Source organism: Haliotis cracherodii, unplaced genomic scaffold (genome assembly GCF_022045235.1).
Source record: "Haliotis cracherodii isolate W230 unplaced genomic scaffold, xgHalCrac1.p SCAF_20, whole genome shotgun sequence".
Classification (NCBI taxonomy): Eukaryota; Metazoa; Mollusca; class Gastropoda; order Lepetellida; family Haliotidae; genus Haliotis; species Haliotis cracherodii.
Window position 1 is genome coordinate 2,146,350 of NW_027266276.1, and position 72,089 is coordinate 2,218,438.

Consider the following 72,089-nt stretch of genomic DNA (forward strand, 5'->3'; position numbering starts at 1 on the left):
AGACAATCCAGTGATTGACATGAGCATCGATCCACGCAATTGGGATGGGTGACACGCCATCAATCAGGTCCCCTAGCCTGTCCACCCGATCCACTAAGTCGCTAATTGCGACCAGCATAGGTTGCTGGAGGACCAAGACTATTTCAAGAGAAGAGGCAGGAATAGCCTTGCTCCAAAGCTTGTTCTGAATTATTAGTCTATGAGCGTATAGTAATTCTATCCATATAATAGCGATATCTAAATAAGCGGACAGTACGAGTCTTTAATAGGGAGAATTGTTCTCATTCTTTATATAAACTGCAAAATATAATTTAAGCTAATAATTAATGCCTTAGAGACTTGTGCGCGTCTATTGCAGGATAAGTGACTCATTTTGTCCGGCTGCAAATGCCAAGTTTAAGGTCAAAAACACTTTGAAATTATGGTATGATAATTATCCGACATGTTCAAACAGATGACAACGAGCCCCACTCCCTTCTCACATTTCATTTTCAATGTTTACTCATCGTATCCCAATCGCGTGGATCGATGCTCATGATGTCAATCACTGGATTGTCTGGTCGTGACTCGGTTATTTACAGACCGCCGTCATATAGCTGGAATATTGCTGAGTGTGGCGTTAAACAACAAACAAACAAACAATGTTTACTCGTAGTCATGATCAGGGGTACAAACGTATAAAATAAGTCAAGCGGAAAATCTGTAAGAGGGTCCGTTACCGAAAAATAACTTTTACGACGTGCTTGCATTGTTATTACCTACGCTAATCAAAAGTTGCATACACTGTCACATAAAATTTCATTAACTCATGGTATAAACTCTGAAACAATTTTTCCAATAAAAAACTAAATTTCATCTCATTTGACAAGAAGAAATATCGTTCAATAAGTCGTAGTATTGTAAAGTAGAAATAAGGCGTTTGTGAATACCTTGTTCCTTACTTATCTTAAATAAACATGGCAGGCAGTTGTTGGAATCCATCCAGGCCACGACTTGCACGAGGTAGGTGATTATCATGGTATGCACCGCGCGGACCGCACCGAGAACATCCCAAGCCCCGTGCACTGACAGGTGTCATCCGGTCATGACCGGGACATAGAATTAGGTGCACGTGCAGCACGTGAATCATTCCCTGAAGGTGACTGACCGTTACGGTGAAAGCAAATGCGAGCGACATTCGGTGCATCTTCCCGAGGCAAGTGTTAACTGACTATAAAACTCCAGTTTCCACACTTGCCGAACTAGGCTGGTTTTATGGAGTTACATTTTGGCTGGGCTAACGAGTCTATGCATAGTCCAATCAAAATCGCGCACCGAAATCGAAATCCGGTTCGCAAACTGTCATGTAGATTTCGGTCGACTGCAGGATTTGCAAAGCATGTGCACGACTAACTCGTTGTCAACAGATATGTTCTAGATCTTTTCATGTTTTTAATCAAGGTGCTCGCGTGATTTGATGCACTTCGCGATGTAAGACTCGTTTTATCACAATATAGATCTTGATTATCGATCAGATCGTCTTGACTGGGCGCCACCGTTTTGTTTGAAGCAAATGCGAGTGATACGAGAGGTTGAATCTGATTGGTCAAAAGGAGAGGCATAGAAAGGACTTAACTCGTAATAGCCACTGGTGGCGCTACGATCGAGCCCAGGAATTCCAGCCTAGTTCGGCAAGGGTGGAAACTGGACTTTTAAAGTCAGTTAACTCTCTTGCCTCGGGAAGATGCACTCGGAGTGGTGTGATTGATCACAAAGAACCCTTAGGTTTTGACAAATTTCAAACATGACCTTGTATTGCTCGTGTTATTCTAAATAATGGAGGCGTTCATATGACTGCCAACTAGCCTATTTTTTCAAACCTCACTTAGTATGGCTAAGAATAAAAGAGTCAATCCGTCAATCTCCAAACGTCTGGAGAAAACTGATTAACGAATGAGTGAGTGAGTGAGTGGGTGAGTTAGGTTTAACGCCGCTCTTAACAGTATCACAGTTATATCGCGGCGTGTCAGCTTAATGTGGGAGGAAAGCCCGAAGTGATGCAGGTCTCAGATGTTTACCACTTCGGTGAAACCCACGAGCACGGGTATGGTGCTGACAAACCTAGAAACGTTATCGGGGCGAACCGGTTTTCGAATCCACAATCATAGGCTTCTGGCGTTCCCAAGGGACGCAACTCTGCACACCCCAACTGATAAACGAACACGCCCGTGATCCAAGATAATATTTTGACCATTTCCACATGCTGCGATGTTTTAAATACCTTCCGTCCATAGTTTTTATGCGTTTTACACACTCCGTCAGATAATACTATCACAAAGAGGCTCCAACCTGTTCATCTTTAAAGGTTTACAATTCCAGAAGAGTGAACGGACTTTTCTCCCTTTGTATTTGTTTCAAAATGTATTATGTAATGAATATTCAAGGTTTAAACACACCACTGTAAGTTAACATATATTTGTGTTATTGTTGATGCTTTTGTATATTTGGAGTCAAGTCTATCTCTCCTCTAATGAGAATGTTTGTGGATTTTACGACGCTTCTCATGAATGCAGAAATGAACACTTGACTTCTTGCCATCACATTATGAAGCAAAATGTGATCGACAAAAAGTCTAGTGCTGACGAATACAGAAATGTTCGGTTAAAAGTGCAACTGATCTCACTGCGACTGAACCTATGCTTATAAAACTAATCTACATTCAAAGCCGATAGTTTAATAATGTTCATTTCTGCATTTGTGTAATGATTGACATTTATTTAAGGTAGTTCAAAGTCATGGTTCATTGTGTTAAAAAAGACCGTTGTCGAAGCTGAAAAATATATACCAAAAAAAGAGTGATTCTGGTATAAGGCCACTTTGAACTGCATTACAGTTATATCGCGGCGTGTCAGCTTAATGTGGGAGGAAAGTCCTTGATGATGAAGGTCTCAGACGTTTACCACTTTGGTGAAACCCACGAGCACGGATATGGTGCTGACAAACCTAGAAACATAATCGGGGCAAACCGGGATTCGAACCACGACAAGAGGTTTCTGGCGTGCCCAAGGGACACAACTCTGCACAGCGATTTGCGGCACGTGACACGACTGAGCTACCCGTGCCACGGAAAAGGCTGGCTGGTTTATTGTATTACAATTTGCAAAAAAACATTGACAAAAATATGACCACGTTAGTTATCCTTCAAGACCTCCCCAGCGATACCAACAACACATGGATGATGTTGTGTTTTGTTAAATAATCCTAAAAACGAGTTAAAGAACGCCCACATTCTCCCTGCTTTTCAATACACTTCTCATATCGATAGTGAAGCTTTTCAATTCCCATCAGGAAGATGTTTTCTGAAGCCACCCTGAAAATCCCATTCACGGCAGCTAATAGGTCTTCGTTGTCGCCATAGCGCTTTCCACGAATGTGTTCTTTGAGTTTAGGAAAAAGGTGGAAATCGCTTGGTGCCCGGTCTAGTTCACTTTGTTATGGACCAAAGTTGAAACTTTTTGACCAACCCCCGTAGTCATATGAAAAAAGGGTGCTCTTTAACGTCTTTTGGGAAGTATCTATGCCAGTATCTCCTTCGTCACAAATGAATATTGAACATAATATGCATACAGTTAACTACGGTTATAACGAACACGCTTATAACGAACTGACGGATATAACGAACTTACTTTTTGGTCCCGACTACTTGCTGTAGTCATGCTGTATATGTACTTATAACGAACTACGGTTATAACGAACTAAAATTAGTAGTCCCTTTGAGTTCGTTATAACCGTAGTTTACTGTATATCATCTTGAATATTGCTCCACCTCCACACAGATTCGGCAAGAAGTGTTCCAATATAAGCCCGCTCAACAACTGGGGATAACGTTTGACTCAGTTGCCATGGTATGCTAGTTGATTGTGGGTTCGAATTCCCATTTCGCACGGATAATGTTTCTAGGTTTGTCAGCACCACAAACGGCTCGTGGGTTTCACCGAAGTGGTAAACGTCTGAAGCCTGCATCACTTCGGGCTTTCCTCCCACATTAAGCTGACACGACGTGATATAACTGGAATACTGTTAAAAGCTGCTCTTGACCCAACTCACCCACTATATATTTTTAAAAGGTTATTCGAATGACAATCCTTTGTTCAAAGTGTTCAAAGTAAGTTTGTTTGTTTGAATGTTTGTTGTTTAAGGCCGCACTCAGCAACATTCCAGCTACATGACGGCGGTCTGTAAATAATCGTGTCAATCCAGTGATTGATATGAGCATCAATTCACGCAAATGGGATGCGTTTCATCAACCAAGTTTTAGCCCCTTAATGCCGAGCGCTAGACAAGGGTAACAACAAGTACAATCCTTTAACGTCTTTTGGTATGACGCGGCCGGGGATCGAACCCTGGACCTTCAGCTGTCCGGGCGGACGCTCTACCACTAGACCACGGAGGCTGTCCCTCTTATATAAGACACGTCAAACCAAATAAAACTCAATTTACTTATACTTACTTATGATATAAATCGCAAGCACAAAAGAACCTGGTTGAATTTTCTACATCCTTAGGGGACACGGGGTGGCCCCGTTTTCTAAGGCGTGCCACTATTCGCTGTGTAGAATCCTTTGCGTCCTTTGGGCACGCCATAAACCTAATCCCGGTTCGCCCTGATTATGTTTCTAGGTTTGTCAGTTCCATACCGTGGGTTTCACCGAACTGGTAAACGTCTAAGACCTTCATCACTTCGAGCTTTCATCCCACATTAAGCTGACACGCTGTGATATAACTGGAAATAATGTTAAAAGCGGCGTAAACCCAACTCACTCTACATCCTTGGAGTTTATTCACTCACTCACCCACCGCTTCTTTTAGTGAGTGAGTTGGGATTACACCGTTTTTTTATATATATTTTTATACCACTGTCTGTCTACTTACTGTTTTGACTATGGTGCTGAGGAACCAAATCATAATCAGTGTGAATCTGGATTTCAAATCCACGATCCTGGCACCTCTAAGGGACGCAACTCTACATAGCGGCGGTGCCTTATATGCTGGCTGACCCGCATCCACTGTTAGTCATTGCTGACGCTGAAGTCTCCCACAAGCCCTACCAACAATATAGCCGTGCATTCCTACACGTTCTAATTAACCGTTTAACATCTACACTATACATCATCCAAGGCCCCTTAATCTATCACATTACTGTTGAAGCTTATCAGAAAGTACAATCTGTTCAGTAAAGCGTCTCACGGCTTTCCTAAGTACTGTCCCATTGTAATAGCAACCCGGGACTGCACTGCTGGAATAGGAAGACAAACGCTAGCCCCAGAACACAGGATCCGCTCCACTGCCTTCTTTGCAAACTTAAATAATAATGTTTCTTATACCCTGGATTGAAAAATGAGGGGTCTAATGATAAATTATATCCGATGTCACCGTGTGGGATAATGTTAAGTTCAATGTAAGTCACGTAATACGTAATAGGGATATTGGTGCATGGGGGCGTGGTTAAACGCCGCTTTGTAGTCAGTATTTCCGTTATTCATTGTCATCTGAAAGTTTATTACTGAAGTGATAGTTTCTCGCCGATAGCTGTGGGTGAGATATGAGGAGACTGGCGTTCAGGTGACTGCCACCCAGGAGATTGAGAAAATGTCGGAGGGGTGCCAAATTCACATCTGCTTCGTTCCAACTACACCCCAACCTACATCAAAACATACCTCACCACACCGACGAAAAGCACACCTACATCCAAGCTCTCACCCATATCCACAGCTAGATGCGCACCCTCACCCAAACGAAACCTCACTTAAATCCACACATAAATACACATCCTCACCCAAACACCAACCTCACAATAAAACACACACCAATCCACACCTCACCCAAATCCATTCACCCATCTACACATAAAACCACCCAAACACCAACCTCACCCAATATCACCCATCTAAACACACACGTTCACGCTACAACAATCTCACCCAAAGTCACACACCAACCCATGCCTTAATACATTCCCTCACCCAAACTCAAAACTTCACCCAAATCAAAACCACAACGAAATGTACACCGAAACCCCTCAGCCAAACCCGCACCCACCAGTATACTCACATCCACAAACCCACCCCCACCCGCACCCACACTTACATCCACGCCCACGCCAACACCCAAATCCACGCCCACATCTCCTCACCAACACCAAATCCTAGATTTACAGAAGAAAGGTGGCGGTATTCCAATCAAAAAGGGATTTACAGCTGTGGTTACACTTATCAATACTGCTTATTACTGTTGATGTGTTTATTATGGATGCAGGTATAATTAAATGCCTTATAACATCCTCGCCACACTCACATCAGCATCAATTTAAATATTCCCCCGTTTATAACCAGCCCACTGCCCACCGAGCATAGCACCACAGGGACATATCCATGTGATTCCTTAATGTCCCAACACCCGCTCAGGGATTGAACCGTTTTGGCGACGAATGTTAATTGTGTTGGTATAACAACCACGATATTGATTTGTCATAATTATACACACGGGCAACGCTATAGGAGAAGCGAAATCGCAAACGGGGCTAAATGCAAGTGAGCAACGGGGTCTGTTAAACGCGACCGGGTAGTTTGGTTAATTAACAAGGCTGGTTTTCCATTACGTCCAAGCGTTCTAACGGAGGAAACGTCTGCAGACGGCTGTGCACAGCTACCGTTTGTACCTCCTCTTAACGCCTTGTTCCTTAAACCCTATAGTTTCACTGACTCTTAGCACTGACTACCTCTAACAATCTTACGTTAATGCTCTAATCGGATAATCGCCCCATTGCTGAGGCGGGAGGGTCGCTACCGATCCTGCTAGTTATCGCGAGTCGGTCACTTGACGTCGAGAAGGAGCTATGCGGTCTGTGTGACGCCGGGGAGAAATTGCTGTATTTTGAAGCTTTGGAGTTTTTTTTCTTAAAATGGGATGACGATGTGTAACAAGACGGTAAAGTGAACTTGGAAACGGAGACAAGTTGATTGAACACCATGGCGGACCAGCACGATTTACCAGAGGGTACACCTCTCTCTGAAATCCCCGACGAAATACAAGAGAAAAAGGATCGAGTCCTCGTTGGATGTTTGGATGATTTACCAGCCCTTAGTTCCAAGATTGTTCGGATATTTACAAGTTCCACATTCACTGGTAAGTAAAATACATTTGATTCACCAATTAAGGTCTTATATTCTAAACTGAACTTATAGAAGACGAGTATATATGATCATTATAATCATTATAAATGATACAGGTGTAAATATATTATTTATTTAATCAGAGGTGTGAGGGTGGACACATTTAGATGAGCCGAGTGATAGGTATGCAGGCTTATCACTAGAAAGCTCTCTCGTTGGTTTTGTGCAAATGTGTTTCACTGTAGCTGCGGTATTACATCCGTTTACACCCTGGTCTGGATATTTTGTTGAACTTGGTCTCTGAATCTATTGTTTGCCTACTGATAAAGACTCGGCCATGTCGCGGCAGTGATTGGGAAACTGGGTGACTCAACCAGGCTCTGCAGGGGGTCCGGTTAGTGCTATCTCCTAACTATCACTGTGTACACAATCACACTGCCACAGTTGAGTCGGCGTGTCGTTCCCCCATGCTCGTCAACTCCCAGTAGGAGGAGTCATATTCATCCTACTGCTCTCAGTGATGTTTACCGTGATAGTTTTGGTTCAGTACCCCATAAACCCACTAGGGATTTCTGTATATGTCGCTTTCCTAATGCTAATTGCACAACATGGATTTCCGCTTAAGTTAAGGTATTTATATATTGTGAAGACAACATTAGTTTTACTATTTTTATAGTTATTAATTTATCAATTATTCTCATAAAGTGTTGAGCAGTTGTGAGAAAGTATTATTGTCCAGTGAGTCATCTGAAAGTATATCACAAAGATGTATAATTTTCCCATACTACAACAGTGTGTATAGTCGCTCATACATCTTAGTGCTTGTATGTCATGAATAAGAATCATGTTATTATATTGAGATACAGTAAACTACGCTTATAGCGAACACGCTTATAACGAACTGATGGATATAACGAACTTACATTTTTGGTCCCGACTATTTGCTGTAGTGATGCTGTATATATGCTTATAACGAACTACGGTTATGACGAGCTAAAATTAGTAGTCCATTTGAGTTCGTTATAACCGTACTTTACTGTATATAGTTTTTAATACGAACTTTCATACAAATGACGTATACATTTACCCCTCAATTAATATTTCATAACCATGGATTAATCACTATTTTGATATCGGTTAATATTGTGTGACATTTTTAACAATTATCTTAACTTTATCTGCAAGTTAAAATTCATTCTCAACGAAATCACAGTCATTCCTCCATGCAACACATCACACACAACTAAACACATTGTGTAGAGACAAGACTAAACACGAGAACGGAGGGGCCAAGAATCACAACAGTACGTGCCGGCGTCATAATACAACCTTAAACCCTAAACTGCATGATCTGAGAATCTCGAATTACTTTCATTGTCGTGGCCTAACATTTGCCGGATCATGTTCAGGATTCCATGCTTGAAACACAATATGGACATTTGATAACCGTTTCCCCGTTTTCTCGTATTCAACAAAGTCAAGACCAAATGTCTCCCATTACAGTAAAAAAACATAACGCGGAAAGAGAAAAGGCGTTCTTTGAAACACCCGACGGTTTTTTAAGCCATAAAACCCTTGGGAGACGTTCCAATGCGGTTATAGTACACTGTGTCGCGCGTAATGACTTTTCTATATGCTCGCCTATAGTAATACTGACAAAAGACTGTCGGTTCACAGGGCCATATGCAATCACAGCGGTATACGGTTAGACAAGGGGCCATCTACCGCTATCGGCATTGGTCTCTGGTTAGACGCTCTGGAGTTTATGATTATCGGGACGTGACTACATTTGGGCCATAGATATACCACGTACAGTGACACCCCGCTAAACCGGACCCGTGTGTCTGAGAACCTCTTCATTTAGTATCACTATAATCACCACCATGTGCTATATAGGGCATCCCGACTTTATTAATCCGACCAATACCGTCCGGATTATCGAGGGTTGTGTATTTGTCGAAGAGTTGTCATCAAAATACAAATAGTTTATATATATTAGGATGTTAAATGAGTTTTACGTATGTCAAATATAGGCATAGTCGACCACTAATATCTCTTTGACCTTAAGGCACTTGTTGAAAGGAGAATTCGATCTTTTATCAATTTTCTTATTTCAGAATAATGATTGCAGCGAACGCGTGAGGTACAATAGAATCGGTGTTGATATATTCCTAACGTCACCTGTCAAATAGTTTCGATAATAATTTTTTTGGAAATGGGTCAATTGATACAGAAACAGAGTTGTAAAGAGACTGTTTAATGCTCAGTTTCAATGCATTTTGCTGTTTGATAAATTAATCAGATATTTCAGTTGGAAAACGTACATATTCTTCATATAAGGACCTGTATTAAACTCTTAATATGGGGGTACAGATTCCGGATCATATAAAAAGGAATCAACATTGTTAGGCATGTGTCTAATTATACGTAGTTGTTTTCAGGGGTAATTTGGTATTGAAATTGGAAAATTCTTCTAAAATGTTCAGAGTTTGAATAAAATAAATAAAATGTTTAACAAATTACATTAATATGGTACATAAGAGTTTTGTTGTAAAATGTATTTAACCTGCAACTGTCGACGTCAGTCATCCAGGTATCCATGCGCCATAACCAGGTCACCGCCCCGGTGCCAGTTGGCGTGAACCAAGAAAAATCTAGAATAGAGGTCAGTTAGGTCATATGCATCACTCTATCCTGTCGTTGATGTATAATCGAAAGCCAAGATAAATATAAACAAGACATTTTGAATCGTCGACTTTCAAATCTGTTTGTACTTCAGGTTGTGACTATCGCCGTTTCGGTCTGGTTTGGACGCTCCGTTTCATAATGGCGTCTTTTATCACCCACGTTTATGAACTTTGATAAAGCAAATCACTCTCCATTAATTCCATCCAAGTTGTGGATCCAAGCAAGTGATTTTGGAGCGCATGAAATGGCTCCAGTTCTATTGAGACCATATAATAATTCCACCCGAAATCGATATAGGATGAGGCTCCAGAGGAGGGTCCGTTCACCCGATTGATGGAGAATGGAGATTGTCGTCCGCGTGGTAGGTTTGTATTGGAGGGACACAGCGTGTGACGCGCGAACTGCGCCAACTGTAGTGAGTGAGTGAGTGAGTGTTTGGGAGAGTGAGTGAGTGAGTGAGCGAGTGGGAGAATTATGGAGTGGGTGAGTTAACAAATGTGAATGTGTGAGTGAGTGAGTGACTAGGTAGGAGAGTGTCTGGGTGAGTGAGCGAGTGGGAGAGTGAGCGAGTGGGAGAGCGTGTGAGTGAGCGAGTGGGAGAATGAGTGACTGGGTGGGAGAGTGTCTGAGTGAGTGAGCGAGTGTGAGAGTGAGTGAGCCAGTGTGAGAGTGTGAGAGTTAGTGAGCCAGTGTGAGAGTGAGTGTGAGAGTGAGTGGGAGAGTGTGAGTGCGTGAGTGAGTGTGAGGGTGAGTGAGCGAGTGGGAGAGCGTGTGAGTGAGCGAGTGGGAGAGTGGGTGAGTGAGTGAGTGAGCCAGTGGGAGAGTGAGTGAGTGAGTGGGAGAGTGAGTGAGTGTGAGAGCGTGTGAGTGGGAGACCGGGTTGGAGAGTAAGTGAGTTCACCACTGTGGTTAAGGCCAAGGCTCTGATATGTTAGTGGCAGACGGAAAATCATAACTGGGGTCAATCTGGGATTCGATGCCAGGATCTATGGATTCTTGCACCTCTAATGGGCCCAGCTTCTCACGGTGACAGGCGAAGCCTAAGATTACTGGGGCAGTATGTACATGAGTGACTTAAAACCGGCGGCCACACGTTCTATTTTTGTTCTCATTTTTGTTTGTTTACCTAAGTAAAACGTGTTGATTTATGTACCTACTTTACGTAACACGTGGCATGTTTCCAGTAGTTCAACATCACTGACAGGTCAGCCAGCCGTGGGTGAAGCACTTCTGCGTATCTAAATGTAAGAGATGTGATGAAAGTGAAAACAAATAAAGAACTGTGAATATTCATTGAGGTGATCTCTCGTCAAATAACGCACATCCAACACGCCCCATCTGGACCCTCTTAATCGTAACATTTCGGCTATCAAAGCCACCGACGACTGACGGGGTTTTATAACTGCTGGCGTCTTTATCAGCCCACGATTGGAATTTTCTCCATCTGACGAGTGCCCTAGGGCAGAATTGCGCGGTCACACAGACCTCACGCCAGTACAGGTGTGTTCACGCCCGTTAGCAAGTATTGCGATATCCTATTTATGATTATATAATTGTCAAAGGCATAAGAAGTTGACTATTTTTTGTCCAATTACCAGGCTTTAGTTTGATTTCATGATTGACGCGCGTGCTGGTCTCTCTCTCTAATCGTCCCGCCAGCGTTAATTACATGTTACGGTGAAATGGAAAAAGAATGCCTGTGTTCTTTATGGCTCTTTTGGCAGCCATTGTTTGAACTAAGGATTGTGGGAAGCTTGTGATGGTGATGGGGTAAGGGGTGGGGAAGTCTGGGTGGGGTGGGTGGTGGGTGGGGGGTGATGGGTTGAAAGTGATGAAGATGTGGATAGAATGCCGGTGGAGAAGGCGTGGAAACACGTGCTGAAATAATTATGAGAGTGAGAATGAGACATGAGAGTGAGAATGAGATATGCAAGTGAGAATGAGACATGCAAGTGAGAATGAGATTTGGGAGTGAGAATGATATATGCAAGTGAGAATGAGACATGAGAGTGAGAATGAGATATGCAAGTGAGAATGAGATTTGGGAGTGAGAATGAGACATGCAAGTGAGAATGAGATTTGGGAGTGAGAATGATATATGCAAGTGAGAATGAGACATGAGAGTGAGAATGAGACATGAGAGTGAGAATGAGATATGCAAGTGAGAATGAGATTTGGGAGTGAGAATGAGACATGCAAGTGGGAATGAGATTTGGGAGTGAGAATGATATATGCAAGTGAGAATGAGATTTGGGAGTGAGAATGAGACATGCAAGTGAGAATGAGATTTGGGAGTGAGAATGTTATATGCAAGTGAGAATGAGACATGAGAGTGAGAATGAGACATGAGAGTGAGAATGAGACATGCAAGTGAGAATGAGACATGAGAGTGAGAATGAGATATGCAAGTGAGAATGAGATTTGGGAGTGAGAATGAGACATGCAAGTGAGAACGAGATTTGGGAGTGAGAATGAGACATGAGAGTGAGAATGAGATGTGAGACAATAAGCGAGTGTGAAAGAGACCTCTGACGAAGGTATAAAATGACAACGAGAGTGAGTAAAGCTAACGTTTGGGTACAAATGACACAATCAGAGAGGAAGCCTAGTAGTGAGTGAGTGAGTGAGTGAGTATAGTTTTACTCCCCTTTTAGCATCATTCCAGCAATATCACGGCGGGGGACACCAGAACTGGGCTTCACACATTGTACCCATGTAGGGAATCGAACCCGGGGTATCACACCTCCTGCCAAGTAAAACTAAAACGTTTCCTGCAACCACATGGCGGCGAGAGCAAGTTAATCGTTTTGAAAATACCTGTCGACAAAGGACAGCGAGATAGTAAGGTTCGAGGGTTGATTAATACGTTCCGAGCCTTACACAGACGGAATTGCGTCATTGTGAAATATTTTGTTGCAGACATTGCATGATGTCGTGTGGGTATATCCACAAAACAGTTCAGCAAATTGTGCAGAGATCTGTGTCCTTCTGAAAATAGACTAACTTGAGGAACGTGCTGTTTTTGTGGCTTTACCTCGAAGACATTATGTAATGTCTACAACAAAAGATTTTACTTTTACTCAGTTCCTGTGAGGCTCAGAATTTATCAATCAACACTCGTAAATGTCACAGTTGGTCCCAAGTATAAGTCAACAAAGTGCGGTAGAAACACAAGACGACTTCAAGAACGTACAGATCCATCGCTTTCATTGAATGTGTTCATATCAAGCAACATAATCAATTGCCTACCAGTTCAAACAAAACTACGTTGTTTAAACATCCGAATACTGTTTTCTGTGTTCCGAATTATGTGTTGTTGAAAAGGGACTTTGAACTATTAATATTTGCTAGGAACAATATTTAAGGGAACATTCAAATTTATTCAGAAACGATGTGTAAAGAAATGACGTTGCTGAATTCAGCCCTCAAAGGAACGTCAATATCTGGTCCAAGCCCTGTGAGCGTCGATGCAGGCACGACATCTGGGCATACTGGAAATCAAACGCCGGATTGTCTCCCGTGGTATCTTTCGCCATTCTTCTTGTAGGGCCTGCCCGAGCTGTTGCACATTCTGTGAAAACTCTCAACACGAGCACTGTAAGGACGTGCGTTGTCATCCTGGAACTCGAAGTTCTGACCTAGGCGCTGGGCAAATGAGATGACCACTGAAAGGACGTGCGTTGTCATCCTGGAACTCGAAGTTCTGACCTAGGCGTCGGGCAAATGGGCTGACCACTGAAAGGACGTGCGTTGTCATCCTGGAACTCGAAGTTCTGACCTAGGCGCTGGGCAAATGAGATGACCACTGAAAGGACGTGCGTTGTCATCCTGGAACTCGAAGTTCTGACCTAGGCGCTGGGCAAATGAGATGACCACTGGAAGTAACATTTGGTCCACAGAACGTTGACAGGTCATGTTTCCTTGTAGGTCTTAGATACGTCTTGTTGTATGGGATGCAACCGAAGCCATGCTGCCACCACCGTACAGGTATATCGTGGTCTTGTACTGCTGCCGAATAGTACCTCTCTCCACGCCATCTCCAAACACGTTGTCTTCCGTCTGTGTAGCCTAAATTGAACCTCGATTCACCAGAAAATACGTTGTATCTCCAATGCCGCCGTTGACGACCTCCAAACGGCCGTTCCCACTGTTGTCTGGGGCGCTCGTTTGCCACAGTCAGGCGCATTCTTCTGGAAGGACGTCTTGATTCAACCTGTTTCGGATCGTTGACGTCAAAAGTCGGATTCCTATGGCAACCCTGAAATTGTCCCTGGGGCAGAAATAAATCTGTTCTTCAACGCAATGGTGCGTTCACATCGATCCTGCCTGGGAGTAGTCTTCCGAGGTCTTCTTCTACCCACCATCATCTAAACCCCACCCGTGTGCTCATGTAATAGCTTGCCATCAGTCGGGATATCACACTTTCAAATTTACCAAAGCGTCTGACAAATGCATCCTGTGATGGTTCAATCACATCTATCGCGAACAAGATTTCTTTTTCCGGACGCATTTTCGTGCTGCAAAGGAGGAAATTTCATTCTTAAAACTGAAAAGACAGGATTCCTTGAAATATTGTACCACGTATAATTGCACCAGATAATAAAATGTTAACAGATGAACCAGCGTTGGTCCCTTGACCTGATTAAAGTTTTTGCATATTTTCTGAGCCAGTCGTATTTTAAGGCAATCATACAGAACATAGGTCAGTTTCATCGCCACATGTTTTCAGTTCGAACTATGGAGCGTTCCTGGAGAAGACATAGTAACTCGAGTGTTCTCGGGATTTCTCTGCGTGATTTCCATCTTGGCCGACTGGACTGCGTGTTGCTTTACACCAACAAGCTTCACATTCTGTCTTGTTGGACGATCACCCACTACCGCAGTGGAAAGTTCACTGTCTGTACCGGGAAATCTTACCATGAGTGATTCTGTCGTCCCTGACTGGCGGGAACGTCTGCAAGAAGGCCATTATCGTGTAGTCTCCCGTCGTCATCGTGGCAACAATGCGGTCAATATATCCGTTACTTGACCCAGTCCGGCTAATCTAGATTGGTTGCCAACCTGACAACAGATACGCGGAGGCATGTGAATACACACAGAGAGACTGATTGCATTTGTGTGTTTGTTGTTTAACGCCGCATCAGCAGTGTACCACCTGTATCTCAACGGGATGGTGAAAAAAGAGTCTGGATGAGACAAACCAATGGCTGATACTATGAGCAACTACCGCGCCGTCGTGAATCGATGACAATCACTCAACCAAGTCACCGGGCCCGACCACCCGATCCATTAAGTCACTTATGAACAATATAAACTGCTTGGGACCGATTCTAACCCGAATCCCGTTGGAGTGACTACATATACAGTAAACTACGGCCGTGATATTGCTTGAATATTGCTAAAAGCGGCGTAAAACCAAACTCACTCACTCACTCACTTAAAGTAATTGTCCAGTAGGATTCTGATGTATTACGAGTTTTTAAGACTTCGACAAAACCTCGTGACGTCACGTACTCGCTATCACACCGTGGAGATTCCGGGTTAGAAGTGGTCCCAGCGATCATGCTGTCGTGAGGGGCTAGCAAATGGATCGGGGGGTCAGACTCGGGACATGGTCGACAGCGTGTCATCATACCCTGACGGCGTGGGTCGTTGATTACAAGAGGAATCACTGGGTTGTCTGGTCCAGATTCGAGTTACGTACAGGCCGCAGTCATACATCTGGACAATTTCTGTGTGAGGCGTCAAACAACAAACAAACAAATCTTTGTTTATCATCAAAGTCGGTTGTCTCGATATATCCGATAAGACAAATTATTGTGTTTTGTGCCCAGCTTGTCTCGATAGCTCGAAACATTTACACAAAAGCTCTGGACATAGATTTAACGGAGTGAGTGAGTGACTAAGTGAATGAGGTAATATTTGTGAACACGACCCATCCGAATAAGTTAGATGCAACTTTTTAATAATAAATAATTAATCATTCATAGACGTAAGTTAAATATATACACTCTTCAAAAAAAGAAACGCACAGGTAGTATGTAGATCATAGAACCTGACCACACAAAACATACGGTATATCAGTTGGATATATGTTATTGGAAAATGTTGGTGGCCTGATATTTGACAAACGGTGCGTCAAAAACGCAGCCGTTGTCGATTTGCAGTGTCTTAATTGCACGTGCAAGTTATGCCATTCGTAACTCGTTTGGCTATAAAAAGGCAAGCATTCAATTGTCAACATTTTTTAAGTTCGAAAATGCCGAGACTCAGCGCTGCCGATCGGAACATCGCCATAGGACGTATCCAAGAGGGGAATCGCAGTCTTCTGTTGCACGCCACTTCAACGTCAACCACAGCACCTTTGTGACCGATACACACAGTTCAATTTCACTATAGACCGTCCGAGAACCGGCCGACCAAGAGTCACCACCCCTGCACAGGATCGCTACATTCGACTGTTCCATCTACGTCATCACAATGCAACAGCTGCGGAGACGGCAGGACGCATCCCTGGTTTGAGGATGATATCAGACCAGACTGTCAGGAACCATCTTAGCGAGACTGGAATCCGACCCAGAAGACCGGTTATCGTCCCTGGTTTGCAACAGATCCATCGACAGCGACGCTTGCTTTGGTGCCATACATAACAGCATTGGAATTTGAGAAACTGGAGACGAGTGTGGTTTAGCAATGAATAACGATTTCTTCTTCACGGACGAGATGGAAGACAACGTGTTTATCGTCGTCGAAATGAGCGTTTTGCCCCACATTGTGTACGTGAATTTGACAAATTCGAGGGCGGTAGTGTCATGGTGTGGGGGGCCATACCTTAGACCTGGAGATCTGACTTGGTTGTGGTTCAGGGAAATTTTACAGCTAATCGCAACACGAATCAAATTCTTCAACCTCACCTTCTTCCAATCATTGACCGCCAGAGGGAGCTGTTTCAATAGGACAACGTTCCATCTCCATAATGCAAACATCAATGTCTTGCCTTGGCCGTCAAGATCTCCAGATCTCAACCCAATCGAACACCTCTTGGGTGAACTCGTTCGATGTGTACGTCAACGTCAGAACACGCCGCAGACTCTCCCAAAACTGGCCAACGTGTTACAAGCAGAATTCCGCAGGACAGAATTCGTACACTTATACATTCAAGGCCGAGGAGATGCCGTGATTGCTGCCCGGGGCGGCCACACGAGATACTGAGTTCAGCGCAACCTTGTGGCCTTATGTGACATGACAGTGAACAGTTTTCAATGCCTTTGTACAACGACAACATGTGAATATTGAGCTTCATATTTGTATATATGATATTAAATTAGAAATATATCGACTTTATTAGGTACAATAAATTTACTAAAACTATACCTGTGCGTTTCTATTTTTTTTTTAAGTGTAAATCTGAAGGGTACAACATTGGTCTGGATTTAGATAAAAAAACCGAAGTGAGTGAGTGAGTGAGTGAGGACTCTTTCTGGCATCAGACACTTACGGAACGGGCCATTATCGCGAGGGAGCGCGATAGTATAGCCAAGGAACGCGACAAATATATATTTATTTTAACAAAGAAAGAGAGGAGCATCCGATAGCCGCCGTGATGTAGCTGGACTATTGCTGACTGCGGCTTATACAATTAACAAAGTTCAGAGGAGACGGACATAGTTGTGACGCCACCCGTGGTGCTGGTTTGTCATACACCAGCTTCCCTTCTCAACACGCAGTCAGTTGGCTGAGCCTACCCCCTTACAACAAAAATACAGGGAAATTGGGTTTAACCCCGCGGTCAAAGTTATTGCAGTTATTTAACGACGCGCATGCATACTCTCTGTGTGTGTGTGTGTGTGTGTGTGTGTGTGTGTGTGTGTGGCCATGTACATGTCCGGAATTTATGCTTGTTTTATTGTGCTAGCCCAGGGAGATACCATGCCACACTTTAACATGGATATCCCATCCAGACACAGGGTACTGACTCCGGGCCGACCAGTCCTTGTTTTATCCCGATAATGGCGAGCGCCAGGCAGGGTAACAACAATACCATATTTTAACGCCATTTAGTATGACGCGGTCGGGGATCGAACAGATAACATAGACTTGTGCAACTGTTTTATCCATGCTTCGCGCAACCATTTATATTAATGCGCTAAGGAAAATATCGTGACTCGAAGAATGTCATGCATAATATATTAGATCTTTAAACGTCGGCTTCCGGTGGTAGCTTTTTGGTAGGTCCCGCACGTATACTGCCATTTGTCCCCTTCACGCACTGCGTCGTTGTCACGTAAACACAAAACCAGTCTCTACAGAAAAATCCTTTTGATGAATTTCTGAACTAAATATTTCATGTTTAATGTTTAATTTAACACGATACGGCACATTATATTTTTATAAATCATGTGTGAATAGAAATATTGAATGTTTTTAATAATTCCTTCTAGACACCACGCTTGAACGCAATACCTTGATGGAGAGGGTCTACCCCAAACTAAAGGAATACTGCAGGGAACGCCACGGATTGGAGTTTCAGGTATGTCAGCCAATCAGCGCACATGCTACCAATTTCCCCTGAGCACTTCCGTTTATTTCGATCAACTCGCCATGCATGCTAATCGCATGAGAAAACGTATGATCAATGTAGTTAAAAGACAGTATTGATTTGGGGCATTGTGAACAGATCTCATTTATTTAACATTTATTGTGCCAGGGCATTGTCTAAAGCTTAGGTCTCAAAGCAATTTTTTTGCGATTTCTGTTACAATAATGAATACCCCAAATACCCTGCAAGTGTATTAATCGATTAATATAATGCTACATTAAGTGTAATTTTTATACATGTACTTTGCAAAATTGTTATTTTGGAAATTGATTACTACTGTTATATTTGGAATATTTTTAAAACTTTACAGAATCGTTATTTCAGAAAGTCATATAATTTTTAACAAGTTTTCCATGGTAGACGAGCCACGTTTCAATTATTCTATACATGTTACTTCAAGCATACATTGAGACATATTCTCGTCGATCAGACTTCACATAATACCTAGCCGTCGGATGTCTTGTTGGAAACCTTGGAAATAGTCAAGTTATAGACGGGTTTACACGGGTTTACACGGGTTTACACGGGGCACGTGAAATCGAAATTTATCTCAAAGTCTTGTCTTACACATCACTGGAAATGTTTGGCAGCTGTTAAAAAATGAACTTGAAAAGGTAGCTCATAAACTGACGTCAGTCGATGCAGAGAGGCCGCCATGAAACATGTGTCGACTGCTCAACCTTGTAACTATATTCCAAGTCTTTACCAGTCCAGCCCATGGTTATCAAGGGCGCATAACACCGTTCTGAGGAATTACGACAGAGGGACACTGTTAATCCGGTTGGAAAATCGTCCGGATTAACGAATGTGCAGACTAACTTCTTTCCGGATTAACGCGAATCCTGTTTACAAAGTAATGTCGCTGTGTGTAAGCGATCTTAGCGGTATTCGTCCGGATTAATAGGTTTCGGTTAAACGAGGATTCAATGTTTTCGTCCAGAACAAAAAGCTTACCATTTCGCCTGCTTGTGCTTTTGCTACTGTCAAAACTGTACGTGCATGTTCTCATTAACCCTGACAATACTATCTCAAGAATCTCGCACTCCCTGACACCCAAACACAGCGATATCACCGAGGTGAGTTAAGTGGGTGCCTTTCACTGATTTACCTGCGTTATCAGAATACATTGTTTTCCTCACGCGCATGTTCAGAACCACATCATCCATCAAATGTCAAGCTTGCCCTTTTGAAAACTCAGTTGAAAAAGTAGAATAATAGGTGAGGTGAGGTGAGGTGAGGTGAGGTGAGGTGAGGTGAGGTGAAATGGGGTTTAACGTCGCGCCCAAGATTATTGCACTTATATAGCGACGTACATGTACGTGTGTGTGTTTGTGTGGCTGCTTGTACTATACCGGACTGATGCCGATTTATAGTGCTAGCTCACTGAGATACCATGCCGCAGTTTACCATGAATACCCCACTCAGACACAGTATACTTATTCCGAGCCGACCAGTCCTTGTTTTAGCCCTTTAATGCCGAGCGCCAGACAGGGTAACAACAAGTACCATCTTTTAACGTCTTTTGGTATGACGCGGTCGGGGATCGAACCCCGGACCTTCCGCTCTCCGGGCGGATGCTCTACCACAAGACCACGGAGGCGGTCTGGTAGAATAATAAGATTTCGATATACGAAGTTGATATGAACTGCGACAATGGCCCCCTCCGGACGTGTACTAACTTGACCTCTGCTGATGACTTGAAGACAACCCTGTGTACTATTTGGACCCATCATCATATTCGTGATACCTGAACGTGTGGACCGCCTCCGTGGTCTAGTGGTACAGCGTCAGCCTGGAGAGCGGGAGGTCCGGAGTTCGATCCCCGGCCGCGTCATATCATGCATCGTTATGTTCACGAGGATGGATCGAGGCGAGGATATTCGTGAACGATCATGCAGTCAAACCCTCTGACGTGTTCTCAATGTATGCTAAAAAGTTCAGGACAAAAGGGTCTAAATGATCAGAAACAACATTTCTGTATGTATTCGTGCTAGGGAATTCACAGGGTTTCCGTCGGTGTTCACGTCTTCTTCTTTGATAGGCATTTAGAAGTTGGAGCACTAAGTAAGAAAAGAATTTATGGAAGAACAACTTCTTTATTACAATTAAGGGCGACGTTTCGGTGTAGGTTCTAACACCGTTATCAAGCAAGTGACACGGTTAATTTACCCAGTGGTGTACAAGATATGCGACAGCCGATGAATGTTGAAAATACTGCTGGTGATTGAAAAAATATTTTTTCAAAACATTTTGTCTACACTATAACCTGTCAACCATACTCTGTGTATCACTTGCTTGATAACGGTGTTAGAACCAACACGGAAACGTCACTCTTAATTGTAATAAAGAAGTTGTTGATCCATCAATTCTTTTCCTTAATTAGGTGTTGACGTCATTTCGTGAAAAACGTATGAACGTCAAATCGTGTCGTCCATACACTTACACATGTGACCGACCTCTCGTCCAATGGTAAAGCCGTATATCGTGTAAATTTCAAATTTAAAAAATATTACAAGTTGATAGTCATTCTTCAACACATGCTTATAATATAGTCGGAATCGCACAATGGACTCTGCTTTTAGCCGATGTTTCTTATGATTTTTGAAAGGATGTTTCCGCTTTTATTTATATTGAAACAGGACAACGCATGCATCTACAGATAAGATGGAAATAACAGTTGTTTATGAACGATACCGGGTTAGGATTGATCACCAGCAACCCATGCTTGTCGTGAGAGGCGACTAACGGGATCAGGTGGTCAGGCTCGCTGACTTGGTTGATGCATGTCCTCTCATAAGATATTTACCCATAAGAGAGGTACAAGTTATGAAGTGATCTGGGTTTGCTAAATGTGTCAAATTAGGTCATGTGGATATGAGAGGGCCTTCTTGACCCTGGGGGTCCAAATACAGAACAAAAACATTGATGAACAGTAGATTATGTAGGTGTACTCCGTAGATCGATCCTTAGGATGTCGATCACTGAATTGTCTGGTCCAGGCATACTGTGCACCAGTTCCATTGAGGAGTTTACTATAAATACTCAACTCGTCTCATGTCGACGCCTAGATTACTTCAAGCCAAAGTAATAAAACCAGAATCCCAATCAAGGAACACGGAGACACCATGTATGGTTATAGATTGTATGTATATGACAGATCTGGTTGTACTGCACAAAGTGTAACGTGGGTGTTGGTGGCCCGCAAGTGTTCCTCCACCCCCCGTCATCCGATCCGCCCATCTTAATTTCAGTCTTCAAGGTTGTAGTTTCCGTTAACCGAAAATAATCCGACCCCACACATCTTGTAACAGGCCAATGCCAATGAGGCATGCCAAAATCGGGCTATAGTGTCCGAATGACAATAGGCGTCATGCAAGGTTGTCTATTTGAATTGGTGTTCTTCATGTGGTTATGACGCGTTGTGTGGGGAATATGTGTTTGATATACTGCTCTCATTACGATACTGCCTCTTATGCTATCATGAAAGAAACCGCCTTAACAAATGCACACAAATATGATACGGTTTCATGTCTTTTAGTGGCGTCGAGAAAGCTACGTTTATTTTGTCGTGTCCTGAAATGTCATTTTATCTGCCTAAACCTGCTTTAATTTTTTAAAACAGCGAATGCCAATTTGTATATACCTGTCTAATATTACCCTTACTGTAACTGTTGGTTACATAATTTCAGTAGTTAACTTAAGTTTACTTCTTCTTTTTTTGTATTTTATGTAAAATAGTCTCTCGTAAGAACGGGTCAGTATTCTAATGTATTTTATCTTGTATATTTCTTTTTTATGATATGCTCTGTGAGACTTTAATAAAGTATCTGTCTGTGTTTAATATATAATCGAGCATGTATGATGTTGTTATTGGGATTAATTAAGTCACTACCACAACAGACGGCGACTGGGCATGTAATGAGGGCGATAACGTTGACACAGTTTACCGAGGAATCTGGCGCCTCTAACCCATATCTATTGTTGCCAGCGGTTCACGACGCTCAGTGCAGTAACCACGTTCAAGGTCCCAGAGAATTGTCGGATGTTGTTCATTTATTTAATGAAAAGTATTTCTGATAACGTTGTTCAGAACTAAACATTATGGCTACCTACCCGTGAAGTTCAAAGGTCTTTTATACCACGTACCCGGTACCCGGGGGTACCAGGTAGGGACCCGTGAAGATCGGGTAGAATAGGTCTTCGGCAACCCATGCCTGTCGCGAAAGGTGAATATGCTTGTCGTAAGAGGTGACTGACGGGATCGGGTGGTCAGGCTCGCTGACTTGGTTGATGCATGTCATCGATCCAAATTGCGTGCATCGATGCTCATGATATCAATCACAGGATTGTCTGGTCCAGACTCGATTATTTACAGATCGCCGTCACATAGCTGGAATATCACCGAGTACGGCGTTAAACAAACAAACAAACCAGGCTGGAAAAGGTGGCAAAAGACCATGCTTGTTGCAGATCCCATGGTCACGTGACCTTGTTAATAGTGTGTCACCCCGGGCATTGTGACCTCCAACCTTCCAGACTATTATTCAGATCGCCGTGATATCACATGCACTCACTCGCACACAAGTATTGTTCAGATGTAATTATACATTCATTATCAAAGTGTAACTGTTTCCAACCATTTCTAAATGTCATCTGAGTTAAATGCAAATAAAATAATGGATCCCCTTCATTGTCATATGTTTTCAACATAGTGCATCAGTGCTCAGCATACCTATTCTGTGGAGATGTCGTTAACCCATATCCAATACCTTTACTCCGTGAATAGCTGTAGACATACGTGGGGATTCGACAATGTTATCCAAGGGCGACGTAGTTTGAGAATCTATATCTATTTTTGGGAGGAATCTACAGGATTTAGAGTTAATAACATTGACTGGTTCTCTAATTGTGCCACCCCAAATTTCTGAGCCATATATCATTGGCTGATGATGAATATTGGTTGAATGTTGCGATCAAAGAGTTTCAGAGCCGTCTGCATAGGTATATCCGGAAACATATCACTATTTGATTCACCACAGAATGGGCGTTGTCTCCCTGTTTTGCAAAAATATTGCAGGCTTTTGCTTCAAGAGAAAAATATGCCTAAGTATACATTTATAATACGGCCTGTTTACTTACCATCGATATGACAGTTTACCACTATTTTTAAAACCATTACTTTGGCTTTGTATATGTTTACTGTTAAACCCCATGGCTTGTAATATTTACATAAAACATAGATTTTAAATTGTAAATTTACAAAGCTGTAAGCAAACATCACTACATCGTCTAATTTTTTTAAACTACAACAAAAATATTTCCTCAATAGTTTTATCAACGAAGTTACCATGAGTATCTTTTTCTTACAACAGTGCTTGTAAGTTCATTAATATACACGGGAAACAGAATGGGTGATAGCATACATCCCTGTTTTACACCATTCTGCGAAGTAAAAAAAATCTTTACTGTGGCATTTATTTCTTCTAACGGAAGCTTTAACATTAGTATTCATATTTTGTAATAACGTAAATGTTTCCACGTGGATGCCAGATTTCAACAAGAGAGAGACCAGTTTAGCTCTGTCCACCAAACCAAATGTCTTTTTGAAGTATGCAAAAATGCATTGAAAATGTTCACGCTGTTTTTCTTAAGTATTTGTGAATCAGAGCTGTTAACGTGAACAATTGTTGAATAATCTTCTTGGTAATCCGGATTGAGCTTCAGAAATTATGGTTTGTAGTTCGAACCCCAGTTTAAGTATCGTGTGAAGATAGCAGTAAATAACTGTCCCAGCATATCTGACAATGTTATTCCCCATAATGTTTTGATCGGTTTTATCCCCTTGTTTGTGAATTCGCACAACAAGTCCTGAATTCCATGAATGAGGCACTGTCCTGTTTCTAGAATTCGATTGAATAAAGTCATTAAATACGGCGCGAACAACCTAAAGGATGCCTTCATGCTTCCGTGGGAATTCCGTCCAAACCAGACGCTGTAACCCTCCGTATGTGTTTGACTGCTTCTCTGATTTCCGCTTCCGTTTTCCCCCCTCCGTGTATATCATCACACCCTGCACAGTTCTCACATGTAGAAACATTACGATCATGTAAATACTTCCTCACGTGTTGATTATTGTTATTGTCAGTATCCCGGTTCAACAATGATTTAAGTATTCAAACCAGTTGTCAGAAGATATGCTCGAATCGTTGCTACGCTAATTTCCACAGTACTTTTTAATAAGTTTCCAGAAGGTCTGACTGTATCTCTACCTGCATTAGATACAACTTTATCCGCCTTATTTTTATAATCTATCTTCTTAGAACTGCAAAGTTCATTAAATTCATTTTTCGCGCACACATAATCCTCGTGATGACATTGTTTTTGGATTTTCGGAATTTTATTCAGCATATCATATTTTTCTCTCTTTGCTCTCTGACAATTTCATTCAGACCATGGAGGTTGTTTTCGAGTTCAGCTCAAACTAGTCCTAGTTATACCAGCATTATGAAAACAAATGGGCTGCACACGTTTTTAGCAATATTCCAGCGATATCAAGGCGGGGGATCCCAGAAATGGGCTTCACACATTGTACCCATGTCGGGAATCGAACCCGGCTTCGGCGTGACGAACAAACGCTTTAACAATTAGTCTAGGCTACCCATACAGAAATATACCTGATGAGGCAATTGCATAGTCTACGACACTTCTTCCCTGGCTTGCTATAAAAGCGAGATCACCCCGTGCGTCTCTTTCAGTACGACCTTTCACAATATACATGTCAATTAACTGACAACCATAATTCTTGATTTCATGATTTTTTTATGGTCAAGTTTGACTAAGATTATCGAGGTCCTGATATTCATCATCAAAATCCTCTCCGATCCGATCCGTGAGTCAAAGTCGCCGATAGGTTTACAACCTGGATATTCATTTAACAGTGTAAATATATGCTGATCCAGCTCTGCGGCTCTTGCAATGTTTTGTTGCACAAAACAACAGTGGCGTCATTTCTCAGATTACTCATTCTATTATGTCTCCATATATATTTCAGTTTGGATAAACATTCGCTTTGGAAAATCAATGTTAATCTTCGACCCAAATAAGCGTCAGTAAGGCATCGTGAATTTTGATGATGGACCTTTTGTGGGCCACTCAAGTGCGATTGTCTGGCAGGGTCCGTTGTCTGTCTACCATCATGTTGTTTCCCAGAGACGTGCTGAAAACAATGCACGCTGGCATTAACCTCATTATAACAGTTGCAATTTCAAGAATACATTTAGTTTGCAAGTGGAGGTCAATATTTTCGGTATCCTGCAAGTGCAGGGTACATGTTATGAATCCTTTCACATGTGGTTGATGGAAACGTATTGTCAACATCAATATGACCGTGGTTTTGGTTTATATGAATTAAACGCGGAAACACTGGGTTAATGTCAAGAACCAACCATTTGGGTGTCATAGTGACAGAAAAATATTGCGTCTCAGACATTCCAGCCGTCTCAGAATATTATATCTGCTGTTTCTTATCCAGAAGAAAAAGAATACTTGTAATTCAAGTCAAGGTGCTAGTGGCATGTTGTTTTTATTATTCATGTTGATTTTTGGAGTGACAGAACGAAACCCAATATTGGCATGCAGTAAAAGTAAAGGTGAGATTATTTTTCGTGGTCAATAATATTCACTCAATCACCTTAACACATTAAAAAAACTGTCAAGCAATCGATCGATGAGACAATGAGAATAAAATACTGTTTAATTTATTTCTCAAAAAATTGATCTGTGAAAGTGCAACAATAGTTATAAATGTAAAAGATTTAAACATGGGAGAATGAGAGATCTTATTGCAAAAAGGAAACCTCTATAAAATATAATAAATCGATTATTTTTGCACTTTAGCAGATTGGACTATTGGCGCTGGAGTAAGTCGCCATTATCTCATCCTGTATTGACCACGTGTCTAGGTGGGCTAGAGTCCGCCAATAGAACATTTACGATCGCCTGGAAAGGTTGACTAACCTGGTCTAACGACTGATAAAGATTGACTGAAGGTTGATAAGAGTTATTTATCTGACGTTTAAAACCCTTTCATGAATCAAAGAGCGACATCATTGATATATTGCAGCCCGGTATTGATGTAGGTACGTGCTACGGTATTGATGTTAATACGTGGTACGGTATTGACATAGGTACGTGTTATAGTATTGATGTAGGTACGTGTGACGGTATTGATGTAGGTACGTGTTACGGTATTGGTGTTAATACGTGGTACGGTATTGATGTAGGCTCATGTACGGTATTGGTGTAGGTACATGTAACGGTATCGAGTTAGGCAGGTGTTACGGTATCTATGCAGGTACATGTAACGGTATGGAGTTAGGCAGGTGTTACAGTATCGATGCAGGTACATGTAACGGTATCGAGTTAGGCGGGTGTTACAGTATCGATGCAGGTACATGTAACGGTATCGAGTTAGGTAGGTGTTACAGTATCGATGCAGGTACATGTAACGGTATCGAGTTAGGCAGGTGTTACAGTATCGATGCAGGTACATGTAACGGTATCGAGTTAGGCAGATGTTACAGTATCGATGCAGGTACATGTAACGGTATCGAGTTAGGCAGGTGTTACAGTATCGATGCAGGTACATATAAAGGTATCGAGTTAGGCAGGTGTTACGGTATCGATGCAGGTACGTGTAACGGTATCGAGTTAGGCACGTGTTACGGTATCGATACAGGTACGTGTATCAGTTCTAGACGCCACAGTATAGAAATAAGTATTTCTTTTTTAAAAAATTGAATTTTATTTTAAATGGTAAAATATTCTGGTGAGGATGTTTAATAAGCGAGCAAATGTTGATTTCAAATTATCGTGGAATAACAAAAACAAATCAACGTCGTCGTCGTCGTCGTCGTTGTTGTTGTTGTTGTTATTATTATTATCATTATTATTATTATTATCATTATTATTATTATTATTATTATCACCACGATCAACGGTGCATAAAAATTGCGTTCTGAGCTTCTCGCGGGTAACACAGCGACTCTATTGCCTGTGCACATCTGGCACATGTGACCGAGGATTACTCCGGGACGGCCTTTGTTGCAGCACTTAAGGCAGTTCCTGGTGAATAAGTCTCTGTTTCAAACAATCGGATATTCCAGACCTCGACGTAAAAAAGACACCAAATCTCGGATACTCCCACGTGAAGTTTGAGCTCATAGATTTCCAGTGTCGTTCTACCAGCGTTCGCTGTTGAAATTGAGAAAACGACTAGCTTGCATATTACCTGCAGGAAATGTCTGTCGTCATTATCTGGCAATAGCAATTCGCCGTACGTATGTCCCAGGTGAGAGTATGTTTGTAAAACTAGGGGGCGGTTGGGTCGCCTAGTGGTTAAAACGTCAGCCTGTCACGCCGAAGACCCTGGTTCGGTACCTCACACGACAAGTCATCCATCGACTGTTGTTTTGTTTGCTTGTTTGTTGTTTAACGCCGCACTCAGCAATATGTCAGAGTCTAGACCAGACAATCCAGTGATTGACATCATGAGCATCGATCCACGTAATTGGGATAAATGACATGCATCAACCAAGTCAGCGAGCCTGACCAGCCGATCCTCGTTAGTCGCCACTTACGACATGCAGAGTCGCTTTTTACAGCAAGCGTGGGTTGCTGAAGACCTATTCTACCCCGGATCTTCACGGGTCTACACATCGCGGCAGTAAGAAACTTCATGCTACTTCCTCGTCGTAGTCCAGGTAGCCAGTGGTTAATGTTGTCGTGCCGAAGACCCGGGTTCGATTCCCAAAACTTGGTGAAACACATGCTTGTCGTCACTCGCGTAAAACAATGCCGAAACATTCTTCTGAAGACAATATATAGAAGAGCCACTATAAACGAATATCATTAAGAAAGAAACGACTCGTGGTCGTTGTTTATCGTACAATAAAACACTGCAGGGAGAATTAACGAGGAGGGGAATAGCCCCGCTTGGTTTATTCTCCCTGCGGTGTTTTATTGTACGATAAGCAACGACCACGAGTCGTTTATTTCTTATATAAGATATCAACATTAGGTACAGCCTCTTAAGCCAACTCACAAGACACTTCCTTCTCAACAATAACGTCGTCCAATTTACGACGGCATCAAGTTGTGAGCGCATCTTCGAATCTCTAGAAATGACGTCATGATAGAACAATGTTTTATCAATTGTTTTACAATTCTTGGATAATACATAAAACAAATTACACGTGTCAAGAACGGGCTTGTTCGGTGCCTCAAGGGTAGGACAAGAAATTTCTCCCAAGCTTGTATTGTGGAAATACAAATGTATATTGAAACACGTGCTCCATGTGTTCAATCTATTTCCTCATGTAATATTAGCACACTGCATCTAAGAGCACCCATTACTTCGATTATTAATCGATGGTAGAATGATAACACACCATTAAGAACGCTGGATATTGCTGGTGTGATGTTTGGTCTATTCCTCGGCCATTGTTGACTCTGAGTGCATGTGATAGTGTCGTTATAACGGGCGAACTATTTGTCCTTGTTCTACAGTCATATGTTCAATGAAGGGTTTGTTTATTTTGCTAATGTGAAGTTTGATAATAGGTAAACAATGTTGAAACTGTAATGGAAAAATATTGACAATTTACATGCACAAGTTTTATTTTTTGTGACCATTTAATTGATAAGGCCATAGGAAATTAATGACTCGTTTCTTGAAATCACCTGTACTTTATGTGTGTTAGTATGTGTTTATTAATACGCATTTAGATCAATATATCTACCGATAGTAATGTTTTAATGTTGTTATTTGATATTCATTTTTCATTTTCATCTTTTGTAATACAGCACGTGAAGCCGCGATAGTTCGGATATTCCATTTTCTGGACGTCTACGATTTGGAAATACATAAAGCATTATAAGAGATATTACTGCTTACTCTTGATACGGTAATCCAACTATTCCTTAGTGTACATGTAGGATTAACAGGATTTCATGGTTCCTGGCCTGTGAATAACGAGGACAGCCATGCATACCATTAGCTCTCGTGTACACTTTTAATTTTGTGTGTTGGAACGCCCCACACTTGAATCACGACATGACTGATAGGACTGTTTTAGAGCAAGGGTCGAATGAATGATGACTTGTTCCACGAGGCTACATAGCTCGATAATATTTGTGGTTGTTTATCTTAGTGGGGTATTGGTACATGAACTAAGATTTTAATCATACGACAAGACGATTGTCTATTGATCGATGACATTGATTATAATCACATAATACTTTTTGGATAGATTATGATGATATGAATGACATCAGTTGGTCTTATTTTGATCAGATGTAGATGAGCATGGACGGGTTCTGATCATATGCGCGTTCGTCATGCCTTGCAGTTCTATGGCGCAATAATAAAAGTGGTGATGGTGGTGAAATGGGGTTTAACGTCGCGTCCAAGATTATTGCACTTATATAGCGACGTGCATGCACGTGTGTGTGTGTGGCTGCTTGTACTAGTCCAGACTGATGCCGATTTATAGTGCTAGCCCACTGAGATACCATGCCGCAGTTTAACATGAATACCCCACTCAGACACAGTATACTGACTCCGAGCCGACAAGTCCTTGTTTTAGCCCCTTAATACTGAGCGCTAGACAGGGTAACAGCAAGTACCATCTTTCAACGTCTTTTGGTATGACGCGGTCGGGGATCGAACCACTGACCTTCCGCTCTACCACAAGACCACGGACTATCCACTATTTATTTTGTATTTTTATGTGTAGTTTTCTACCGGAAGTTATTTTGTTTTCATTACAAAAGGGGACACGGGGGGCCCAGTCGTCTAAGGCGCCGCGATTCGCTATGCAGAGTTGCGTCCCTTGGGCACGCCAGGAACCTATAATTGTGGGTTTGAATCCCGGTTCGCCCCAATTATGTTTCTAGGTTTGTCAGCACCATACCCGTGCTCGTGGGTTTCACCGAAGTGGTAAACGTCTTAGACCTGCATCACTTCGGGCTTTCCTCCCACATTAAGCTGACACGCCGTGATATAACTGCAATAATGTTAAAAGCGGCGTTAAACCCAACTCACTCACTCACTCATTACAAAATGTAAAACCTTGAAACGTAAATTCTCCGTACCTGATACGCAGGGACGTTTCACCACCCCTTGTAATTACGACTTAAAAAGTAGTAGTTTGCAAAATCTTAAACAATAATAAACAAAAGTCTTAAAAATATTTAGGGTCACGAAAATTCTTTGTCATATATTCGATTATCATTGTATACAAGATCAACTTAAAAAATATATTCTTGAAAGCTGCGCGACCGCTGTTGGAAGCGAAGGAATACAAGCTGGTCAAGTAACAAAAATGTCGATATTAACTCCATAAATGGCCATCTGTCATAATTTTGCCGTGTTAATGTGGAACTAACGTAAATAGGACGTCAACAGTTTGGGTACGGGCCAGACACTTGCCATAAAGGGAGACAATTTGAGGGGAGGTAACTCTTGTATGACAATAGTTCCATCAAAGAGTTATGTTCACAGCCGTGAAATATCAGGTGTTATGTTCACCGCAATGAAAATATCACTTTTCTCAACTGCAGAAGACTCAGTCTTTCACACTGAAGTATATAATACTTATCATTGTCATAACATTATTCATATGAGAAAATATTCCCACAACTGTCTCGTCATCACTGGCTCATCCTCCTGATTAATTGCCCTCTCATGACGTCACAGTTCAGCATCATGGCGTCACGAGTACAGCATCATGACGTCACAAGTACAGCACTGACGAGACAATGACCAATTCTCGGACCAAATCTGAATCCCTCTTAAAAATTCCTGGTAACAACAAACCATGTGGTCATGCCCGATGTGGATCGCTGCTCATAATATCAATCACTGCATTCTCTGATCCAGACTCGATAATGTTCTGACCGCCGTCACATAGCATGACTATTGTTGAGTGCGATGCTAAACAACGAACAAACAAAACAAAATCCAAAACTGAAACCGATATCTGAAGACCGCCCTGTTCCCTGCAGGAACCGTCTACAAGACAGGTGCCTCGTTCATTATTCATTTCCCCATTGCAGTAAACGATCAGGATTTCCTATGCTGTTAGTGTAATGACTATCTCATGTTAATGGTAGGAGAAACAATAACACTCCTTACAACAGTAACAGGCCTCCAAATTGTTGAATTTCCGAAAACACGCCCTCACTCAGTGGCTGAAAAAGCTCGCTTGGAAATGGCGTATCGATCCCATCACGAAATTGGCATAATCGATGAAATAAATTCGGGGAAAAACAAGATCAAACGGTCCCCTTCTAAGTTTAGTGATAGTTCTGACGGGTAGAATTTTGCAAGTATTAGGCCTTGTTTATGGTTCTCATTTCACAGTGTCCGTTTCCTTTTGTTAAATGGCAATTTGTGATGGTTGCCACTGGTTTCAGCTTGCAGGGATGTAGTTGCTTGAACTAGTTTGTGTAAAAAATCGAAATCGTGTTTAAATATAACTGACGCGATAGTGAAATCTGGACGTCTGAAATATAGTGATTGTGCTTCGAAATTGTCCCTTTCCTTCGTGTGACAGACTTATACTTCCGCGGGATTTGATTTAACAATTTATAGAATTTGTATTAAACTGTCTCATTGGCTGTAGTGGGGAGATCAATTTCGTCCGATGAACGGTGATTGTGTAGCAGAGTTGCACATTCGTTGGGTATTCCTGGGCTTTTAATATTCATTCGTCATTATGACGCCATCGTTTATTACGTGAACGTCATTTATAAAACTATTTGCTCTAACTTAAACTGTGTTCGAATCCCAAACATACCTTCATTATCAGATTCTATGTGTTTGTGCCATGTCCTTGCACACGAGTTAACATTTGTTTTATGTTGTTGTTTTTTCGTGAAGATACCGGGTAGAATAGGTCTTCAGCTACCCATGCTTATCGTTATAGACGACTAACGGGATCGGGTGGTCAGGCTCGCTGATTGGTTGAGGCATGTCATCGTATCCCGATTGGATAGGTCGATGCTCATGACGTCAATCGCTGGATTGTCTGTCCAGACTCGATTATTTACAGACCGCCGTCATATAGCTGGAATATTGCTGAGTGCGGATGAAACATCAAACAAACAAACAAATAAAAATAACGGTACCCCCGTGTTACTACTACTAAATGTATGGAAATCGGATTAACCTATAGCTGAAGCATCGTCGGATACAGGAATACCTACCTCGGTTGTATAGTATTGTTATTGTTCATCTGAATAACGAGCCTCGGTTATGACCAGGGAGTCTCCTTGCTATAATGTACCATACAAGAGTTGTCTTTTGTTTTCAGTTCCAAAATTCGCCATATTGAAACTGTGCCGTATAGCTTGAGAAAGCCGATTTTTGATTGGCTAATGCGGAGTTCTTCGTTCGTCATTTTATTGGTCGGTCAAAGTTAACCATAACTCAGTTCTGCAACGGTTTGTAAAATGAAATATGTGACTGTCTAATTGTGTGTAAACATATATATATATATTAGTTCCGTGATTGAAGACAGGGCTAAGAAATGAATTTGCAACCACATGATCCCTTCCATGTTTAAAATGTGTACATTTGTGCACATATAATGATTTTCAAAGATAAGACGTCCAAGATACCCATCAGCTGTTGTGTATTGTAAACCTACAGAAAGTGTGTTCTGTGTTGTGATTGGCTAATTTGGGTCACATGACCAAATGTCAAAGGGTGAAAATATGATTTGCATTCCCTGAAGCAAGCGACCGAATCACTGTGTAGGAATACATAATTACTCAGCGTTTTTTGCATACTAATTAATATGGTATTAACATACTAATTAAACAATAGGTTTACAACATCAATAAATACTATGCGTGTGTCTATTTCCGGGATTTTATCGAGTATTTGCATCTTGGAAATTTTCATTCGAGCCCCTTCACGCTAACGCTTTCGGGTCTCGAGATGAATTTCCAAGATGCAAATACTCGATAAAATCCCGGAAATAGACACACACATAGTATTTTTCTTCTAATTCTGCCATTTTGTTTTAATTATTAAAAGTTTTAGATATAATTATATTAAAAATTTCAACCATGGGGAAGCGTTCTTTGAGTGCAGACTTAGCGCCAGTACAGTTCCTTTGTTGGACAAATATCACTAACTTAAGAACATTTCATTTGATAATCAAACATAGGATAAAATCAACTGAGAAGTATAGTTTCTTTTGCTCTTCAGTATATATGACATCGGACTGTAAATAATCGACGCTGGATAGACAATCCAGTGATTGATATAATGAGCCTCTTTTGACCACCCTACAGGACCCATGCACTTACGACAGGCAGACAGATAATTTATTCCAGTCTCACGTCAGATATACTAGTACAAGTCAAACGCCATTAAATACGACTTTGTGAATCCTGAACCACTTCACTTGGAGAGACTTCTAAAACGATCGATAATTATAGAGAAATGCAGGATAAAATACCCGTAATCCCCACGGGGCTTATAACATATAATAATGTATAGCATTAAATAAAAGTGCATGCTCGCATTCAGTGTTATCATAAACCATTATTGTTTCCAAACTCAGCAAGGCAAGTCAAATGCCAAGTTAATGATTTGAACCATTTCCAATAATAACAACATTTCACCAAAGGGATTTAGCTCAAATATGTTTTCCACAATGAAACCTTATTCATTTCTGATTAAACACTGTTTAATAAAAAATAGATATTACCATGAAGCAATAAACTACAAAATGATTCTCGTTAATGGAAGCTATTAATCACACCTTAATCATCAAAAACTGTAGGAAACCATTTAATCACAGATTGTTTGTGGCACCATTTGCTTTGATTATGTTGCTCACTCATGCACAAAAATAAACACGTGAAGGATGTGTTAAGTCTAGAATGTGTTTAACTCAAATCAAGTGTAAACTGTCGTTCCGTTCCATGAGTAACGGTAAATGAAAACAGTAAATCAATGACTTGGTGGCATGGCAGTCTTCTGTGTGAGTGTCTTTTATGGAATTCCTATACATAGAATCCTGTTTTCCATCTGTATGATGGCGCCCCGTAAATAATCCAGTTTTGGACCAGGCAAACCAGTGATTGATATCCTGCCATACACAAATATATCGGATTCTAAGTGTCTGAGACCCATTCTGTTAATTTGCTAATATGTCAGGTACGTTTCACATCTTCTTATCCTCCTCGGTCGAAAAGCCTAACTATATTTGCAACATACCAGACTTTAATCTTGTATGTTGATATAATGATATAAAACGCCATTCTGCGGATACTCGCGATATTTTACCGACTGATTAGAGGGATAAGCTTGGTAACTGTCGTCCGCTGCTTCAATGAATGTGAAACATGGACGGAGTGGATAAATGCATAACTTGTTTGTTTGTTTGATGTTTAACGCCGAACTCAGCAATATTCCAGCTATATGACGGCGGTCTGTAAATAATCGAGTCTGGACCAGACAATCCAGTGATTGACATCATCAGCATCTATCCACGCGATGGGGAAACGTTGACATGCATCAACCAAGTCAGCGAGTCTGACACCCGATCCCGTTAGTCACTTCTTACGACAAGCATAGTCGCCTTTTACGGTAAGCAAGGGTTGCTGAAGACCTATTCTTTCCCGGATTTTCACGGGTCAAAATGTCTAACTGTGGTATTCTTACCGATTCGGACCAAAGCATGCAGGTATAAGACAAACCTGCAATATAATTAGGTGTGTAGTATGATAATTTCGTTGCCCACCGGTATCTGGGGGGACGCGGGTTCATGTACCCTCTATGTTAGTTAATGTCCTCTCGCCCTACGCGTTAACACAGAGGGTACCTTAACCCTTGTCCCCCTCCCCACAAAATATGCAGAATAGTAAAAAACACACCCGTGATTGTTGCTGTATCTGACTGATGAAGATGCCGTCTACTTGACGGTCTGTTATTAATAACGACTGATGACATAACACCATCCATCATCAATACTTCACGGTTGGAACACGATTTTCATGTATACACGCATATGCGGGCTATGCCTGATGTGATTCTATGTTAAAATGTGCGAGCGTCGTACCTCGTGATGTTAAATCGCGCGATCGACGTCCCTCCTGATATTAAAGTGTGCGATCGAAATCCCTAGTGATATTAAAGTGTGCGATCGACGTCCCTCGTGATTTTAAAGTGTGCGATCGAAATCCCCCGTGATATTAAAGTGTGCGAGCGACGTCCCTCGTGATGTTAAAGTGTGCGATCGAAATCCCTCGTGATATTAAAGTGTGCGATCGAAATCCCTCGTGATATTAAAGTGTGCGAGCGACGTCCCTCGTGATATTAAAGTGTGCGAGCGTCGTCCCTCGTGATGTTAAAGTGTGCGAGCGACGTCCCTCGTGATGTTAAAGTGTGCGAGCGTCGTCCCTCGTGATGTTAAAGTGTGCGAGCGTCGTCCCTCGTGATGTTAAGGTGTGCGAGCGCCGTCCCTCGTGATTTTAAAGTGTGCGATCGACGTCCCTCGTGATATTAAAGTGTGCGAGCGTCGTCCCTCGTGATGTTAAAGTGTGCGATCGACGTCCCTCGTGATATTAAAGTGTGCGAGCGTCGTCCCTCGTGATGTTAAAGTGTGCGATCGACGTCTCTCGTGATTTTAAAGTGTGCGATCGAAATCCCTCGTGATATTAAAGTGTGCGAGCGTCGTCCCTCGTGATGTTAAAGTGTGCGATCGACGTCTCTCGTGATTTTAAAGTGTGCGATCGACGTCCCTCGTGATATTAAAGTGTGCGAGCGTCGTCCCTCGTGATTTTAAAGTGTGCGAGCGACGTCCCTCGTGATGTTAAAGTGTGCGAGTGTCGTCCCTCGTGATGTTAAAGTGTGCGAGTGACGTCCCTCGTGATGTTAAAGTGTGCGAGTGTCGTCCCTCGTGATGTTAAAGTGTGCGAGTGACGTCCCTCGTGATGTTAAAGTGTGCGAGCGTCGTCCCTCGTGATGTTAAAGTGTGCGAGCGTCGTCCCTCGTGATTTTAAAGTGTGCGAGCGTCGTCCCTCGTGATGTTTAAGTGTGCGAGCGTCGTCCCTCGTGATGTTAAAGTGTGCGAGCGTCGTCTCCCATGATGTTAAAGTGTGCGATCGACGTCCCTCGTGATGTTAAAAGGGTGCGAGCGTCGTTTCTTATGATGTTAAAGTGTGCGAGCGTCGTCTCCCATGATGTTAAAGTGCGCGAGTGACGTCTCACTCACTCACTCTCCGTCGCTTTCTTCGGCAATGCTCATAACATTATATATGGCCAATTACACACGAGAATCACGCAATATCATTAATAATACCCCCTTGTTGGTCGTTATGAGTAATAACATAATCCTAGGTGCATCCACTCGATCGTTAAGGTCAACCAGAACTCACGTTTGTTCACTTGACGGCAGTGACCACGGTGCGGTATTTACCCATTCTCCGACACACGAGATAATTCATTCCTATCGTGACAGCTTGACAGGTGGACTTGGCCACAGTCTCCATCTTCATATAGACTCGACATCATGGCAGAATCAATTATGGAAATCATGGGGGGAATAGCTGGTTACTAAGTACTCGAAACGTAACTGAACTCACTAAACGTTATCGATTATTGATATGTCACTAACGACGGCCCCCTGCGAACTGCCGGTCTTGTAAATGTACATATATCGTATAGCCAGTGCAAATGTCGTTCGGGCATACAGATGTATGCCTAATGATAAACAAGTCGCGGTAGTATGGTCAGTCGGATGGTCAGCAAGAGGGGAGGTGAGGTGAGGAGTGGTGAAATAGGGTTTAACGTAGCGTCCAAGATGATTGCACTTATATAGCAACGTGCACTTATATAGCAACGTGCACTTATATAGCAACGTGCACTTATATAGCAACGTGCACTTATATAGCAACGGACTGATGCCGATTTATAGTGCTAGCCCATTCGGATACTATGCCGTAGTTTACCATGAATAACCCACTCAGACACAGTACATTAACTCCGAGCCGACCACTCCTTGTTTTAGCCACTCAATGCCGAGCGCCAGGCAGGGTAACAAGTACCGTCTTTTAACGGCTTTTTGTATGACGCGGCCGTGGATCGACCCCGGACTTTTCGCTCCCCGCTCTACCACTAGACCACGGAGGCAGTTGCGCCAGAACAAACTGGGATGAGTGAGTGATGGTTTACGCCGCACTAAACTGTAAATGTTTACGCATTTGTAGAGACATCACTTTCAAACAGAAGACAAACTGCATCAGCGTTGTGTATCCCTGTATATGTAAACGTAAAGTGGAACCCCATTCATCCAGACGGTAGTGTTACATGTGAATTGCCCGGATTGACAATGTCCGGATTACCGAGTTTCCGGATAAACTAACCATGCTTACTAAGTAATGTCGCTGTGTTAGCGTTCCTTTTGGTATTCGTCAGGAATACGTGGTTCCGGTTTAAATAGGTCAAGAAATGAGGTTCAAATGTATTTAAGCATATATTTAATAAACCAATCATTCCCTTCCATTCTCATCACCCTCTTGTTTCTAGGTTTGTCAGCACCATGCCCGTGCTCATGGGTTTCACCTAAGTGGTAAACGTCTGAGACCTGCATCACTTCGGGCTTTCCTCCCACATTAAGCTGACACGCCGCGATATAACTGGAATACTGTTAAAAGCGGCGTTAAACCCAACTCACTCACTCACTTATCATCCTCTCATCGCGAGCCTGAAAATAGGAAAAGTGAAAGTTCCTGAAGATTCCTTTATAGAATTATTTTTATTTAACTTCTTCCTTTAACTGTGTGTTATTCGATGTGTGCGTGTACATGCCTCTTCTTGGTTTGTATGTTTGTATGTTTGTATGTTTGTTGTTTAACGTCACACTCAGCAATATTACAGCTAATGGCGGTAAACACATTAACGAGTCCCAACCAGACAATCCAGTGATTGTGATCATGAGCATCGATCAACGCAACTTGATACGATGACGTGCATCAACCACATCAGCCAGCCTGACCTCCCGATCCCGTTAATCGCCTTTGATGAAAAGCATGTGTTGCTGAAGACCTATTCTACCCCGGATCTTCACGTGGGTACTTGTCTGTAAGTGTAGGCGGTTATATACAGGATATTGCCATGGTGGTATATCCGTCACACAATCAGCAAGCCACACTTTGTATATACACCTCGGTGCCGTGGTACAAAGCGATCTTAGCACTGAGGTGACCGTAACACCGATACCTTAGCACAGACTTACGACAGTTGTAGCGCTAAGGTTGTTTTTAATTTGATCCCCATACACTTACCTCGCGTATGTGTTACTTTGTACACGTGTACCAATTGTTGCGTGAGTTTGCTTGTTGTGAGAAGAGAAAGATTTGAAACCGTAATAATTTTATTTTTTTTGAGCCACAGGCATTGCTGGAGAGAATATACTTATGTTTAAGTGTAAGTGAGTTTCTGTAAACCCCGGTTTAGAATGTAGTTGTTATATCAAGGCTTTTCAGCTTGACATGTGAGCAATGTTCAAAGTACTAGTGGTACCTAAACACCAAGACGCATAATAAGCTTGAATTCGAACACACTATCACACGATTCCAGCACGCAGGGGGCGCAACTCTGCACAGCGGACACCAGCGTCTTTGGCGAGTGGGCAGTCGTGTCCCGGTAGCTCGTGCATATAATATTAATGACACATAAAGAAATGTTCAAAGTAAATCAAACAGATCGTTAAACTCTTAGATGAACATCCACGATATCACTGACGACAGAATACACCATAATTACTTACATAATAGATCCATTGCCCGGGGGCCCCGTGAAAATCCGGGGTAGAATTGGTCTTTGGCAAGCATGGGTTGCGACTATGGCGACTATGCTTGTTGGGGGAGGCGACTAACGGGATCGGGTGGTCAGGCTCGCTGACTTGGTTGATGCATGTCATCGTATCCCAATTGAGTGGCTCGATGCTCATGATTTCAATCACTGGGTTGTCTGGTCCAGACTCGATTATTTACAGACCGCTGTCATAAAGTTGTAATATTGCCGAGTGCGGCGTTAAGCAAAAAACAAACAAACAAACAATCCCCGTGGGCTATTCTGGCCAGTTAAACTGAGTGAGTGAGTGAGTGTGAGTATGGTTTTACGCCGCTTTTAGCAATATTCCAGCAATATCACGGCGGGGGACACCAGAAATGGGCTTCACACATTGTACCAGTTAAACTGAAGCCACATTATGACGACAAAACCTGTGTTCCCTTGCCTCGTATATGCATACATCAAACACGTCAGTGTGCACCCAACAAAGACTTGGTAAACCCTGCATTTATCGCACTTGTCAAGAACGCTTTGAGAACCGGAACCAACCAATGAATAACTAAATTGGCAATTAATGTGCTCATTACCTCCCTTTGAAATGCACCTAGGCAGTTTCTTATCTCCTTTCGTTCGCGTGACGAGAGCTCTCAGCTTGGTCGAACTAACCATCTTGTTTAAAACATTAAATTGTTTGTATCGAGTTTGAAACTTCTCTTGTTACTGTTGTGTGTTTTGTTTCGATCTGTCAGTTTCTCACGTAAGCATTTCTGTTATTCCTTAATAGCCTATTGGCATGCCATTTATGTCTGTTTCAGTCACGTGTCTCGACATCACATGTCCGCTGTCAGTTTATAAACGAATCGTTCTGACAAGGTTGACTAGGTTACGTTTTGTGTCAGTTAATACATTAAAGTGTAAGCCGGGGGTGAGCGTTTTTTTAATTAATGCAATTTTTCACGTTTCAGACAGCTACTTATACATGCATATTCAAATACACACGAATATTTACACACACACACACACACACACACACACACACACACACCTCTCCCGCCCCTAAGACGCACTATCTTAGTCACGAGCGTAATGGGGAATTATTATAATGATTATGATTATGATTATTATCATGAAAATAAATAAATGCAGCACAGAGGGTTTTGGTGATCCTGGCACAGCCAGGCTGGTAAGGCTCATCATCAGCTCAGGGCCCTTGCCCCCTCTACACGCAGCCCAGACAGCGAATGGGACTTCTCCCAGGAAGCGCTGCCTGGTCTAACCCACTCAGAACCTTTCGGAGAATTTGAAGACTCCCCGACACTGCAGCCTTCTGCATTACCCAGATTGTCAGAAGGGCTGTATTCCTGCTAGCAAACCCGGGTACTCTCCTAATGTCAGTCAACAGATTGGGAGGCACCAAACCTAAGGCACCACTGTTTTACCTGGCCAAGATTCGATCATTTAAAGGCTGCCGAAACATTGATTCAATATTGCGTCAAACACACTCATTCCCTAATTCTGAATGATCTTGAAACATTTGGTGATATTTTGTAAGTAGCTTCCACTTCATATCTGGGGTGTGTCACTCCAAGTTAATTCCAGGTGATTTCCCCGTAACACCTGTCTTCGCTACGCCTGTCAAGACAAATACCCGTTATCTAACGGTTAATGCTAACTGCGGAAATATTTGACTTAATCTGTTTGTATGCTGGGCGCCACCTCTCCTTGTCGTGGTGATTAAAACTAAAAACCTGTATGTGTTGTTTTAATCCTCGGCATTTTACCAAAGTATATTTATAAAGATCAACGGTTACTTATCAGAATACCTTGGACTTAGTGTGGTTGACATACACAAAGGCACTGGAATGTGCATTATGTTGGGTGTCTGGTAGGTATTCGGGGTAGCCTCTTGTCCCCCACTAAATTGGTATCGTAAAGCTACAACGGGTTGACCTTTTAGATTGTGTTTCACCGTCACCTAATGGCGTTGATCGCTGCTCTAATATCAATAAATCGTAATTTTTGTTTTTGCGTTTTTGAATTGCCAAATTATAGAAATCATTTAGAATGTCTTTAACGTTATCGGTAGTGTTCTCTCGACTGACGCCGAGTCTTTGCCTTATAATAAGAGTGACGAAACCTATTTCATTATCACAAGAAATGACTGGAATAAACAGTGTCCGGTGTACATGAAACATGAGTTTATGAATAACTGTAAAATAGTGAACACCAGGTGTTCGCAAAATGTGTTTCCCGCCATCACAAACACACACGAGGGAACAAGAAGCGTTCACTTGAACAACCACGGGAATATATAGTACAAGTCAAAATCAGATATGACACAGTTTGACTTTCCCTACAGGTAACATAATGAATCAGTCGTACTCTGTCGTAACTCCCATACCACTGATGGTGGTTGCCCTTCTAGATCCGGGGTAGAATTGGTCTTCAACAACCCTGCTTGCCATAATAGACGACTATGCTTGTTGCGAGAGGCGACTAACGGGATCGGGTGGTCAGACTCACTGACTTGGTTGATGCATGTCATCGCATACGAATTACATGGATCGATGCTCATGATGTCAGTTACTGGATTGTCTGGCCCAGACTCGATTATTTACAGACCGCCGTCATATAGCTGGAATATTGCTGAGTGCGACGTTAAACAACAAACACACATACAAACTGACGGTGGTTGTTTTTCTAATATGCATGAACGCTGATCTTAACCTTTAAATGCTTGCAAGTTTGACACATATGGATCTTTTGGCTTGTCCTTTTCGTTATCACTTTAATTTTTTGTTGTGTGTGAGGACTTAAACAATGAAAGGCGGATACGACCTTTGAATAGCTTCCAGTCACTTCAAACGTAAAAGTAAGTGAGTGAGTTAAAATTAACGTCGCATCAGAATTATTTCAGCCATATAGCGCCGAGACCAAGTTTATCTTTTTACAAGTGAGTCATCAATGCAAAATTATATTTATAAACACATTTTATCCAACACATTTGGGCATGACAATATCATTTATACAGTTTAAAACACGTGATAGAGGCCACCAGTAACCAACGCTAGGCCACCTCGCTGGGGATCATAGGGGACATAGGTACTTCGGCTTCCTGCACGATACCCCAGCAGGATTTACGTCATCACTTTAGCTACTGTAGTTGTACACAGTGCTAGCCAATAATTAAAACAACTCAGCAATGAGTTGGCTGAAAAGACTGGTTGGTGATAGCTACATCGATTATGACAGGAATTACGTCTCACACAGGAGGGCTATCATTTTACGGTACTTTAACCCCCTGGACAGAGCCTTCAATAATGTCAGTTGGTAAAATCACCACACCGAATTTAAAAACAAGCAATTAATTATTCACAGACATAATTAAGATTTATTATACAGGCCACTTTCTTTCAAATACTTAAGATGAGATAACAGGTAACCCCAGGTGACGGAGCTACTTTGGTGAGACCCCTGCCCAACCGGGGGCATCATGCGGCGAATGTCTGATTTGAATATCAGTGATCCATTCATATAACTGTCACGGCTATTTTACCTTTTAAAAAAATGGAATCTTTTTCTTTGGATGATCGAGTTTGGTATTTTCCGGCGGTGACGTTTTATATTTATTTTAGTTACCTAGTTTTTATGTGTTTTGTGTTACAGGTGGTGGACATGAGATGGGGTGTCCGTGACGAGGCCACAGATGACCACATGACCACCGAGCTGTGTATGCAAGAAATTGACAACTGCCAGAGACTGTCTATGGGCCCGAGTTTCGTGGTAAGCACGGGGGACGAATATGATCTTCCGGCGCTTTTAAAGGGGGGCTTGTCTCGGGTTAATTAGCAGTCCTGGCAAACTGGATTCAAGTCGTTCTTTACCTGTAAACAAAAAGAAAAATTATGATCTATATCAGTTCTAAAGTTAACTGAAATATCCCAGCAATATCAACATACTTGCGACCCGCGAAGATCCGGGTTAGAATAGGTTTTCAGCAACCGATCCTTGCCGTTAAAGACGACAATGCTTGTCGTCAGAGGCGACTAACAGGATCGGGTGGTCAGGCTCGCTGACTTGGTTGATGCATATCATCGTATCTAAATGCTCTCGATGCTCTTGATGTCAATCACTTGATTGTCTGGTCCAGACTCGTTTATTTACAGACCGCCGTCATATAGCACAACAACAAACAAACACACAAAAAACAATAGTCTTGAACGAGAACGAGAAAAGACAAACCAGTGGTCAATAGGACAGGGAACAATCCGCCCCACAATATGATTATCAAATACCCAGGTAACAAATTGTAATCAGTTTAGTCGACGAACACGGGCTCCTTGACCGGAATCCCACGAGGGACAAAACATAAAGCCGAACACTAACCACATAGGATTACAAGCGATCACGAACTCTTAAAATATCGGTCTAAATTGATCTATACCAGTCAAAATTCCACACAGAGTGAACAAACAAAACAGAGCTTTCAGGTACACGGTAGTTCATTGTTCCTTGAGGCTTACTAGGCCGGCTCCGTTAATGAGACGTTTATTCCCTGATTGTGCTCCAAAGTCACAAGTGGACAAAACTTACAATCAGTTTATGGGGCGTTCGTTCTGCCACTGCCCTTATTAGGAAATCAATAAGTAATTAGTTGTTATGAACAACGAAATTGGCTTTTAGTGAAACGTGATCAAACGCGCAGCAACACTTTTAAGTTAGTTCACTTGACTTCAGTGTGTGTAAACTAGCCGTGAATGGTATTCGAACTGTACATGGGAAGACCCATTGGAGCATGACCAGAGAGTGATTGGTCGACCGCAATAACGAACGTGCAGATGCTTAGATGCATCTCCGGGGGGTGGGAGAGTGTTGGTCGATCATTTGTCAATCACATCTCGCTCTCCCGCAAGGCAATTAACCGTATTTGATAAAGTCTCTTAAAACAGTCCAACAGAAGTGAATACTTGTTTCAGCATTATTGATTGACAATTTTCATGATATGAATATGGACTTACAAACAAGAGAAGGCTTGTCTTGGCCAGGGTTATTTATGAGGGGACATATTTTTATTTGATTACGGTCGGCATTGTGGATGTGTGTAGACAGAGCATGGCCCTCGTTGTGTGTAACAGTTTTATGGTTTCCTCTGTGAATGAATGTTGTTTAGTGACGCAGCCAGACATACAACGTATTCATGCATCGCACATGGCCTGTAAATAATCTAGGGGGTCCAGTGGCTGATTGTATCAGAAACAATTGTGAGGATGTGATTTCACAATCAACAGTCACAGTCATTGTTAATTTGATGTTGAGCGCTGCACTTAGCAGTATTCCAGCCACCGGGACTTCCCGTATTTAAGCCCCCGGCCCTAAGTACGGAAAATAGCACTTTCTCATTTACAATATTTTATGCGAAATTGAGCTCAGGGCTCAATTTCGGAAGCTACGCTTTCTTACCAAAATGAGTATTCGAATTTAAGCCCATGTGCGTAAATACGGAAATATTTTCAGTTTTTAAGCCTCAGAGCGTCATTCCGCATGGGCCTAAATACGGGTAGTCCCGGCATATGACGGTGATTTGAACAAGACAATCCAGTGATCCACGCTACTGGGATACGGTGACATGCCATCAATTACGTCACAGTCTCTGGCTACCATAATGTTGCCTCTTATGACATGCAGAGGTTGCAGTGGACCTTTTCTAACTCGGCAGACCCGTGAAGATCCGGGGTAGAATAGGCCTTCGGCAAACCATGCTTGTCGTAAGAGGCGACTATGCTTGTCGTTAGAGGCGACTAATGGGATCGGGTGGTCAGGCTCGCTGACTTCTTTGATGCATGTCATCGTATCCCAATTGTGTGGATCCATGTTGAATTGTCTGGTCCAGACTCGATTATTTACAGCCCGCCGTCATATAGCTGAGTGCCGCGTTAAACAACAACAGCTAACTCTAATCCCCCACTGGTGGTCCGACGTTCGAACTGGTCTCTTGTGCTGTTGACTCCGAGGGGCAATGATACACTGTGCGCCTTCCCCACGGGTTGTTTTGTTACAAGCCCTGTGCGATGCGTAGGTCCGGAACATAAATGAAACTGACACAATGACAGCTCAACCTATGGCATCTGTGACCGACAGAATGGATGTCCATTTGTCACGAACACTGTATTACTGTGCTTGACTTCGTCTCCTCGCCCGTGCGTCGGTGGCAACCAAACATCCAACAGAAATGCCGCATTGATATTAACGTTAACGATCGCGCTTTCATGTACATGTTCCTGTTTGAGTAGAAATCGGTTACATAAACGAAATGTCCATAGCTTCCTGGTGTTTACTTTGACGTATTGTCCACCGCTTCTTGGTGTTTACGCTGACGTATTGTCCATAGCGTCTTGGTGTTTACGTTGACGTATTGTCCATAGCGTCTTGGTGTTTACGCTGACGTATTGTCCATAGCGTCTTGGTATTTACTTTGACGTATTGTCCATAGCTTCCTGGTGTTTACGTTGACGTATTGTCCTTAGCGTCCTGGTGTATACGTTGACGTATTGTCCAAAGCTTCCTGGTGTTTACGTTGACGTATTGTCCATAGCTTCCTGGTGTGTGTGCGTGTGGCTGCTTGTACTAATATACCATGCTGCAGTTTAACATGAATACCCCACTCAGACACAGTATACTGACTAGGGCTGGCACGGGTAACTCGCGATCGGGTACCCGGGTCTGGTGGGTACAGAGTAGGACCCTGGTACCCACACGACTAACCGGACCCGTGATTAGTCACGTGATATTTAGTTTAATGACAAAAATTATCTTGAACTCTATGGTTACACTACAAGTCACTAATGTTCGCATTCCATCCTGACTATGCGCCCATTTTTTCTGATGTTTCATATGGTTGAATAAACTTAATTCAACTTCGGTATATGATTGTTTAATACATGTATCTAAATACATTTTGCCAGGGCTATACTAAAAATGTTCCCAATCGGACATTTTGAGACATCTCCTGAGACCTGAGAGGCTTGTCGTAAGAAGCGACAAATGGGATCGGGTGGTCAGCCTCGCTGACATCGTTACTGTATGTCATCGTATCGTGCGTAGATCGATGCTCATGGTGTCAATCACTTGATTGTCTGGCTGAGACTCGATTTGTTACAAACAGCCGTCATACAGCTTGAATATTTCCGAGTGCGGTGTTAAACAACAAACAAACATGCTCATGCTGTCAACCACATGTTTATCTGTCAAAGATCAATTATTTACCCTATTTCCTCTTGTTTTGCCAACAAACACACACTCAGTAAATCACGTCAATGCCAATAAAATGTATTCTGGGTTTCTTATGCTGCAGGTGTTTCTGGGCCAGAAGTATGGATACCGCCCCTTGCCGACTCACATTCCGGCGAGCGAGTTTCTCATGCTGCGGGAGGTGGCAAAAAACGTGCAAAGCGAGCTGGAGTTGTTTGACACGTGGTACAAGGTGGACGAGAACTCCGTGCCTCCCGTGTATATACTTCAGCCAATCAGCTCCATCCTTACAAACTTCAACAACAAGGTATCCAGTCAGTTCCTTGCAAACACCTCAATGTTACAAGAAAGAGTTACTTCCCTTCCTATTTGAATCAATGTTGAATGTGTCTGTGTAAATGTAATTTATTATTACAGAAGAAAAACAAACTTTTCCAAACATATTAATGTAAATATTAATTCAATACTTTTTTCTAAAATGTGGCAACGGATCTGTTGGTGAGGACCTGGCAGTCCTGTTCCGAAGGTCTCCGTAAACCCGGTCACCTCATTCGTGACCAACTCGTGTTATTCCGACAAGCCGAATACCGACTCTTGCCCGTCTCGTGGCCATTTTTGCGACCGGACCGGTCTTAGCGCAACGGGCATACCTAAAACAATTGTCAACTCGTTGCGTAATAGTTCACACATTTTCCCCATATATTATATATATTTCAGATGCAATTTAAAGCACACCAGGTCGTGCGGAATTATACAGTATGACTGAACACATGTAACTGTGTTTTGGGTATATTTTTAGATGCAAGACAATTACAAAGAACTTGAAATCATACGCACATTCTGATTGGTTTGTCGTATTTTCGCACATAGCATTCATCGATAGGGGTCGAGTCTTCTTGCAGGTTACGGAAAGGGGCGAGTGGTGACGAATGCCGGTCACCCGTGAAGATCCGGGGTAGAATAGGTCTTCAGCAACCCATACTTGCCGTAAAATGCGATTATGCGTGTCGTAAGAGGCGACTAACGGGATTGGGCGGCCAGGCTCGCTGACATGGTTGATGCATGTAATCGTATCCTAAATTCCGTCTCCCGCGTGATATTGCTGGAATATTGCTAAAAGCGACATAAAACCATACTCACTCACTCACTAAATTGCGGAAATCGATGCTCATGATGTCATTCACTGGATTCTTTGGTCCAGACTCCATTATTTACAGACCGCCGTCATATAGCTGGAATATTGTTGAGTGCGGCGTTAAACAACACACAAACAAACACTCCGAAACCTCGGTAGATACCGTTACTCTCCGCTAGTTTCGTTTGTCTCCGTGAACGTAGGTATCCGCTTGACATTGTCAGGGTCCGCTAGTCCCCGTTGGAGTCCGCTAAATCCGCTAGTCTCCACCTAGGACCCGTTAGCCTCTGTTACTTTCCGGTAGACCCCGTTAGTCTCCCCTAATTCCCACCTTTCCCGTTAGGTTTCGTTAGTCCCGTTAGTCCCCGAACAATTACCCCGTTAATCGCCGCTAGTCTCCACCTAGACCCCGTTAGTCTCCCCTAGTTTCCTCCTGTCCCGTTAGTTTTCGTCAGTCCCGTTAGTCCCGTTAGTCCCCGAACAATTACTATTGTGAGCAGTCCCACGAAGTGCCCTTTAGAAAGGTAAATATGACACCACTTTGAACGGTACTGGCCGGACACCCGATGTCACTGTATACAGGATAACATTGACTAAATGAACGTCCACGTGTTCTATGTGTAGCGACATCCCCGACTACAGGAGCAGGATCAGTCGACGTGGTGGGAGACGTTCAGCAAACTACAACGCATCATCAGGAAGGCAGCCCAGGTGCTGTTTATCACCAAGAAGATTGACCGGGAACAGATGCACAACTACTTCATGTCCGGTAACTCTCAACACACAATCAATATCGCTGCGCAGAGTTAAGTCCCTTGGCCATGGCAAGATCTGATGTGTGTGGGTTCGAATCCCAGCTTGATTCATCCTGATTTTGATTGTTTGTGTGTTTGTCAACTCCAAACCCATGCTCGTGGGTTTCACCGAAGTGATAAACGTCTGAGACTTGCATCACTTCGACCTTTTCTCAAGGATCCTGCTGACACGCCGTGATATAACTCGAATACTAAACAAACCGGCGTTAAAGCAAACTCACTCACTGACTCACTCCTGAGAAACAATATACTCAAGAGTTCATAATATACCACATAACGCATGACATATACGTATGACATAAACGTATGACATTCAAAAAATATATTGATAAGCAAGAATAGCTTGCAAAGAAGATTCCAGATTAACAATGACGTCCTTTTCGATGTCTCCAGGGCCCACATGCACAAAGCGATCGTAGCGCTACGACTATTGTAAGCCTATGTTAAGGTAGGGGAGTTCTTAGCGCTAAGATCACTTTGTGCAAGTGGGCACAGGACAATAATTATCAACGTCGTGGAGTTCGTCACTCCATTGTTAACAAATATGAATAGTATTATGCATTTGATGTCGATTTTTACTGTATGTATGCTGGCTATCATGTGTATGCTAATCAATCAGTTTCTTTATTCAGTATTTGGACCTTGTGGCCAAGTACAAAGTCTTGTATCATGAAAATTGAAATTATTGAAGCCTACATAAAATATATTTTCAAAAGGGGCATAGCCTATCCGTCACACCAAAAAATGAAGTTTATGCCAGCTGTCATGTCTAAGGTGACAACTGTGACAGACTTAAATCTTGACAACAGCAACCTGTCCCTGTTCCAGTGACTGAGAGAGAGATCGAGCGGGGCATCCTAAAGGCAAGAGACGTAGAAGAACACTGTCTCGCGTACGTCCGCGACATCTCCAACATCAACACTACCCTACTCCGGATCGCCGGCAAGTTCGTCGACTTTGCCTCCCGCAACGTTGACGGCGAGGCCCAGAAGTTCCTGAAGATCCTCCGGGACGAGAAGATCCCCAAAGTCCTCTCGGCGTCCAACATCGCCCGCTTCGTAGTGGAGTGGAGTGGGAAGGATGGGATCGACAGTGAAACCCACAAGGACTACTTTGAACAGTTTATTGATCATTTCTATCAGAACATCATCCGACTCGTGGACAATGCCATGTCCAAGCATGAGAGGCTAGCTGGAGATGTCATCTACACTGAATCGTTACAGGTGAGATTGATAGAGAGCCATTCTATCGTATGGCAGGTCCAGGGTACTCTTGTTGTCACAGACCGCCTCCGTGGCCTATTGGTAGAGCGTCCGCCCGGAGAGCGGAAGGTCCGGGGTTCGATCCCCGCCCGCGTCATACCAAAAGACGTTTATAGTCGGTACGTGTTGTTACCCTGTCTGGGGCTCGACATTAAGGGGCTAAAACAAGGACTGGTCGGTTCGGAGTTAGTAAACTGTGTCTGAGTGGGGTATTCATGTTAAACTGCGGCATGGTATCTCAGTGGGCTAGCACTATAAATCGGCATCAGTCCGGACTAGTACAAGCAGCCACAAACACACACACACGTGCATGCACGTCGCTATATAAGTGCAATAATCTTGGACGCAACGTTAAACCCCATTTCACCTCACCTCACCTCTTGTTGTCACATGTAAATTGACAAAAGTCCGAATATGTATAGAGCAAAGTTTCAACTCTAAATGCCGAAAGGGCGACGGGTACCTCCTGTGGTTCGCCCCTCGTGCCGAAGGTTTACTAGGACTCATTCCATGGGTTACCATCGATATCATTTTCACCACTATTTTGCCTTTTACACTCAATGAAATATGCTTCGTTGTATAATCGAGACTGGTTATTCCGGCGTAGACGTGTACACATATCCATGTTTGATTGCGTCTGAAAGTAAATCAACCAAGAAATAGCTATGTTAATCGATAATCATGTATTTGATACGGGTACAGTTGTACTTTGGACTTCAACCGTGCTGTGTTTCGGCGACTGTTTTGGGCCAAGTAACGTTTTCATAACTAAATCCAATTTTCAAGTGTAAACACTTTTTTTGCCTGACAGTTCGTATAATGATCCACAAGAAGGACATGTCCATGTAAATTGTCTTTGAATATTTCTTTTTATTGGAAGTAACAAACTTATCCCATCAGACATGCACATAAATTCTCCAAACATCAAGGAAACTAGTTCAAAACCAACTAAATACCAGAAATGGCTCGGGCACCAGGGTATCTAGCATGTCCAGCTATCAAACCGGAGCCAAAATTGTTTTTAGTCTTTTCTGCAACAAACTATCCAACATATCCAGGTTCTGCTCACATTCATTTGTTCTGTTTTCGAGCACATGCATGCATGCCGGATGTTCTGCACGGTGTTCCGCGGTCGGGAGGAAGTCGTGGAGCGGATTCACCAGTACGTCGTCGGGCCGTCCAACATGCCCCTGGTCCTGTGCGGGGAGAGTGGGTGTGGCAAGACCTCCCTCATGGCGAAGGGGGCGAGCCAGGTAGGTGTCCAGATCGAGGCTTGCAGGTGCCCAGCACTCTATTGCTTGTTGTCATGACGACTGATTCGTTGTGGTGTCGGTGAGTTGTTTGAACGGTTTGTCTGATCCGGCCACCTTCATGTAGCTTGAATATTGCTGACTAAAAGATTTCGCATGGATTACTCGTTATTTAAACGGATTTAAAAAAAGATGAACTTGAATTTCATATGGCGTTGTTTTGTTTATCTTCTGTTTGTTTGTGATTTAACGCCGCACTCAGCAATATTCCAGCTATATATGTAAATAATAGAGTATGGACTAGACAATCTAGTGATTGAAATTATGAACATCGATCCACACAATTGGATTACGATGCCATGCATCAACCAAGTCAGCGAGCCTGACCGCTCGACCCCGTTAGTCGCCTCTTTCGACAAGCAAAGTTGCCTGTTACGGCAAGCATGGGTTGCTGAAGACCTATTCTACCCCGGATGTTTCATATTGGGGTTAAGCTGTGTTAACGATACGACAATCACCCTCACACCCAACTCACCCTCCCGGTACGATAGATACGTATCGCGATACTTTGTTCACAATACGATACGTGATTTCAATGAATATTTTATTGTCAATACCGTTTAGAAAAAAAGACTAGAACAGAATTTTAAATTGTAGGTGGGACCCTTTTTTATGAAACATTGTTGTTTTAAATATTCCCTGTGTCAAACGATACGGGGTCAAAAATAAGAATCAATACAGGATTAAAATTCGAAAGAATAAAGTTAAGTGTGTATCGAGCATCGAATCGTCTGCGAATATTATCGATGCATTGATATTTTGGAGAATCAGAACATCCTTATCATGACCCTGCTATGTGTAGTGTCCTTATGCCATGCCAAGCCAACAATTTGAATTGTTTTGAGGTACGCTATAGATTAAACAGTCTCAAACATGGGGGGAAATACTTTTACCCATGTTTTGGGATGATAATTTGAAAAAGGAAAGATGTTGACCCCGGATTGTTTAAAGTAAATAAACTTCCTTTTTCAGGAGATCAATCACTGGTGGCTCATTGGCCTAAGGTGACTCGATTCGTAGACCGTAGACATACTTTCCTGTATAGGCGGTGTACACAAAGATGTTTGTTTATTGTTTAACGCCGCACTAAGCAAAATTACAGCTACATGACGACACAGAGTAGCATCCATATACTTACAAAGTCATTGAGGTACTTCAGGTTGAGCAGGATGATTCTGCGATCACAATCCAGATCACAACCCAAGAAGAATAAGAAGTTCGTTTGTTGTTTGACGCCGCACGCAGCAATATTCCAGCTATATGACGGTGGCCTGTAAGTAATCCAGCCTGGACCAGATAATTCAATAGGACACCAAATATGAAGGATCCATGTTGAAACGTCGTCGTAATATTCACGCTAATGTAAGTCCTGATATTCTTGTCCTTTAGTATATCTCAAGTTGTGTTGCAGGTAAAGACCTGGTTCTCAGAAGACAAGTCCCCCATTATGATCCTCCGGTTCCTTGGAACCACACCCGGCAGTTCCACCATTATGCCCCTCCTCAGCAGCCTGTGTAACCAGATCGCCTACCTCCTCGGGGAACCACTGGACGAAATCCCTGAAGAGTTAGCTCCCCTTGGCCATCACTTTAAGAAGTTGTTGTCCTTGACTCCAGAGAACAAACCTATTGTCCTGTTCCTCGACTCGCTCGACCAGTTATCAGGGTCCTACGGCGCCCACACGCTGACCTGGTTGCCGGCACTCCTCCCCCCTCATGTCAAAATCATCGTTTCCACCCTTCCCAATTATTACAACCTCCTGGATACCCTCAAGATCATCATTGAGGACAAGGACAACTTTGTGCCCGTGCTGCCGCTGGGCGAGAATCTCAGTAGCACGATTCTGAAGGCTTGGTTGAAAACCATCAACAGAACCGTCACCGAGAGCCAGTGGGGCATCGTCAATGAGGCAATTACAAAGTGCAATCTACCTCTGTTCGTCAAGCTTGTGTTTGATGAAATCTGCCGATGGAAGAGCTACACAAGTCCAAAACTTACAAGTCTCTGTAGTTCTATTCACGAAAGCATCATGAAGCTGTACGAGAAGATTGAGAACCAGCATGGAAAGACCTTAGTGTCACACGCTCTAGGGTACATCACGGCGTCCAAGAGTGGACTCTCAGAGGCGGAACTGGAGGACATGTTGTCCCTGGACGACAAGGTTCTCAACGACGTCTACCAGTACCACCTTCCTCCAGTACGACGCATACCACCTCTTCTCTGGACCCGTATCAGAGGCGACCTGCCGGGCTATCTCAGCGAACGGGAGGCCGATGGTGTCAATGTTATATTTTGGTACCATCGCCAATTCATTGACGCTGCGAGAGAGAGGTATTTCAAGAACCTCAACTTTGTAAGTGCAATGCATTCCGAGATGGCGGACTATTTCCTGGGGACGTGGGGTGGGGGGCGCCCGAAGCCGTACGAGTATTCCGAGTTACAGAGACAGAGGTTCTTCCTGGATGAAACGAAAGGCGAGAGCGACAGGAAAGTTCCGGTGCAGCCGCTGGTGTTCTACAATAAGGAAGGGCAGGTGACAAGATATAATCTCAGAAAACTTAATGAACTGCCTTTCCATCTCATCAGGTCTCACAGGTAAGATGACAAAAGGAAACGTGTGAGTGAATGTTCTTTTATGCCGTTGTTAGCAAAATCATTGGTACAACAGCACCCTGTAATAATCCATTGCCTGACAACCCAGTGGTTGATAGCATGATCACCTCCCTATACCCCACACAATCAGCCGAGTTACAAAAAGACATAAACCAAATGATAAAATATGCAAAAGAAAACACAGTATATACGTGTACGTATACAAATCTCTCGCCATAATATTTGTCATTTGTGCGTGAGCATATTTTTAGCATTTTACTGATGCTTCTTGTAACGTGAGATCTCTATACCATTGTTTGTTGTTTAATGCCATTGGCAGCAATATTCCAGCTTTTGGATGGTGACCTGTAAATAGTCAGCCTCGACCAGATAAACCAGTGATTGATATTATGAGCAACCTACCACGTCGTCCGGGTACGGCACGTAATAAACCTAGTCTGTCTGACCCATCGTCCGATCTTTCTCTTAGCCTCTTGAGATAAGCATAGTATGCCGCGGACCAACTCTAACCCAGAATACCCACGGTAATGCTTCACTGAAGTATACCCAGTGACTCAAAACCACCAGTATATACGATATCCGACACCTATTCCACATGATAAATGTGTATTTTAGGACTGAAATATATATAGATAACTGAATAAATGTCCAATGAACTCTGGTAACTGTTGTATTTATGTTGTGTCTTCTGGGTTACACACAAACTGGCAATTTTGTCTTGGGGTTCTTTTTTCCGTAAAATGAGAGAAAATTATTACTGATTGTAAAAGTTATATATTAACATTGGTCATGGCAAATCCTCACTTTACACGTGGACACTGATGGAATACAAATGATTAGATATTTATTGATTTTAAAATGGCATTACATCTATTTTGCAACGGAATTTAGATACACGGTTATGAGAATTCAAAAGGAAAATATTGAATATGTGGCCTAATGTATTGTTTGCACTATATTTGCAGATATGATGATCTGTACGAAACTGTTCTGTTCAACTACAACTGGCTCCACGCCAAAATGAGCTCCATGCCTCTTCAGAGCGTTCTGGCAGACTTCGAGGACCTTCTGGAGCATGTGTACGACAAAGACGTCAAACTCATCGCCGACGCCATACGACTGTCTAGCTCCATCTTGAACCATTACCCAAGCATGTTGGGTCCCCAGATTACAGGGAGACTCCTCCCTTACTACGCTCATAACCCCAAGATCCGAAGTCTGATTGAACAGTGTGACACTGATGGACTCCCCAACTGCGCGCTAGTCCCCACGTTTCACTGTCTCCACACGCCAAGTGGCCCTTTACAATACTCACTGGAAGGACACGCCTTTGCACCTTATGGAGTAGCCGTCACATCAGATGCAAAATATCTTGTCACAGCTTCCAACAAAATTATCATCTGGGATCTTTCCACTGGAGTCGTGTTCCGGAACATCGCTGTTGGCATTTCTGGGATCATGTCCTCAATATCTATATCCACCAATGACAAGTATGCAGTCAGCCACACGAATAACAACCAAGTTGTTGTATGTTCCATCAAAACTGGCGAGTTCTTCGTCATCACACCAGTCACTACTGACAACACACAAACTGTTGATGGCACTACCGTGTCAAATACTCACATTGCAATCTGGATTCAGAGACATTGGCATCTCTACACCATTGAAGGAAAGCTTGTTGGACGGTTTGAGTCGGAGTTAAAGATGCGGCTTCTTAAGGTCATATTTGCCAATGATGACAAGAACTATTTGATTCTGAAAAGTGGGACAGAAGACGATCATGACATGGCTCTGGAGGTTCAGGATAGGTCCATTGATCCATTTGAGTTTCATAGTGCAATAGCCATAACTGCGGACAAGCAGATCCTTTACACTTGCATTGAGATCAGCGACAATGCTGTTGCTGTTTACAAACGTGAGGAAAGTGTGTGGAAGTATGACCGGACTCTTGGAGAAAACTCAGACCAGGTGTTTGCCCTAACCCTCACAGAAGAAGAAAACTACCTGATAGCAACATCGGCTCTGGGATACAAGCTATGGGATCTTAAAACCGACAAGGTCCGGGAACTCAAACTGCCTGCAGGAACAAGAAACATTCCGACCAAGAACCAGCTTACAAGCATGGTCGTGTTCACTAAAGGGAACCAGTTTGTCGTTGCTGGAGTACGGAAGAACCTTTATGTATGGGATGTGAAACAGGGTAACATGGTGAAAACCCTAGATGCTCATTTTGGTCGAATCATAGCCTTGACGGCTGTTCATGTTGGGTGCAATGTTGTCATCTCATCTTCAATGGATAAAACGATAAAGGTATGGAACTTCGACAAGATCCTTGAAGAGGTTCATCCCGTCAACCGGCTTGAAAAACCCATTGAAACAATACATCTATGTCCCAAGGTTGGAATGTGTGTGACGACCACACGAAATCTGGTAGCAGTGTGGAGCACTGAGACTGGTCGGCTGGTAAAGGAATTTTCTAGCAATTCAAGAAGTGCTATAGTAACTCATGCAGTGTGTACTGAAGATGGCGCCTACATCATTTCTGCAGAATCAGGAAGCCTAGTGTTCTGGGATGTTGAAAAGGAAAAGGCTTTTAAGACGGTTCAGTTGGGCGACGTTCAGATGGTACAGCTGAACGAGGAAGATACGAGAGTCATTGCAGTTGCCAAATCCGCAGGTGGAAAAGGAGTTTGCTCTTGCTTCTCACTCCCAGAGGCGGAGGAGGTGTACAAGTTCGAGTACAATGTCAAGAAATACAGACAGCCCGTCCTGACTAAAGATGGGCTGTTTCTAGCAGTTCCAGCCAGTGATAAGAGTGGGGATGTGGTCGGTGCGTACCATGCAAAAACCGGAACACATCTGTACAATTTGCAGTTGAAGTATAACAATTACATTGAATACTCCCACCTAGTGGCAATGCCCCATGATCAGAACCAGATAGCAGTGATTGACCCTGACAAGGGGAACATCTTGGACTTAAAGAAGAAGACTCTGGTTCGATCTGTGAACAGATGGAACGGATGTGCTACTCAGAACGGCAAGATTGGCCTGTATGCTCCTCTCCGAGGAGGTTTACAGCTCATTGAAGTGCGGACAGGAAAGACCGTGAAAACCATGATCCCAAAAGTAGCAGAGGGAGTGTTTTCAATCAAAGTCATGTTCACAAAGAATGATAAACACGTCATCTACTACCATTCCGGACGGAGAACAATCAGAGTGTTCAGAGTGTCGGATTGCAAGATGGTAGCCAATTTCAAGGCGTCTGCTGACGTTAGGTGTATGGTGGGGGATGACACCGGCTCCAGCCTTGTTATCAGTACCGTGGATGGGAGTCTGACTGTCCTGACACTGGCAGACCCCGGGGAGGAGAGCAGTCAGGAATTAATCAAATCACTGCCCAGTCGTCAGTTACACAAAGCAGCTAACGGCAGAGGAGCCGCTAACGGGGATGTGTTCCAGGCCAAGACAACCATAGGGACTGCCCTGCAGGTAGCAAGGTTTGTGGCAAAAGCAAGGGGAGCTCAAAAGTCACGAGCCTGTGTCATTTCTTAGGGAAGTGGAGAAATCTCTAGGATAATGGGCCAGTAGATCCTTGTTTTTCTTCCACCTGACGCTCCACACTCACATTCCTATGCCTCCGTCCATACCTTTTACATTATTTTCACTTCTTTGGTTTCATTGGTCCTATTTAATCTAGTCATTTTGGTTCAGGACCATCATCTTAAAGGTGCCCCACCCTTCGAGGTTCTCTTTACTTTGACTACAAACCTTGTTGGCTGTTGGACAAGGCGCACATACTAGAAACAGAATAAAACTACACGTTGATGTTGAAGAAGGCACACCTGTGAAATGTTGTTGGCGTATAGGTGACAAAGTACGCTCTTTATCACACGGCACAAGGACACTAGTGTATAAAGATAAGTCCACAGTAACATTGAGAAGAGTAGATGCAACATCATTCATACATTATCAACTGTGTTTGTCTGCAGAATGAATCTTGTAGATTTAAATGGTAACATTGCAACGCAAAAAGTTCGGATCCCTGCCAGATAGTGATTTTGAAATCACCAGGCAGTAAAGGGAGACAACTGTATTAGAAACTTCATTTCCTCTTCATACTCCAAGGATACGTATGTGAGCTTCTGATAGATATGTGTGTAGAATTTGCTACAGTCCAGGCCTAGAGTTTATCTACCAACGTGGATACGATGATATTCTTTATATTCTCCGAATTGAGCACACGATTGGATTGTGCAGGATGCTGTTACAGCACGTTTGAGCATCCTCAAATATAAAATGTAGACTATTACCTGTAGATCTATTCAAATGTAGTAGCATTTTCACGGACTCCTTACATTCTCTGTCTGACCTACAGGAGATAGTCAAGTTGTCATGAGGTTTGCCAAACACATGCACTAATTGACTGACATCTCCCATATGGGCATAGCGATGTCTGACCTACAAGGAGATAGTCAAGTTGTCATGAGGTTTGCCAAACACATGCACTAATTGACTGACATCTCCCATACGGGCATAGCGATGACGCGAAGTCAGCTGCGTGTTCTTGAGGTGATGCTCGCGCAGCCACCACTACTCCATCAGGGCAGAGGTTTACCCTGTGAACTGTTTCACTCTCTTTCAACGAGGGCGAGATACTGAACCACCCTGGTGCCAACCAGCGGCGTCACCATACACTACTCACCCGCTGATAGGGATACGTCGAATATTTCATGCCTTTTACATATTCATATTATAAGTAATCAGTTTGATGTCCCAGTCAGCGGTTGAGTAGCATACTTACTGTTCCCAACCAGCAAATGTCATTTAGGGGTTAGAAACCAAGTTCTGTCACAACAAAGTGGTTATTTATTCTTTGGCTCTCCTGTGCCTCAAACAAAGCCTTAGTATTGACATGGTGATCACTAACCGATAATGACTCGCATGTGATAATGGGAGGATGGAGGTGTGGGGGTTGGGTTTGTGGTGATTTGTTCTGGGATGTCAGTTAGAGAACAGAAAGGTTTTTGTCACTGCTTCAAACACATCCTCTGTACCTCTAGTCCTCGCATTTCGGTAACCCTACACTAACCCAAGGATCCATTCCAATGGTTCTCACTATCTCAGATTACCTGCCATTGATTTTGATAAGCCAATTTGATTTGCTGAGCTACTCAGTCTGACGGACGACATATAATCAGTGTTTGAAACAAAAACACAATGCCAGGCACCCATCAGGACCCACAGATGAGGCAGAAGCTGCACGACCCAACTAAGCTCTTTAGGCCCTGATTCAAAATACTGCAGCTGATTGTGACAAATAAATCAACACATAAATTTCATGCAGGCCCATGCAAATTTGAAACTACGAGTCGAACACAAGATCTACAGGCCAACGTAATTTCGAATACTTCTCAGAAAACGAGTATAAAACCAGCCTCAATGTTGGTTTGACGATATCAACGACATGGTGGCCAGTGCAATTGATTACGAAACGGTTTGCGAGAAATTCAACATTGAAAAACTTCCCTAAAAACTTCCCTTCTTTTCCATTAAACTGGCTGTAGCTTTGATCTAGGCAATGCAAGTCGGTAAAATGTTACCTCGCGAGAACCCCGGGAATGGACCAAGGGGTTGGTATAGGTCATGTCATGTTTTGGGCAGATCTTGAGAACAAATTATATTTTCCTTTTTAATGATACAGTTCAATATCGTATCAATGATACGCTATAAGTTGATCAGCCTTTTGTCAAGAGATACATTCAACATTTTCAGCCCCTTAAACGTTGTGTGGGGAAGGATATACGAAGAACAAGTACTCAAATTGTTGTGACCTTAGACTCATTATAACAGTCGTTGATTGTATTTTCAGCTTTGATGCAACAGAAAGTAATAAACACATGTCACAGGGCAATAAAACCGATGTAAAAGAAGAAGTTAAATACCATGCTGGTATGCGTTGTTTCTTTACCTATATACAGAACACCATGTGAAGGGATAGACAAAGTAGAATACATATAAAATACTATGAACACACAACGCCATTTGGAAAGTGGTCATATGTAACAGGACCCTGAAGATCCGGGGTAGAATAGGTCTTCAACAACCCATGCCTGCCGTTAAAGGCGACTGTCCTTGTCGTATGAGGCGACTAACGGATCAGGTGGTCAGGCTCACTGACTTGGTTGATGCATGTCATCGTATCCCAATTTCGTGGATCGATGCTCATGATGTTAATCACTGGATTGTCTGGTCCATACTCGATTATATACAGACCGCCGTCATACAGCTGGAATATTGCTGAGTGCGGCGTTAAAGAACAACCAAAGAAACATCATATGCAACAAATGATATATACACAAAGGAAAAAGTTAAGCACGCCCTGTTTCTAAACCATGACACATGGCAAACATCATGGCATTGGCGATACCAATGTAATTGGATAGAACAAACATTTTACAACAAATAAAGAAGATATTGGTGAGTTGTGATTGAAATTAACTGACAAAAACATAATGGTAACACAGGTACTGTTTTTGACCTTAGACAATGCCTAAAAAATGTATGGAGCTACCTGATTAAGTAAACGAGTTACGTTTGATGTTTCATGTGAAAATGTTCCTTAAAGTATCTACTTGACATGACACGTGAAACAGATCAGTAGCGGGTATAACTGCCACGTGCCCGGATGACGCATTCCACCCTACGTCTCATGCCTCCAGTCAGATGTTTGATCCGTTGATGGGTCAACAACAACCACTCCTCATGCAATGCTGCTTCCAATTGGCGTAAATCTTGTACCGGAGGATATCTTGCCAGAATATCCCAAACATTTTCAAGGGGTTCATTGCTGGCCAGGGTAGAGTCGTTATTGCATTGGCCCTCATGTAATCCACGACTGAATGCAAACGATGAGGCCTGGCATTGTCATCCATGTACTGAGGTCGAGTAGCAAGAGGGTGGTTGTCAAAAGGAGGAACGACGACTGGCCTCAAAACGTCCCGGATGCACTGAGCCCCTGTTGAGTTGCCCCTTATGGTGACCAAATCCAACCTGCAATCATGCGAGATACATCCCCAAACCATTACCGAGCCCCCGCCGTATACAACACTCCGTTTAAGGTTCCTGGGGGTGAAGGCCATGTTCGGGTGCCTCCAAACTCTCGTTCTTCCATCACTGACGTGGAACAGAAAGCGACTTTCGTCTGATCAATGGATCCGTCTCCAAGTTCTCAGATTCCAGTTCTGTCGCGCAATACACCATGCTAAACGAGCAGCTTGTGGTGATCTCTCAACATGGAACGCTTTATGACTCGTCTTGCCCTCAGTCCTGCTTCCTGCTGCTTTCAGCCGGTTCCTGACGGTTCAGGTCCCTGTCTTCGCAATGTGTCGTCACAGGAGGTCTTCCGGATCTGGGACGGTCCTGTGCATCACCGGTCTGTGCATGTTTCTCGACGAAACGGCTTACGACAGTGTGATGATACCCAAATTCCGACCAATGGCATTACATGACATTCCTGCGTTATGCATGCCGATTATTCGCCATCTTGTGGCGTTTGATAATCGCCTTCGGGCCATGATCACACAATGTCATGGAGTAACTGTTTAAAACCGAACTTAAGAAAGCAATTTTAACGTTTGGAGATACTGCTCTTAGAGATACTCGAGGGTAGCATGCTGCACGGGCATACCATGCATGGCATGTGAGTTTTCGTCACGCATGGCTGATTACATCAAATCGAGAAATCATTATTCTTCCTGTAATCATATCTTTCATGACTGTTACAAATATTGGGACCAAACAATAATTAATTTTATTATTAATTACTAAAATGCATTATTTTGGTAATCTTACATTATTCCAATTCAAGGGGCGTTCTCCCCATGAATTTGTGTTCAACGGTCAAAGGGAAGCTACTCTTCCTGGTTTAATAGTGCAAGGGAAGCTACTCTTCCTGGTTTAATAGTGCAAGGCACCTTATCAGTGTATTATTCAGGAATTGTTCTTCACATGCTCTAAACAAAGAGCAGATGAATTTAGTTGCTACATGCTCCTTTCATCCACACAACCACACCGGTAACACGTTTTTTAAATGGCGGAAACACTTACGTTAGAAGAAACATTTCTAATTCTCGTTTTTGTGGCGTTAGTTATTATTGTGGTGAAAGTTAATAATGAAATATATTAGGGTGTGCTTAACAATTTTCTTTGTGTATATGTGGGATATCACTTTCTGAGTAAAGTACAGATTCTAGTGCTTTTTGGGGTGGCGCCCCATCCAGGATTCGAACCAACACTGCCAGAGTGAGACATCTAATCGCCAGCACGCAAAGACAGCGATCTGACCAACTCGGTCAACGAGGCTTCCACAAAAACAAGCTCAACAACTGGTAGTCTAGATCACATACTTTGTGTACCCCTCTGACAAGTGTATATCGGCACGGCTCCCATGACCGAAAGCTGTATACTCAGGATGCGAAAGTGGTCAAATGATATAGACAGATTAGATACAAAACAATGCATGTAAACACGCTACAGACAGACAGTGAAGGGTTTCACTGTGTGGGGATACCGTTCATTGATTATGCGCTAACAGAACGTGCGGCTCAAGAAATGAGAGACACGTTTCAAGTATCCAATAATACGTATAATTTAGACATTGCTCAACAACGGTGTTCTGCCTATAGTATTCTCCATGATCCTACACGGTTCAAAAACCTTTATAAATACTGACTAGGTACCTCGATGAGTGTCTCTGGTACAATCATAGTGTGTAATCATAGTGTCTCTGGTACAATCATAGTGTGTCTGGTACAATCATAGTGTGTCTGGTACAATCATAGTGTGTAATCATAGTGTGTCTGGTACAATCATAGTGTCTCTGGTACAATCATAGTGTGTCTGGTACAATCATAGTGTCTGGTACAATCATAGTGTCTGTGGTACAATCATAGTGTGTCTGGTACAATCATAGTGTGTCTGGTACAATCATAGTGTGTCTGGTACAATCATAGTGTGCCTGGTACAATCATAGTGTGTCTGGTACAATCATAGTGTCTGTGGTACAATCATAGTGTGTCTGGTACAATCATAGTGTGTAATCATAGTGTGTCTGGTACAAACATAGTGTGTAATCATAGTGTCTTTGGTACAATCATAGTGTGTCTGGTACAATCATAGTGTCTGGTACAATCATAGTGTGCCTGGTACAATCATAGTGTCTGGTACAATCATAGTGTGTCTGGTACAATCATAGTGTCTGGTACAATCATAGTGTGTCTGGTACAATCATAGTGTGTCTGGTACAATCATAGTGTGTCTGGTACAATCATAGTGTCTGGTACAATCATAGTGTGTCTGGAACAATCATAGTGTGTCTGGAACAATCATAGAGTCTTTGGTACAATCATAGTGTGTCTGGTACAATCATAGTGTGTCTGGAACAATCATAGAGTCTTTGGTACAATCATAGTGTGTCTGGTACAATCATAGTGTCTTTGGTACAATCATAGTGTGTCTGGTACAATCATAGTGTGTCTGGTACAATCATAGTGTCTGTGGTACAATCATAGTGTGTCTGGTACAATCATAGTGTCTGTGGTACAATCATAGTGTGTCTGGTACAATCATAGTGTCTGTGGTACAATCATAGTGTCTGTGGTACAATCATAGTGTGTCTGGTACAATCATAGTGTCTGGTACAATCATAGTGTCTGTGGTACAATCATAGTGTGTCTGGTACAATCATAGTGTGTCTGGTACAATCATAGTGTGTCTGGTACAATCATAGTGTGCCTGGTACAATCATAGTGTGTCTGGTACAATCATAGTGTCTGTGGTACAATCATAGTGTGTCTGGTACAATCATAGTGTGTAATCATAGTGTGTCTGGTACAAACATAGTGTGTAATCATAGTGTCTTTGGTACAATCATAGTGTGTCTGGTACAATCATAGTGTCTGGTACAATCATAGTGTGTCTGGTACAATCATAGTGTCTGGTACAATCATAGTGTGTCTGGTACAATCATAGTGTCTGGTACAATCATAGTGTGTCTGGTACAATCATAGTGTGTCTGGTACAATCATAGTGTGTCTGGTACAATCATAGTGTCTGGTACAATCATAGTGTGTCTGGAACAATCATAGTGTGTCTGGAACAATCATAGAGTCTTTGGTACAATCATAGTGTGTCTGGTACAATCATAGTGTGTCTGGAACAATCATAGAGTCTTTGGTACAATCATAGTGTGTCTGGTACAATCATAGTGTCTTTGGTACAATCATAGTGTGTCTGGTACAATCATAGTGTGTCTGGTACAATCATAGTGTCTGTGGTACAATCATAGTGTGTCTGGTACAATCATAGTGTCTGTGGTACAATCATAGTGTGTCTGGTACAATCATAGTGTCTGTGGTACAATCATAGTGTCTGTGGTACAATCATAGTGTGTCTGGTACAATCATAGTGTGTCTGGTACAATCACAGTGTCTGTGGTACAATCATAGTGTCTGTGGTACAATCACAGTGTGTCTGGTACAATCATAGTGTGTCTGGTACAATCATAGTGTCTGTGGTACAATCATAGTGTGTCTGGTACAATCATAGTGTCTGTGGTACAATCATAGTGTCTGTGGTACAATCATAGTGTCTGTGGTACAATCATAGTGTCTGTGGTACAATCATAGTGTCTGGTACAATCATAGAGTCTTTGGTACAATCATAGTGTGTCTGGTACAATCATAGTGCCTTTGGTACAATCATAGTGTGTCTGGTACAATCATAGTGTGTCTGGTACAATCATAGTGTCTGTGGTACAATCATAGTGTGTCTGGTACAATCATAGTGTCTGTGGTACAATCATAGTGTCTGTGGTACAATCATAGTGTCTTTGGTACAATCATAGTGTGTCTGGTACAATCATAGTGTGTAATCATAGTGTCTGTGGTACAATCATAGTGTGTCTGGTACAATCATAGTGTCTGTGGTACAATCATAGTGTCTGTGGTACAATCATAGTGTGTCTGGTACAATCATAGTGTGTCTGGTACAATCATAGTGTGTCTGGTACAATCATAGTGTGTAATCATAGTGTCTGTGGTACAATCATAGTGTGTCTGGTACAATCATAGTGTCTGTGGTACAATCATAGTGTCTGTGGTACAATCATAGTGTGTCTGGTACAATCATAGTGTGTCTGGTACAATCATAGTGTGTCTGGTACAATCATAGTGTGTAATCATAGTGTCTCTGGTACAATCATAGTGTGTCTGGTACAATCATAGTGTGTCTGGTACAATCATAGTGTGTAATCATAGTGTGTGTGGTACAATCATAGTGTGTCTGGTACAATCATAGCGTGTCTGGTACAATCATAGTGTGTCTGGTACAATCATAGTGTGTAATCATAGTGTGTCTGGTTCAATCATAGTGTGTCTGGTACAATCATAGTGTGTAATCATAGTGTGTCTGGTACAATCATAGTGTGTCTGGTACAATCATAGTGTGTCTGGTACAATCATAGTGTGTCTGGTACAATCATAGTGTCTTTGGTACAATCATAGTGTGTCTGGTACAATCATAGTGTGTCTGGTACAATCATAGTGTCTGTGGTACAATCATAGTGTGTCTGGTACAATCATAGTGTCTGTGGTACAATCATAGTGTGTCTGGTACAATCACAGTGTCTGTGGTACAATCATAGTGTCTGTGGTACAATCATAGTGTGTCTGATACAATCATAGTGTCTGTGGTACAATCATAGTGTCTGTGGTACAATCATAGTGTGTCGGGTACAATCATAGTGTGTCTGGTACAATCATAGTGTGTCTGGTACAATCATAGTGTGTAATCATAGTGTGTCTGGTACAATCATAGTGTGTTTGGTACAATCATAGTGTGTCTGGTACAATCATAGTGTGTAATCATAGTGTGTCTGGTACAATCATAGTGTGTCTGGTACAATCATAGCGTGTCTGGTACAATCATAGTGTGTCTGGTACAATCATAGTGTGTAATCATAGTGTGTCTGGTTCAATCATAGTGTGTCTGGTACAATCATAGTGTGTAATCATAGTGTGTCTGGTACAATCATAGTGTGTCTGGTACAATCATAGTGTGTCTGGTACAATCATAGCGTGTCTGGTACAATCATAGTGTCTGTGGTACAATCAAAGTGTGTCTGGTACAATCATAGTGTGTCTGGTACAATCATAGTGTGTATGGTACAATCATAGTGTGTAATCATAGTGTGTCTGGTACAATCATAGTGTGTCTGGTACAATCATAGTGTGTCTGGTACAATCATAGTGTGTCTGGTACAATCATAGCGTGTCTGGTACAATCATAGTGTCTGTGGTACAATCAAAGTGTGTCTGGTACAATCATAGTGTGTCTGGTACAATTATAGTGTCTGTGGTACAATCATAGTGTGTCTGGTACAATCATAGTGTGCCTGGTACAATCATAGTGTGTCTGATACAATCAAAGTGTGTCTGGTACAAGCATAGTGTCTGTGGTACAATCATAGTGTGTCTGGCACAATCATAGTGTGTCTGGTAGAATCATAGTGTGTCTGGAACAATCATAGAGTCTTTGGTACAATCATAGTGTGTCTGGTACAATAATAGTGTCTCTGGTACAATCATAGTGTCTCTGGTACAATCATAGTGTGCCTGGTACAGTCATAGCGTGTCTGGTAGAATCATAGTGTGTCTGGTACAATCATAGTGTCTGTGGTACAATCATAGTGTGTCTGGTACAATCATAGTGTGTCTGGTACAATCATATTGTGTCTGGTACAATCATAGTGTGTCTGGTACAATCATAGTTGTTTGGTACAATCATTGTGTGCCTGGTACAATCATAGTGTGTCTGGTACAATCATAGTGTGTCTGGTACAATCATAGTGTGTCTTCTACAATCATAGTGTGTCTGGTACAATCATAGTGTGTCTGGTTCAACAACGAGGAGTGGTGTTTTTAATTGACCTTGGCCCACTTGCACAAAGCAATCTTAGGCTTACAATAGTCGTAGCGCTATGTTAAAGTATGGGAGTTACAATCATCTTAGCGCTAAGATCGCTTTGTGCAAGCCCTGAACAAAATAAACTTTCATTTTAAGCTTATTAATGTTTCACAAGACTCATAAATACCTGCTAAATGTTGGTTATTTAAGAGACAACATCTTGACTATCAAGACTATGAGACTATCCAAGGCTATCAGACCAGCCAAAGTTTTGAGACTATCCCAAGACTATGCGACTCTCAAATTATTTGAGACTATATGATACTACTATCTTAGATTATTGAATTATCCAAGATTGATACTATATAAGACTGAGGATATCCAAGACTATTAGACTATCCAAGACTGAAGATATCCAAGACTGTTAAACATCCCAACACAAGATGTACAAGAGTTTCAGACTACCTATAACAATGGTCTATCCAAGACTATGAGACTACCTATAACTATGGTCTATCAAAGACTATGAGACTACCTATAACTATGGTCTATCCAAGACTATGAGACTACCTATAACTATGGTCTATCCAAGATTATGAGACTACCTATAACTATGGTCTATCCAAGACTATGAGACTACCTATGACTATGGTCTATCCATGACTATGAGACTATCCATGACTATGAGACTACCTATTACTATGGTCTATCCATGACTATGAGACTACCTATGACTGTGAGACTATCCAAGACTATGAGACTACCTATGACTATGGTCTATCCAAGACTATGAGACTACCTATAAATATGGTCTATCCAAGACTATGACACTACCTATTACTTTGGTCTATCCATGACTATGACACTACCTATTACTTTGGTCTATCCATGACTATGACACTACCTATGACTATGGTCTATCCATGACTATGAGACTATCAATGACTATGAGACTACCTATTACTATGGTCTATCAATGACTATGAGACTACCTATGACTGTGAGACTATCCAAGACTATAAGACTACCTATGACTATGGTCTATCCAAGACTATGAGACTACCTATAACTATGGTCTATCCATGACTATGAGACTACCTATGACTATGGTCTATCCAAGACTATGAGACTACCTATGACTTTGGTCTATCCATGACTATGAGACTACCTATAACTATGGTCTATCTATGACTATGAGACTACCTATGACTGTGAGACTATCCAAGACTATGAGACTACCTATGACTATGGTCTATCCAAGACTATGAGACTTCCTATGACTATGGTCTATCCAAGACTGTGAGACTACTTATAACTATGGTCTATCCATGACTATGAGACTACCAATAACTATGGTCTATCCATGACTATGAGACTACCTATGACTATGGACTATGCTATCAATGCAGATAATTATAGAGGCATAACATTAAACAGTATTTCGGGGAAAGTATTTTCGAGTATATTAAACAACAGACTAACGTTATGGGCCAATATGAGGGATAGAATTCCAGAATATCAGGCCGGGTTTAGAAAACACTACAGATCATATTTTTTACATTAAATGCAATTTTAGAAAAATATTTGATGAAACGTGGGAGAAAACTGTATGTAGCTTTTGTTGATTTCCGGAAGGCTTTTGATTCTGTGAATCGTCATAAACTGTGGGTGTGCCTTAGAAGAGCTGGATTACGGGGCAAAATGTACCTGATTCTTAAAAGTATGTACTCTAATGTCAGGGCGTGTGTGCGCTGTAAAGTTGATTTCACTGACTTTTTTTATTGTCCGCTTGGCTTGAAACAAGGATGCATATTAAGTCCCATTCTATTTTCATTCTTTATTAACGAATTGTATATAGAAATAATGAATAGTGGCAAACACGGGGTCCAATTATGTCCGGATATTTTAGAATTGTTCTTATTATTGTTTGCTGATGATGTTATTATTATATCACACTCAGTCTCGGGTCTTCAGAACCAATTAAACATTTTGACTGATTACACTGATTATTGGAAGTTAACTGTAAACTTAGAAAAGACAAACATAGTCGTTTTTAGGACAGGTGGCTCATTAGCTTCAGTCGAAAAATGGTTATATAAGGGTTCGAGAGTTAAAGTTGTTAGTAAGTATAAATACCTAGGTGTTCTGTTTACCAACACTTTAAGTATGGGTAATCTTGTTAAGGATTTATCTGTAAGGGGTAAAAAAGCCATGGTCATGTTATTGTCAACTTTATCTAAACTCCAGCCTTTATCCCCAAGTATATTCTTTAAATTGTTTGACACACAGATACAACCAATACTTCTGTATGGCTCTGAATTATGGGGTTTTAAACATTTCAGTACAATCGAAAAAGTACATCTTCTTGCTTGTAAAAATGTTTTAATGATTGGTGTCAACTCCCCTAATAATATTGTTTACGGAGAGTGCGGTAGATATCCTTTGTACGTTAATTCATACATTCGTTGTATCAGATATTGGCTAAAAATACTTACTATGCACAAACAGCGACTGCCAAGGAAAGTTTACAATATGTTATACAACTATGATAATCTGGGTTACAACACTTGGGCATCAAATATTCGGGTACATGTGTTCTCAAATGGCTTTGGCTATGCTTGGATTTATCAAGGAGTTGGTAACACCTGTATGTTTGTAAATATGTTCAAAGAAAGAATTGTAAATACCTTTTATCAAATATGGATGTCTAATCTAAATGCAAGTAGAAGATATGATGTGTATAGATCATTCAAATCCTTACTGGAGCCTGAAAATATGTTCTTTGTAATTTAAATCTTCGTTCAACATTCACACGTTTTCGTATGGGACTGAGTGATATTAGAGTAAATACCGGAAGAAGACAAAATACGTTAAAATCTATGCGTTTGTGTCCATTATGTGATATGGGTGTTGAGGACGAATTTCATGTACTTTTTATCTGTCCAAGATATCCGAAAACGTTTTGTACCCGCTAAATACCTTAAACAGCAATGTACCACATCCCTTATATCACTTATGTCTAATCAATCTTCTGATGTAATCTACACCCTAGCTCAATTTCTCCATCAAGCACTCAATATTCGTCAAGAACTTGTAAATACAAATGTCTCCTAGAATGCACATATGTTGAAAGTATGTATACATTGTGTGTATTTGTATATAGGCCGGAGGCCTTTCATACAATAAACTTCTTGTCTTGTCTTGTCTGACTATCCAAGACTATGAGACTATCAATGACGATGAGACTACCTATGACTATGGACTATCCATGAATATGAGACTATCAATGACTATGGTCTATCCAAGACTATGAGACTATCAATGACTATAGTCTATCCAAGACTATGAGACTATCAATGACTATGGTCTATCCAAGACTATGAGACTATCAATGACTATGGTCTATCCAAGACTATGAGACTATCAGTGACTATGGTCTATCCAAGACTATGAGACTATCAATGACTATGGTCTATCCAAGACTATGAGACTATCAATGACTATGGTCAATCCAAGACTATGAGACTATCAATGACTATGGTCTATCCAAGACTTTGAGACTATCAATGACGATGAGACTGCCTATGACTATGGTCTATCCAAGACTATGAGACTATCAATGACTATGGTCTATCCAAGACTATGAGACTATCAATGACGATGAGACTACCTATGACTATGGACTATCCATGACTATGAGACTATCAATGACTATGGTCTATCCAAGACTATGAGACTATCAATGACTATGGTCTATCCAAGACTATGAGACTATCAATGACTATGGTCTATCCAAGACTATGACACTATCAATGACTATGGTCTATCCAAGACTTTGAGACTATCAATGACTATGGTCTATCCAAGACTATGAGACTATCAATGACTATGGTCTATCCAAGACTATGAGACTATCAATGACTATGGTCTATCCAAGACTATGAGACTATCAATGACTATGGTCTATCCAAGACTATGAGACTATCAATGACTATGGTCTATCCAAGACTTTGAGACTATCAATGACTATGGTCTATCCAAGACTATGAGACTATCAATGACTATGGTCTATCCAAGACTATGAGACTATCAATGACTATGGTCTATCCAAGACTTTGAGACTATCAATGACTATGGTCTATCCAAGACTATGAGACTATCAATGACGATGAGACTACCTATGACTATGGTCTATCCAAGACTATGAGACTATCAATGACGATGAGACTACCTATGACTATGGTCTATCCAAGACTATGAGACTATCAATGACGATGAGACTACCTATGACTATGGTCTATCCGAGACTATGGGACTATCAATGACTATGGTCTATCCAAGACTATGAGACTATCAATGACGATGAGACTACCTATGACTATGAGACTATCAATGAAGATGAGACTACCTATGACTATGATACTATCAATGACGATGAGACTATCCATGACTATGAGACTACCTATGACTATGAGACTATCAATGACTATGAGACTATCAATGACGATGAGACTATCAATGACGATGAGACTATCCATGACTATGAGACTATCAATGACTATGAGACTATCAATGACTATGAGACTATCAATGACTATGAGACTACCTATGACTATGAGACTATCAATGACTATGAGACTATCAATGACTATGAGACTATCAATGACTATGAGACTATCAATGACTATGAGTCTATCCATGACTCTGAGACTATCCATGACTATGAGACTATCAATGACTATGAGTCTATCCATGACTATGAGACTATCCATAACTATGAGACTATCAATGACTATGAGTCTATCCATGACTATGAGACTATCAATGACTATCAGACTATCAATGACGATGAGACTATCAATGACGATGAGACTATACATGACTATGAGACTATCAATGACTATGAGACTATCAATGACTATGAGACTATCAATGACTATAAGACTATCAATGACTATGAGACTATCAATGACTATGAGACTATCAATGACTATGAGACTATCAATGACTATGAGACTATCAATGACGATGAGACTATCAATGACTATGAGACTATCAATGACGATGAGACTACCTATGACTTTGGACTATCCATGACTATGAGACTATCAATGACGATGAGACTATGAATGACGATGAGACTATCAATGACGATGAGACTATCAATGACGATGAGACTATCAATGACTATGAGACTACCTATGACTATGGACTATCCATGATTATGAGACTATCAATTGCGATGAGAATATCAATGACGATGAGACTATCAATGACTATGAGACTATCAATGACGATGAGACTATCAATGACGATGAGACTACCTATGACTATGGACTATCCATGACTATGAAACTATCAATGGCGATGAGACTATCAATGACGATGAGACTATCAATGACGATGAGACTATCAATGACTATGAGACTA

General features: G+C 42.1%; 2 protein-coding genes across 2 annotated transcripts; both read left to right on the forward strand.

Annotated features, from left to right (window-relative positions):
* Positions 1-6,875: 6,875 nt before the first annotated feature.
* LOC139470252 (NACHT and WD repeat domain-containing protein 2-like) lies at positions 6,876-59,611 on the forward strand. The gene is made up of 9 exons (XM_071252596.1): positions 6,876-7,164; positions 18,281-18,369; positions 42,980-43,096; positions 46,665-46,868; positions 48,321-48,465; positions 49,340-49,734; positions 50,865-51,026; positions 52,495-53,678; positions 54,662-59,611. Exons 1-9 carry the CDS (start codon positions 7,008-7,010, stop codon positions 57,246-57,248), a joined length of 5,040 nt encoding a protein of 1,679 aa, XP_071108697.1. The 5' UTR covers positions 6,876-7,007; the 3' UTR covers positions 57,249-59,611.
* Positions 59,612-68,360: 8,749 nt separating this feature from the next.
* On the forward strand, positions 68,361-71,788 carry LOC139470428 (uro-adherence factor A-like). The gene is made up of 2 exons (XM_071252837.1): positions 68,361-68,379; positions 71,001-71,788. The coding sequence occupies exons 1-2, from the start codon at positions 68,361-68,363 to the stop codon at positions 71,786-71,788; spliced, it is 807 nt and encodes a 268-aa protein (XP_071108938.1).
* Positions 71,789-72,089: the final 301 nt, after the last annotated feature.

What these genes read in the sequence shown, in the direction of transcription:
- LOC139470252 (XM_071252596.1), top strand. Translation starts at nt 7,008, where the DNA reads ATGGCGGACCAGCACGATTTACCAGAGGGTACACCTCTCTCTGAAATC. An exon ending in CTATGGGCCCGAGTTTCGTG is followed by an intron (nt 43,097 to 46,664) that starts GTAAGCACGGGG and finishes CTTATGCTGCAG; the next exon opens with GTGTTTCTGGGCCAGAAGTA. An exon ending in TGGCGAAGGGGGCGAGCCAG is followed by an intron (nt 51,027 to 52,494) that starts GTAGGTGTCCAG and finishes GTTGTGTTGCAG; the next exon opens with GTAAAGACCTGGTTCTCAGA.